At 44.4% G+C, this 52,697-nt stretch overlaps 1 protein-coding gene across 2 annotated transcripts; it reads right to left on the bottom strand.

Annotated features, from left to right (window-relative positions):
• Positions 1-1,335: 1,335 nt before the first annotated feature.
• Positions 1,336-45,740, bottom strand: LOC139385469 (protein phosphatase Slingshot homolog 2-like). Of its 2 annotated transcripts, XM_071130528.1 has the most exons (15): positions 45,500-45,740; positions 35,520-35,563; positions 13,314-13,426; positions 12,381-12,445; positions 12,101-12,228; positions 11,929-11,994; positions 11,763-11,828; positions 11,407-11,601; positions 9,471-9,564; positions 6,215-6,343; positions 5,972-6,018; positions 5,702-5,848; positions 5,013-5,213; positions 3,839-4,919; positions 1,336-3,316 (listed from the first exon to the last, which is right to left on the bottom strand). In XM_071130528.1, the coding sequence occupies exons 1-15, from the start codon at positions 45,560-45,562 to the stop codon at positions 1,850-1,852; spliced, it is 3,906 nt and encodes a 1,301-aa protein (XP_070986629.1). In that variant the 5' UTR covers positions 45,563-45,740; the 3' UTR covers positions 1,336-1,849. The 2 variants fall into 2 exon arrangements, with proteins under 2 accessions (XP_070986629.1, XP_070986628.1); XM_071130527.1 differs by lacking the exons at positions 35,520-35,563; positions 45,500-45,740 and adding an exon at positions 20,978-21,580.
• Between the last annotated feature and the right edge of the window lie 6,957 nt (positions 45,741-52,697).

Genomic DNA, 52,697 nt, shown 5'->3' with positions numbered 1-52,697 from the left:
GCACAAGCACAGCCTAGGAACCAGACAGAGAGGCTGTTTTGGGCGGCATTCACATCCACCATCTTTAAAAACAAATCTGATTTTGCTGGCGGCGCTTCAACGTACTTGACATCACTTCACGCCACGGGTAACAGTTTATCGTGACAACCAAGGGCCCTTTGGCTCCTGTTATTTTGGGAAGACAAGACAACACAGCAATGGTGTGCTATTATATGTAGCATCCAGCCAAAGAATTCCAATATGATTCAGCTGTAAGCAGTCTGGAATAGTGGCAACCTCAATGAACATTAAAACCACTAAGAGGGGCTCAGTGCTGCAAAAGCGCGGAGAATCCTTAAAAAGACAGAGGGATAAATAATATGCGTCCCAAAAGCAAAATGGCACCCTATTCCCTATATAGTACACTACTTTTGACCGGGGCCCATATGGCCGTAGCCAAAAAGTTGTGCACTACATATGGCACCCTGTGCACTTTGGGACGTAAATATCTCCAGTATACAGGAGGGAGCTGCACCAAGGATGAGACATGTAAAACACTTTCCACTCTGTTGACCACATTGCAGAGGGCAAATATTAAACTTCCATAATAAACCCATTAAAAATGTTTTGGTGTACTATTTCACATATTTCAACATTTTGGTTAAACTACTGAGTTTTAGGGGCAGGCGTTACGGTTCATTCATACGAGGCAGATTATTTGAAAGCTTTCCAGTATGATAGCGTCTGATCTACACAGGGTTCTACGTCATCTGGGAGGCTGGAAACCTAAATCCGAGACTATTTTAATTAAAAATTGATGAAACGGGGGGAGTAAAATTGTCAGCGTTAAATATTCTGCAGTGCAGACTTCACTACCTTCGGGAAACATTACTTACATGTAGAGGCTGGATATTTCTCAAAACACATTGGATACATTTCAGAGTGGGACCTTGGACCTTCTTTTGGACATTTGAGAGGAAGGTGGGGAGATAGGATGTGAGGAATCACAGAAAACCAAAATGAGGTAGAGCCAGCCAGTGTCTCCTCCCCAACTTTACTGGCACTTCCTGTTCTGTCCACATGGGGGCTGTAAAGACAGAGATCCTCAACATAAGGTGGGGCTGTTGAAACAGGACTGAGTTCAGCAGGCCACAACTTTGAGGAACGTTTGCATAGAAATATGTTATGTGGAACAAACATGCCTCTGACATGTAGACTAAGGAACCATGTCGTCTCTATTCAGGACCTTCCCATCTGCAACACTCCACAGCGTTTACAACTGAGCGCAGTGCACCCTAGGGGGATCTCCTAAAAAAACATCCTCTTGATTTCAATAAGGAATCACAGGAGTCATGATATAGGTACTTTTGTTTCTTTAATAGTCACAGCTAAGAACAGGATAAAAAAAAAAAAAAAGATGAACGTTGTCTTGTTGAAAAGAAGAATAAAAAAAGAATAAAAGATGTGACACAGACAGGCTACCATAGAATCAGTGCAAAAAGATTCCCCTGGGAAGAAAATAAAAAAATACAAAATAAAATAAAGGTAAAAACAAGAGTAAAGTGCATGTTCTTTGAGAAACAGCCCCCTCTTTTTAGTTGTAGAAATTACAACTGTTTAGAAACTATAAAAAGGGGGGGGGGGGTAAGCACCTACAGTAACACAAACATCCAGAGTCAGCATTCACCTGAACACTAACAGATTACATAAGAGTCCAACACAGCTAGTCAGTGCACACACACATACTACAGACAAGGGCCCAAGGGGGACAGTCTGGACCATAATGCACATGTAGGGCCTAGGACACCACACACTCGCACGCATACACACACTCATAGACACCCTCGGCCTAGGGCCGAGTGCAGTGAGGTCACATGGTGTGGTAGAGAACAGTGGCAGTCCGTTTCTTGTCGGCAGCCTTGCGGAGCCGCCGCAGCGGGTGACTCTTCCCGCGGGGCTGCTGCTGCGCGGTTGTCATAGGGACGTCGGGAGCGCTCGCCGGGGACTGGGTGCGGGTGAGCCGGGGGGAGGGGTCTGTCTCTAGCTCCTCCTCCCCTTGAAGAACAAGACATGGAGGTGAGGAGAGACAGGGGGGATCACTCCCTGCTCTCTGGGAGCCCCTATCAGTCCTGTCTGAGTCCAGTGGGTACACCTCCCCTAGGGGGGCCCTGGACAACACCCGCTGCTTCTTGGAAACATCGTCTGGGCTGGGGTGATGGTGGGAGCGGGGGTGAGGGGTGGGCATCAATTGGGGTGCATAAGGGCTGGCGGTGTTGGCCCGTAGGTCCCAGTCATTCAGGTCGTTGGCTGACAGCTCCAGGCAGTCAAGCTTGGCCAGCGAGGCTGAGCGCTTCATCAAGGAGGGGGGCGTGAGGCCCGCCTGGCGGATCCGCGCCTCGATCTCCATGGCCCTCTGCCACACGGGAGTCTCCCCGTGATGCTTCCCCTGACCAGGTCTCTCTCCAGCCCCCAGGCCCCCCGCATCGTACAGGAAGGCCTGCAGCTCCCTTAGAGTCTCCTGGATCTTCTCCAGTTCCTCACTGCTGCGTGCCAGGGCCAGCCTTCCGTGGTGGGGCGGGGGAGGGGAGGGGCCATCCGTGTCTGAGTCAAGGGCCGTCACCCCTTCCAGCCACAGCAGTGCAGGGGGGGCCTGGGGCTGGACCCTAGAAGGTTCTAGGGAAGAGCACACGATGATTGGGATGGGCTTAGGGGTGTGGCGGGCATCTGGGTAGTGAGAAAAGGAAGGGGCAACATCCATGTCTGAGACGACAAACCCTCCCTGCTCAGTCTCTCCTTTGGGCTCTGCAGACACAGTGAAAGCCTCGTTCAGAGGTCTTCCTTGCTCAGGAGCAGGGGTTGGCCTACGCTGCTTGGGGCAGTCTGTGGTAGGAGCGAGGAGGGGTGGGCAGTCCGTGCTTGGCGTATGGAGAGGGGAGCCCGTGGGGTGGAACTCTGCACTGGGGTAGTGGAGAGGGGAGCGTTGGGTAGACGTGTTGCTGAGAGTTAAGTCCAGCTCCTGCCTCAGCCTCTGCTCTAGCTGTTTGGTGGCCCTGCGCACCGAGCCGGCCGGCCAATCCGAGGGAGGCGTGGCGGGGGATTGTGGGTAGGAGGAGGGTGAGGTCAATGGGGTCTCCTCGTCCCGGTCGTCTGGGCGCAGCTGCTGTGGGCTGTGGGGGGCCGGCTGGGTGGAGGAGAGGGGCGCCGCCGCTGGCGGGTGGGATATGGACTCTATCTCTGTGACAATATGGCGGACTGACACGCCGTTGTCGTGATGGGGAGGTGACGAGGCTTTTTCTTGACTGGCTCGGTCGCTACCGTCCTCCGTATGGGGGGAACTCTGAGATGGAGACGGAACACAAAATGGTTTGGATGATAGCTAAGCACAGTTAGCGGTGTATTAATGCTGGGGGGCGTCACTAAACGCTACCAAATGACATTTTATAGAAAGAAAGAGAATGACCACTATTACAAAGTCCGTCGACAACGGCCGTCTCAAAAGGTCTGGGGCCGTATGTATCAAGCGCCTCAGAGCACTGACCTAGGATCAGGTCCCCGTGACAAGATAATCTTATTCATTGTGATCAAAAACTGATCCTAAATCAGCACTCCAAGTCTGAGACTTTTAACATGTAGGGCCCCTATACTTCCAATAGGTGGCAGTATTGTACAAAGCATCCCCAAAGACATATCATTGTGTTGCTCGATCACAATTCATTCGATTGACTGTCGAGGATTGAGGATCTTGTTTAAAATCACTCAGTAACTCTCAGCAGGGCTGTGGAGCTCTGAAGGCATTAGATAGATGGCAGGAATTCATCATTCAAATTTCAGTGTAAATAAAATAAAATGGCCACCTCACCTTTCCCTGCTCCTCTTCCTCTGTGCTTGGCAATGGTGGCAGTGCTCCAGCAGGGTTCTCGGGGGACAGCGGCTGCAGCTCCTGGCTGGGGCACTGCGACTGAGGCGTCCGCTGAGCCATCTGCTCGGAAAGAGTCCGGGTCTTTCCGTCTTGGGACAGGCCCAGGAATTTCTCGCGGGCGCTGAAGAAGTCGATGCTGTCCGTGCCGAGGTTGGAGGACGTGGTGACGCATGTGGCGTCGACGGGGTTAGCGAGGATAGTGTCTGTGTCGCCGCCGGGGTTGTTGTTGTCATCGTTGGCGTAGGGTCCTAAAGACCCAGGCGTTGTTGGGGTGAGAGGGCTCACGGCCATGGGGATCCCTGGGGACATCATACTGACACTGTCCCCCCTCTCGCTCAGCGGGTCTGACAGGGAGCGTCCCAGGGTGTCCGAGTCGTCGCTGGACTCCAGGGTGTCCTGAGATACGACCTCGGAGCTGCTGTGGTCAGGCAGATCCAGGGTCAGCTCTACACTCTGGGATTTCTGTTTAGGCACAGGACTGGACAACTGTGTGCTCAAACCTAGATGGAGGGGTTTGGCCAGTGGCTGGGGGAAGGGAGAAGGAGGGAGGCTATGCAGTGAGGGGGGAGGATGGGGGACGGCGGTGATTGGCACAGTCACGGCCACCCCCACCAGAGCAGAGTTGTCCGTTCTCTCCTCGGGCACCACCGTGACCGCCCGTGGGCGGAAGGAGTCCTGGCGGGGTCCTCGCCCTCGAGAAAAGAGTCTCTCCCGGGAGTCACACAGACCGTTGGAGGCTGGCGGGCCAGGGGAGTGGGAGAGTGAGCGGGTGAGTCGGACAGGCTCAGACTGTGTGTCTGAGATGTGGGAGCCCTTGGACTTGTTGTCGGGGTCATTGGCAGCACCAAGCGCCTGGAGCAGGAAGTGTTGCAGGGAGGGCGTGGGGCCATTGTTGTTGTTGTGTGGGTCCGAGAGGCCCAGGGTGTGGCTGGGAGGGCCCGTCTTACACAGCGGAGACTCGTGGCGCTCTGAGAGGTCGCTGTCCGAGTGGGAGCGCCACAACTTGTTATGCCTCTGTTTACTACGGAGAAAGGAGGAGGAAAGATGTCTGTGTGAGAGCTGTGTGTGGGGCCCAGAATGTGAGAGCTGTGTGTGTGTGTGTGTGTGTGTCTACCTGGCCAGCAGGATACCCTGGTACTCCTCCAGCTGCTTCATGAAGGAGGGGTTGGGCTTGGTGACGCCGCGGCGCTCCTTGACGTAGTCGAAGGCCCTCTCCAGGTCCCAGCCGTACTCCTTCATGGCGTAAGCGATCACCGTGGAGGCCGAGCGACTCACACCCATCTTACAGTGGACCAGGCACTTAGCCCCTGCTTTCCTAATAGGGGAACACAGGGAACGGGTTAGAGGCAGTGAAGAGGACAAAGGCAGAGATGCAGAAGACAAACTGATTATGATATACAGTATTGTATCTTGTATTGATATAGTGTCTTATGGTTATGGTATAGAGCCTTCAAACACAACTCTGGACCTCAAAGCCAGTTCCACTGCTTGCTGCCCTCTAATCAGGGAATGATTTAGACCTGGGACAACAGGTGGGTGCAATTAATTCAGGTTGAACAGAAAGCCAGCAGGCTCCGGACCTCGTAGGGTAAGAGTTGAATACCTCTGTTATAGATCATTCAGAACGTCATAAAAATAACAGTGCTAAAAACAAAAATACAAAAAAATTATACTTAACAAAAAAAGTTGTAAATTGAAAGAGAATCCCCTGAAACCTATTTAATAATAATACATTTTCTTTGACAGACGGCTTTCAAGACACTCAAGGACACCTAATGAAGTGCATCAAATCAGAGCTCTTACCTGGCCTTGGTGATGAACTTGTAGGTGTCATTCCAGTACTCCAGCAGGTTGGTGGCCTCCTCGTCGTACACGCGGATGTTGTGGTACTCAAAAACGCCTGGGAAGAAGTTGTCGATCTCCCGCGTCACATTGAGGATGTACCTCACACTGAAGGAGTGAAACGGAGAACGTCACTCGCTGGAACTTCGACTCCGTATTGAAACTGTGCTGCAACTATCACAGCAACCAACAGTCTGACATGATGATAGACAAGTCAGAATGGTCTCTTACCCGCTGGTCTGCAGCTCCTCCAAGTTTGAAGCGTTCCACTCAGAGCCCTGGATACAAAAACACAATTAAACTTGACAGAATCTTACAGATATCAGCAGACAGATAAACAGGCAGAAAAAGGGACAAAAAGAGGAAGGCAACATAAAAGTAGTGCACTATATAGGGAATAGGGTGCCAGTCCTTGTCTAAAGTAGTGCACTATATAGGGAATATGGGCCATGCAGTCCTTGACTGTGTTCTTACCAGGTAAACATGGTCAAAGATCTCTGTGGGGCTGTCCATCTGACCCAGGATGACGATCATCTCGTTGTCAATAAACTCCTTGAACTCCCGAAGGTTGCACACCATCTGCATCTCCAGCTCTGTGCGAATCTGAAGAACGAGTAGAGAACCCGTTAGAACCAGTAGAGAACCCATTAGAACTAGAGGTCGATCGATTAATCGGAATGGCTGATTAATTAAGGTCGATTTCAAGTTATCATAATAAATCGAAAAATTTGACACCGATTTTTTGTATTTTTTTTTTACACATTTATTTAACTAGGCAAGTCAGTTAAAAACACATACTTATTTTCAATGACGGCCTAGGAACGGTGGGTTCTGTCATTCTGCCCCTGAACAAGGCAGTTAACCCACCGTTCCTTAACCTTGTCAGCTCGGGGATTCAATCTTGCAACCTTACAGTTAACTAGTCCAACGCTCTAACCACCTGCCTCTCATTGCACTCCACGAGGAGCCTGCCTGTTACGCTAATTCAGTAAGAAGCCAAGGTAAGTTGCTAACTAGCATTAAACTTATCTTATAAAAAACAATCAATCATAATCACATAATAACTACACATGGTTGATGATATTACTAGTTTATCTAGCGTGTCCTGCGTTGCATATAATCGATGCGGTGCGCATTCGAGAAAAAGCACTGTCGTTGCTCCAACGTGTACCTAACCATAAACATCAATGCCTTTCTTAGCCTCTCTAGGGTAGGGGGCAGCATTCAGAATTTTGGATGAAAAGCATGCCCAAATTAAACGGCCTGCAACCCGGGCCCAGAATATATGATATGCATATAACTGGTGGATTTCGATAAGAGAACATTCTAATGTTTCCAAAACTGTTCAAATAGTGTCTGTGAGTATAACAGAACTGATTTAGCAGGCGAAAACCTGAGAAAAATCCATTCAGGAAGTAGTTTTTTGTTTTGTTTTGTAGTTTTGCCATTACAGTATCCATTGACTTAGGACTCCATTTGCAGTTCCTATGCCTTCCACTAGATGTCAACAGTCTTTAGAAATATTCTTATAAATGAGGGAGTAAGACCAGTCTGAACGAGTGGACCCTAACGTGACGCAGAGTTTTTTCAGGCGCATGTGCATTTCTTGTTTACCTTTTATATTGATGACGTTATTGTCCGGTTGAAATATTATAGATCATTTAGGCTAAAAAACAACCTGAGGATTGAATATAAACATTGTTTGACATGTTTCTATGAACTTTACAGATACAATTTGGATTTTTTGTCTGATTGTTTTGACTGAGTTTGAGCCTGTGGATTACTGAAGAAAACGAGCTAACAAAACTGAGGTTTTTGGATATAAAGAGACTTCATCGAACAAAAGGAACATTTATTGAGTAAATTAATTATACATTTTATCTCTATTTCTGAGTTTTGTAACGCTTCTGCTAGGCTGGTTACTGTTTGTAATAATTTGTCAACTGGGCTATGTTCCAGGCTAGGTATGCTTTCGCCAAAAAGCATTTTATAAATATGACACTGTGGTTGGTTTAACAAGAAGTTAATCTTTAAACCTATGTAAAATAATTGAATTTGGCGCTCTGCAACCTCACTGGATGTTGGCCAGATGAAAGATGACATACCCTAGAGAGGTTAAAATCAATACACAAGTATATATTTTTAAACCTGCATATTCTTTCAACTAGGGAAATTGTGTCACTTCTCTTGCAACAGAGTCTGGGTATATGCAGCAGTTTGGGCCGCCTGGCTCGTTGCGAACTGTGTGAAGACTATTTCTTCCTAACAAAGACAGCCAACTTCGCCAAACGGGGGATGATTTAACAAAAGCGCATTAGCGGAAAAAAAAGCAATGGTTGCACGACTGTACCCAACCATAAACATCAATGCCTTTCTTAAAATCAATACACAGAAGTATATATTTTTAAACCTGCATAATTAGCTAAAAGAAATCCAGGTTAGCGGGCAATATTAACCAGGTGAAATTGTGTCACTTCTCTTGCGTTCATTGCACGCAGAGTCAGGATATATGCAACAGTTTGGGCCGCCTGGCTCGTTGCGAACTAATTTGCCAGAATTTTACACAAATATGACATAACATTGAAGGTTGTGCAATGTAACAGGAATATTTAGACTTATGGATGCCACCCGAACGGTTCCGTATTTCAGTGAAAGAATAAACATTTTGTTTGAGATGATAGTTTACAGATTCGACCATATTAATGACCTAAGGCTCGTATTTCTGTGTGTTATTATGTTATAATTAAGTCTATGATTTGACAGAGCAGTCTGACTGAGCGATGGTAGGCACCAGCAGGCTCGTAAGCATTCATTCAAACAGCACTTTTGTGTGTTTTGCCAGCAGCTCTTCACTGTGCTTCAAGCATTGAGCTGTTTGACTTCAAGCCTATCAACTCCCGAGATTAGGCTGGTGTAACCGATGTGAAATGGCTAGCTAGTTAGCGGGGTGGGCGCTAATAGCGTTTCAAACTTCAGACTTGGAGTGGTTATTCCCCTTGCTCTGCATGGGTAACGCTGCTTTGAGGGTGGCTGATGTGTTTCTGGTTCGAGCCCAGGTAGAGGCGAGGAGAGGGACGGAAGCTATACTGTTACACTGGCAATACTAACATCCAATAGTCAAAGGTATATGAAATACAAATGGTATAGAGAGAAATATTCCTATAATAACTACAACCTAAAACTTCTTACCTGGGAATATTGAAGACTCATGTTAAAAGGAACCACCAGCTTTCATATGTTCTCATGTTCTGAGCAAGGAACTTAAATGTTAGCTTTCTTTACATGGCACATATTGCACTTTTACTTTCTTCTCCAACACTTTGTTTTTGCATTATTTAAACCAAATTGAACATGTTTCATTATTTATTTGAGGCTAAATTGATTTTATTGATGCATTATATTAAGTTAAAATAAGTGTTCATTCAGTATTGTTGTAATTGTCATTACAAATATATATATTATTAGGTTTATTTATTTATTATTATTAGTATTATTTATATATATATTTTTTTAAAATCGGCCGATTAATCAGTATCGGCTTTTTTTTGGTCCTCCAACAATCGGTAACGGTGTTGAAAAATCATAATCGGTCGACCTCTAATTAGAACCAGTAGAGAACCCATTAGAACCAGTAGAGAACCCAGTTGAGAACCTATTAGAACCAGTAGAGAACCCATTAGAGAACCTGTTAGAACCAGTAATGGTGTGCGTGACAAGGTCTTCAACCCACCTCTTTGGAGGTGACATTCTCCAGGTCTTTCTGCATCATGATCTCTCTGAGGCGAGTCTTGATCAACCTCTCCGTGCGCTCCCTCTCTGTGGGCCTGTGGACACACAAAAAACACCCTCAGTACACCTCAAGACACAACCCTCAGTCTACCTCGTAGGAGTTGTTGGGGACTCTTGCCCAGAAGAGCTTCACACAACACTAAATGTGACTAGTGAGGAATACACTAAAGCCACTAAGTGCCTCTGGTTTGACAAGTGCAAAGAGTCTCCACATCATACAAAATCACAGAACTCAGTTGAAGTCTAGGTTGTTCTTGTTATAATGACGAGTCCCTGCCCTCGCCTCTCTCTAACTGCATCTAGAGGACACATTTAGCCACTTGTGCAGCGCTAAGGGCAACATGCCCTGATTAGGTCCCTTGAGACCCTCTTCTGCACCCCCCCCCCCCCCCCCTCTCCTACCAAATCACCTCTCTTCACAATTCACATCGCAATGTAAGTGAGTAGCTATGCTCCCACAACAGTCAGCATGATTGTGCAGCAGCAGGAGTGTGTTGGGACTTTGTGTTGTTGTCCCAGTCTGATGAACCGTCATGCTTATTATTATGTCACGTCCTTATTGGAACATCGGAAATAGCAATGGGGCAGCTTGTTTATAGAAACAAAGACTTGATTGGCCTCTTGAGGAAAGGGTTTGGGGACTTGGGGAACTTGAAACATGTTGCATCTTCCAAGAGACCGAGCTACCGGGGTTAGGTTACTGGCTATGTCAGAGGTGCCTGACCTCTGACATAACACCTCACCCACGTGCCAATGAACACAAGGGTAGGGGTCGGTTTCATTTTAACTCAATTCAGGAAGTAAACTCGGAATTGGAATCCATTGGCGTATCAGTTGAACACCTGAATTGAAATGGAATTGACCCCAACACACTACAGTTGTAAGCACTACAATGTATGCAATTGCACACGTTCAACCTACACACACACACACATATATTTGCGGGTGACAAATGTGTGTAAAATCCTCCACCTCAGAGTGAGCCCTCAATGAATAAAATGAATGTGCAAAGAGCAAAGGCAAATATGATGTGTGTCTGTCAGACAGGTATCTCCCCTTCGGCAGTGACCCCAACAAGGTTGACTAACACTCGCATTGTCTGCCTTCAAGTGTGTGTGTGTGTGCAAAGTACTCAAGCTTAACCAGGGTGTGTGTGCACGCACGTCTTTCCACTGTACCTGCATGGCTAGGCTTAACTGGGCCGTTGGATGTCAAAGCAGAGGTTTTGGTTTTGACCTCTTAAAATGTCTTCCAACATGTCGAGTGCTATCATTTCTACTCAATTACCCCTCCATCCATCCTCTCCTTCGCTAAGACTGCTCTCGGCCACCTGCTTCCGTCCGTCAGCCCGCTCGTCTACCTATCTGTCTAGCAACTCTTTCCATGCATAACTAAAGCGGTCACGGAGAGAGGGCTATTTTCGACTGCTGGCATGCAAGCCGAGTTCTGGCGTTATAGACAGTTGCCCCCCCCCCCCCCCTAAACGAGCAGGCACACGTGACCGCGTCTGGGTGGGGAATTTCCCCCGCTAATACAGACCTCGCTGAGCTGCATCCTCCTGCTACAGCAGATTGATACCTCGGTCATGACGAGGTAACGCTCAGAGCTCTGTGCGTGTTTGACTCTGGTCTCTAAGGCAAAGGTCGCAGGGGGTCTTGAGAAGTCTGCCTGAAGCTGGGTGTTGTGGCAACAAGGGAAGCAGATGACACTGCACTGGTAATTGGGCAATGTTGTTTTCTGTGGGAGAGAAGTCCATGTGACTTACCCAACACAAGACTTTCCCAGTTGCTTAATGTGGAAGTGTGTGTGTGTGTGTGTGTGTGTGTGTGTGTGTGTGTGTGTGAGAGAGAGAGAGAGACACTAGCTGGTGCACTCACACGTCGGTGAAGAGGACGGGCGAGTCGGCGCGGTGGGACTGGACATCCTGCATGACGTTCCACTCGTTGATGCAGACCTGGTCAGAGGAGACCTGGCTCTGATAGTAGCTGACCCAGGTCAGGAACAGGCTGCCGGGGTAGTAGTTGTGACAGCGGGCCACCTCGCACGCCTTGTGGAGCGACTGCAGGGCGGACCTGGGGGGGGCACAGGGGGAGGTGGAGAGGTAAGAAGAGGAGGAAGGAGAGAACAGGAGAAAGAAAGAGATGAATAACAGGATAAACCAACAGATAAAAGAGGGGACAAGTCAAAAAAGAGAGGGGGATGAGATGGCAGGAGAGAAAGGAGGAGCGCTCACCACATGGCCTGGACAGAGACCGGTTTGAAGACATGGACCCTGTTGACCGTGGACACACTGAAGCCCCTACAGAGACAAACAGACAGGTTGTGTGACAGTCCCACTGGGCAGAAGAACTACAGTAAATGCATGGAGGAGGAAACAGGTGACGTATCGCTCTTCTTACCCGTCTCCATCCAAGTGGATCAGTGTGTCGCTCCACAGGGGTAGAACCAGCCCCATTGTGCATGAGCTGCAGGAGGAGACAGCTGTTAAAGAGGTTACACACACACACACACCTCCAAAAGAGGTGGGTCTCTCTAACACACTCAATGCATGGAGTGTTACTAACTACTAACCTGTCTGAGGAGCCAAAGTCCAGGCCCAGCACCACGCTCTCCTCTGTGTCCTGTCTCCCATTGGTGGACACCACCACCATGTAACGCGTGCACTGAGGCTGAGCGTACGCACTCTCCAGGCGCACAGCCTTATGGGAAGAGGAGAGAGAGGGAGGGAGGGTGAATAATATCCTCTGGTCAATCCGTCTGCATTTGGAAGTATTCATCAGAATAGTCCTAGACTCATTTGTCTGCCATGTGAGTGAAACATCTTGAATTTGACATTTGCGACGAGACGTACCAGGCGGATGTTGTCTTCTGGCCGCAGCACGGTGAACATGGTCTGCAGGTGCTGCTGGAGGTCACCTGGGGAAGGAGAGAGAAACAGATCAGTACACACTGCACGCGATCTGCTCCTACTCATGACTCTTCTGTGTGAAGTTAGTCCACATTATGCAGACATACAAAAATGACAGTGTGTCTGATTAAACACTTCTAGAAACTCCAAAATGTAGCTCGGATAAACATTTACATTCAAACGCAGCCGAAGTAACAGAAAATATCCAACACCTGAGAGCGTTTTCCCACACTTAAGGGCCAAAAGGACATTTGTCAGTGAAAACAAGACAGACAGTGGGATGTACCAGCCCTAGATAAAATAATTGGTGAAAAACTACTAGAAAACCCAGCAGAGCAGAGTAGCCTTCCCACAAGTACACATACTTACAACAATTATCTCTGCCCTTGAGCACGAGGACACTGGTATGGAAAAACACACGCCTAAATAGCAACTCTATGGCAAAGCAACGTGCATTCAGTGGCCCACCGGTGTCATATTGTAACAGCTATGGGGTCAATTGAACTGGACAGCTTTGCTCTGGTGACTTAAACAACAGAACTGGACATTGTTGGTTCCCTCAACACTGCAGAATGCCTGCTGCATTCCAATGATAAGCAGTACTATGGTTTGGCCTCATGTTGGGTCAGTGTCAGTTTCCCACGAGTCTGTGTTGAGAATTGAGGCGTGTTCAGCAGGTCAACGTTGTGGAACATTTCTATGTTGTAAAGAGCTGAACAGACAGGCTTCTCTGACATGTGAAGTAAAGAATCATGTTGTTTCTATTTGGGACATGTCCATCTGCAACGTTCCACAATGTTTGCCTAATGAACTCACCCCTGTCCTATGGCTGTCTGTTGGTTGATTTGTTGTTAGTCAGTCAGTGGGAGGGCATACCTGTGTGTTTGTTCCACTGCTGGCTGATGCGGGGCGCCGAGGAAGGGGAGGAGCCATTTCCCCGAGGCAGGAAGACAGCGGCGCCCTTCACCGTCAGGAAGCTCTCACTGATGCTGATTGGAGAGAAAACACAGGGTCACAGAGGGGCCAGAGACCGATGCTAACAGAACGGTCCCGGGCTAGAGGTTCAAACACACACACACACACACAGCTTCATTCTTCATAAACCAATCTGAAGAGCAACAGCAGCATGTGATCCAGGCGGCTACATCTCATAAACAGACAGAGCCATGTGCACTCCAACACGTTCCCCTCTGGCCAGGCCGCATCCACCTAACAGCTGGAGGCTAGGGGGTAGAGCCAAGGGTCAGTTAGACTACCCCCCCCCCCCACACACACACACACACACACAACTGGTTCAGACGGAGAAGAGCTCCCACTGTGGGAGTTCATGTACGGGATCACACCTCTCCGTGGTACCACATAATCAAATTAACTATAGTACCCAGCACACCATCACCACACTAGAACAAGTGGAGAAGTCACGTGATCTACAGGGGATACTAGCTGATGGATATGGTGTGTGTGTGTGTGTGTGTGCAAGTACACGAGCGTGTAGCCTATATCTCCACAGCACAGAACATATACTCTACAGAATCTCACAGGGTGGCACACTGACCTTAGCGCGTCTCATTAGAGGGCGAGGAGACCTACTGAAGACTAAAAGTGGCAGGTGACTGATTCAGGCCTAGGCTACAAAAACAATGTGCCTCATTGACCCCCATGTGAAGTGTGTATTGAGCTGCTACTAGGGTAAACCTTCTGTAACAACCCTGCCCTGAGTTCTGCTCAATATCCACACCATCAAATCTAGCGTGGGTTGACTGGGCGGCACAGAGTCAGTACCGTCCGTCTGTGTCCTCCGGTCCTTCCTCAAACAGACGTGGGATGGGGAAATGAGCAATGATGAGCCGAATAGCAGAAGCGTGGGGGAGACGTGCAAAGAGACGCTGTGCAATCTGAGGAGTGAGGGGACACGCCTGGACCAGAATAAGAAAGAAAACAAACAAAGCGAGCGAGCGAAAACTCTCGGACGGGTTGAGTTCATTTCCCATCCTGACCCACTCAACCCTGACCCAGCTGTTTCCTCCTACTTCACAATCCCCCTCTTTCTTCATACCCCTCGCTCTCTCTCACTTTCTTCATACCTCTCTCACTTCCTCTTTCTTCATACCCCGCTCTCTGTTTGACTCCACTTCTCTCCCCTGCTGTACAGCTGTGTCTAATCATGTCTGAACCATGGTGTGTAGCACACGCCTACCAGCAGACAGACAGAACAGAGCCCCAGACAGACAGACAGGACAGAGCCCCAGACAGACAGACAGGACAGAGCCCCAGACAGACAGACAGGACAGAGCCCCAGACAGACAGACAGGACAGAGCCCCAGACAGACAGACAGGACAGAGCCCCAGACAGACAGAGAGGACAGAGCCCCAGACAGACAGACAGGACAGAGCCCCAGACAGACAGACAGGACAGAGCCCCATACAGAAAGACAGGACAGAGAGACAGACAGCGACACATCAAGTGTAAAACACTGACCCCTTAGTGAAGAGCTTTGCACCTCCTGCCAGCGTAGGAATCCAAAACCAGGTAGTCAGACATACGTCACTGTCAAGTGGCTCTCTACTGTTGCTAAAAATATATTGTTATTTTCTAAATGACTATAAATAACTAGACTGCCTTGATCAGCCACTGTCCTTCACATTCAAATGAAGCACATTAAATCCCGTTCAGGTGTATCTTTACTGTGTAAGATAAACCCAACAGTCAGATCAGTAGACAAAGGGGGCATTTGTTGTCCACTAGCTAGAACACATCGATTCCAATGTGAAATATTACCTACACCTCAACAACTGATAAGGCTACCTGCTGATCATTTCCCCAATATAGTTTGAAATTCAAACACAGTCCGTCAAATTATGGTAGAACTATTCTGACAACGCTAGTGTTCCGAATCACCACTATGTGTGCGTCCCAAATGACACCCTATTCCCTACAGTGCACTACTTTTGACCAGAGCCCTATGGGTGCAGGCCCTAACAGTGGAAATATCGAGTGTGGCTGTATGATGGTAGAAAGAGAGCCACTCTAGACTAGAGCCACGTTGGCCCTGATTCAGGTCTATGGGCAGCAGGTCAGCAGCAGAGGGCATTGAGGCCGAGTCTGAGGCGACACGCAGGAATTTTGCCCTGGCTGACATTTTACTGTGCAGACATGTAAGGGAATACTCTCCTCTTCCCACAGGCAGACAGACGTGGGGACAAGAAGGGAGGGAGGGTCATCGTTTGGCATGCAGCACAGGGCAGTACTTGTTAGGGTACAGACACAATCATCACTATGTAAGGGGCCCTTCTCTGATAGCCTAGCACCCCACTCTCCTCCCACTCCCAAAAAGACGTGTGTGGGACTGACATGCCCCCTCCCCTCTCTGTAACTGCCCATATTAGTTCCACTCTTAACTAGGGGAGAGATAAATATAGGCCCAGGCTGCAGAGGCCTGGCCGGCACTGCTGAAGGCTCTGTGTTCAGCCCAGAAAGATAGTGGTGGTGGGAGAGGGGGGGGGGGGGGATAGCAGGGCTGCATTCTAGCACTTCCTACGGTACAGATTAGGCAATGAGAGACCTGTGCATGCACACACACAGAGATGTGAATTAGCGAGCGGTTTAAATACAGAGCAAGAGTAGCTGAACGGACAAGGGGAGATAATTATGCCAGAGACCATGAGAGAGAGCGAGAGAGAGACCCTAAGAGAGAAAGGGAGAGAGAGAAAGAGTTACAGGCCAAGGCTAAAGATAAACTGACAACCTGTGAGTGTGTTTCTAGAGCTGGATTGAAATTGGAGTCTCGACTCAGAGTTTCCTTGTAAGTGCAGTCAGGCTCGGGACCAATTCCGGTAAGCAGACCTAGCTTCCTCAGAGCTGCATCACAAGGACAGAGGCATTCAGTTAAAGGCCTTAGGACTATTCTGAGAGGAGGAAAATTCCACATCAGTACTACCACCTACATCGAACTCCAATCCACTGGAATGAAGATGGGGCTCAATCAACACTGAGATGTAAGAAAGGAGCCTGTGTTCAAATCAAAACTATGTCTGCGTCCCAAATGGCACCCTATTCCCTACACGGGGGTGTAAACGCTTAAAAAACACAGGAATCTTTACGGTTAACCCAAAACAAATCCCAAAACTAAATTTACCACTTTTTAATATATTTTTTTAAGTGCATTAATCACAAAACTACCACTAACAGGTCTCGATCATTATCATAAAAGGGAAAAATTCAATACAAATCTAATGCAACAATTGGGGATGCACGAGCTTTCAGGTGAACATATTGGAATCGGCCGATATTATCCAAAAATGCCAACATCGGTGTCGGCACGATGTTTAGTTTAACGCCGATGTGAAAAACCGAGGTCAAAGCTGACATGCATACCAAAATAACGGAGGTACATGACGTCATGACGCCACGTAAAACGTTGCGCTACACAGCATTCCTAATTTAGATCACAATGTCTGCTGTGTGGATCGAACAATCAACAAGTCGAGCAGTAATTTGAAAGAGTAAGAACATTTCAGCGAGACAACTCAAAGGCGAGATCCATTAACGCCAAGATAATGGAAATCATTGCCCTTGACAATCATCCATTCTCTGTCGTGGGTGATGTTGGCTTTCGCCGACCGGAGTTACACAGTAATAGAGTCACTGCTATTAGCTTCATGACATACATACTATGGAATGCCGTTTGGGTCTTTGCGTGTCAAAAATACAGTAGCACTGTCAAAGCTGTACAAAAAAAAAATGCAAAAAAGCAAACACCGCCCACGAACGATGTGTTTACAATAACGCATTGGTAATAAAGCATAATTTCCTTGACCGCAACTTCTGGGGTAGCTAGCTAACTTTAGCTTGGTACCTAGCTAGCACCAATACAACCAGCCTGAAAACAATGACCAGTAGAAACTGCAGTCATTTTCATTATTCTTAGCAATGATTTAGGAATCCTTGTGAGTAAGTATTAGCTAGGTAGCCACAATAGTGGCATTTGCGGGTTGCCTTCAAAATAAAAGTATGTCATTGACAGTGATGCAAATGAATACAAAATGGTAGAATTATGCCACACTTTTATTTAAGGCTAGCTGCAAAGTCCACTATTTTGGCTAATCCTTATTGTGGCTAGCTTCACATAGATGGGTGTGACAACCATTAAATCAAATAAGAACGGTCTTATAAATTAGGGTTAATTTAGATGACACCTAGCTATATAGTTAGCTAGCTAGGTAACTATATAGCTACTGAAACAAATTCCGTTTTGCTATGTTTCTGGGGAAGAACATTGTTTGCATCCATGAGCTAGCTAGTTTTATTTTTTATGACCAGCACTGCAGTTTCGCAAGACAACTTTACCAGCATCATAGCATACGTATCGATGAATCGTTGTGACATATGAAATACAAGTGACAGTGTAATCAATGTGTAATAACTAGGTAAAAAATGAATGAGCGTGTTAATTGTGACGTGTAGTCATATTCAGGTCCTGATTGATCAACAAGATTTGACACGTCAAAGTGTTATTTGACGTGCATCTTTGACATGCAAAGACCCAAACGGCGTTCCATAGAAATCCTGGTTGAGAATGAAACGACTGGACAACGAAACAGCACAGCAAGTAAGTGAAAGAAAAAGGTTTTGATTATATTTCATTGGTAATGGGGACATATGTAAATGCCAACGAAATAACTTTTTGGTCAGTGTGGTGTGTGTAACCTTTATTTAACTAGGCAAGTCAGTTTACAATGACGGCCTACCCTGGGCAAACCCGGCGACGCTGGGCCAATTCCCAACTATGGGACTCCCAATCACTGTATGTGATACAGCCCGGATTCGAACCAGGGACTGTGGTAACGCCTGTTGCACTGAGATGCAGTGCCTTATACCGCTGCGTCCATGTGTGTTAACTATTTAACTGTACTAGAATGCTTATAAGGCCACTAACTAAAAAAAAATTATATCGGTATCGAGTTTTTTGGCAAGGAAAATATCGGTATCGGGAAAAAAATGTAATATCGGTGCATCACTAGCAGCAATGATGTAACATTACTAGGAGAAGATATGCATATTTTAATTGATTTGCATGCTTTTGAGACAGGAAAGGTGACAGCAGCTAAGTTCTGTATGGCAATACTTTGATAAAGTTAAATGAAAAGGTGGTGAAATAAATGTAAACTTTGCTAGATGAAATTGAGCTACAGCTATGAGAACCAACCAGTTTCTGGCAGCCGTGAGAAAAATCAGTGCTGATTACAGGAATGAAGCCGTTTATGCGCAGCCATTGTCAATGGTAGAGGATGCCCTCTTCATTGCCCTGATAGCATACGTAGAACAAACAAGATGCCTTGTCAAAAAAACGTGACGGCCTGCATGGAGAAATTATACAATGATTGTTCTGCAAGTATAAAGCGCAAGCTTTCAAACACCATACGTGGCGTTAACAACAGATTGTAGGATTGCTGTCATACATCCCCGCAACGAGCCGTCAAATTGACGAGAAGTGGGATATGAAGTCCCGTGTGCTGACAACTCAGAACATGGAAGAGGGACACAGCAGAGAAAGGTCACATGCAAGATCATATCTGAATTGTGAATTCACGTCATTTTCTTATTGTTTAAACGATAGGGGAAAAAAATGGCAGTTTAAACATTAAGAACAATGGTACATGTGTCACATACCCATTCTCTACATGGTGCTACTAGTAGCACCGTCATGGTATCGTCTCACTAGACTGCTGATGAACCAGACCTATAGCATCTCTTACCAACATCAACGTCTCCCGTTCCATTTTGTGTTTACCGATGTTATGAATACTAATCACACCAAATCTGGCTTCCTTGTGTGGCTGCCAATCTTTACACACTTAAAGAGAGCCTCGCAACCTTGGCTAGCGCGCACTGCGCCCGGCCCGCCACAGGAGTCGCTGGTGCCATATAATAAAGTATAACAGCCCTTGTCAAACACACACACAGTGAACTAGTGAGTCAAGAAATACAAGGCATCCACTCCTGGAGTACCCAATGATATCTAATATCCCCCATAAGCAAATAAGTAGCACCACTACCCATGTAGCCATAGAAACCAGTGCAAAATGAGTATATGGACAGCAAACAATACATTTGCATGTCTTCATTGAGCAGCCTCTCAGAGGAAAATGGTCAATCAATGCAAAATCAGTCAGGGGCAACATCAGGGTTGTGTAACATGCAACATGGTCTGGACAGCCAGTCATTGTCACAGGGGAATGTGATATATAACCATTGCATCTTTGATGGTAGGGTATTTGCTGATCAAGTCCACATTGATGGACAGCTAGGCCTACTGAAACATGCAGTAGGCCTACACTAAAAAGGGTGTCAAGGCTAGCTCCAACATATTAACACGAACAGCTTCATTAAACTTTTATTCATCTGATGGACTGCTACTGCCCTGAAACATGCAGTAGGCCTACACTAAAAAGGGTGTCAAGGCTAGCTCCAACATATTAACACGAACAGCTTCACTAAACTTTTATTCATCTGATGGACTTACACCTGGAAATACAGGTGCCCTTACATGAGTGCCTTCCTAAACAACAATCAAACATACAGATACAACCCACTAACTGACCTTCATCGGGTAGGCTATTTCTCATTATTCAACTGAGAAATAGCTCTTTAACGGCTGAGTTCTAAATCATTCCTGTATTATGTTCACACATGTACTACAAGCCAGCTATCAAATCAGTCTCTGGCCGGCCACCTGGACCTGACGACTGGCCTCACACGGTTTCATACAGAGGCCCAGGTAAGAACACCTCAGACGATTAGCCTAGTTAGAATGGCTGCAAGCTTCAGAGCGCAGAGCCTCCACTAAAAAACATGGATGGACAGGCTATAGAATATTTTCTTAGGAGACATAATACAACAACAAAATCAGAAAACACAACAGCCAAAATATAATTGAAAATAAATGATAAATCAAGTTGATTTAATATAATCCTATGTGCTATTAAAGAAGGGCACATTTTAAAAAGGGACTGCCATGTGCCTGGATAAGCCAGTTTAGAGGCTTGGAGGACACAGAAGAGAGCTATGCAACTGACAGGGGGGGGGGGGGGGGGGTCAAGGGAGACTGGCAGGCTGATTCTCTGGCATTAGTTCATAGAGCAGACTGTTGCTTTATATGGATATCTGACCGACAGGATTCGTCAGACCAGTTTGGAGACAGCCAGGTAGATGATTCTCTCGCGCCACGCAATGATCAAGGATAACCCATTGTGCCATTATTTCTCAACCAGGAGAGGAAGCTGTCAAGATTACTTACATCCTGTTACGTCACTAACGGGAAATACATGTAGTCAGGATGGACTGTCACAAATGTATTAGAAATGTGTCAGATTCCTACACAATAATGTTGCAACGTCAGACTATTGACAACTGAGCTGAAGTAAATCAATCGTAAATTTATGCAACATATCGCATGTCCACTACATGGGGAAATGAATCCGGTGGGGAAATGTTCATTTTAACCACAAAAAAATATTCGTAACAAAAATGTACAACTCACAGTTGGTTGATCTGGTTCTGAGACACAACTCCGTTTTCGGAGAAGTAGGGCATCATCTTCACTCCGCAGCAGGAGCAGAAGCAGCCCTCCGCCGAGCTCCCGGTAGCGGAGACACTACCGAGAGTCATGACCGGACCACGGAACAGCAGACCGATAGCGCAAAATATCTTCGAAAAGGCTCACTCCACTCCGACCATTGTCAACACTTATTAGTACAACGAATCCGATAGATATTCGACAGTATGTTTTTGTCGATCTATCCCCTTCGCGGCATTATAAAATAGGCAGCTGGAAAATAAAGTAAACTGTTAGTAAAATAAAAACGTTAAGCCTATCATACAATTATTTAAAATAAAAATATATATTTTTTTACTGTGTATTAAGTACAGTATCCTCTAATTGCAAGACTGTTCCAAATTCTGTAACACCGTACGGAGTTATTCTTGCGGTGGGATCTTTCAAACGACCTATAATCAATATTTGTGAAGAGCACTCGCGTCTGTCCTACTGTAAAAGCTTTAAACTTGTAAACGGGACACCGGCAGGAGCTACAAACTCAACTCGTGAGAGGGAGGAGTTGCTGACACATGCTTAGAATGTCCCAATTGAAAGACTAGGGGAGAGCGACAATGTGGCACAACAGATTGGGCACTCCTTCAGCGACAAGGTTGAGGAAGCGCAAGACACAGCCATATAATGTGATGACTGACAAATTCAGGGAGGTGTTGAAGTAAAGAGTTAAAGTACAGATGGAACATACAGGTAACTGCAAAATCAAGGAAACACCAACAAAGTGTCTTAACAGGGCGTTGGGCCACCATGAGCCAAAACAGCGTCAATGCACCTTGGCATAGATTTTACATTGTGTCAGGAACTCTATTGGAGGGATGAGACACCATTCTTACCCAATAAACGCCATCATTTGGTATTATGTTGATGGTTGTGGAAAGCTCCAGAAACTCCCAGAAGTGTAAAAATGGGTTGAGATCTGGTGACAGATGGCCATGGCATATGGTTTACATCGTTTTCATGCTTAGTAGCGCATATATATATATATATATATATATATATATATATATATATATATATATATATATATATATATATATTGGCCTGCCCAGCATTTTTAATACATGACCCTGAGCATGATGGGATGTTAATTGCTTAATCAACTCAGGAACCACACCTGTGTGAAAGCACCTGCTTACAATATACTTTGCATCCCTAATTTACTCAAGCAGTTCCATTATTTTTGGCAGAGCTGTGCATACCTAATGCAACCACATGTTCTGTGACAGCAGTGTGTTTACCAACAACTGAATTCTTGGAACTGTGCTCGTGCACACTGCTTTGCCTCACTGAGTACACCCAGACAGCAACTTGACAAAGTCTCAAATAACAGCTGAATTACGGAGTAAATTGGATTTGGGAACAGACTGCAAAATGAGCTGTACCTTTGCCATTCTGATCAGATATAAGAAGGTGAACTATATCATATGGTTCATGGAGTGGGAGCTCATATGGTTCATGGAGTGGGAGCTCATATGGTTCATGGAGTGGGAGCTCATATGGTTCATGGAGTGGGAGCTCATATGGTTCATGGAGTGGGAGCTCATATGGTTCATGGAGTGGGAGCTCATATGGTTCATGGAGTGGGAGCTCATATGGTTCATGGAGTGGGAGCTCATATGGTTCATGGAGTGGGAGCTCATTCGCACACTGACCAGGAGACCGTGACGTTAACGCAAAGGGGCCACATGAGAGGAAAACCAGGCACTCTCAGTGTCGCGGTAAGGATACGAGTGCACAAAACTTAGACATTGGTTTGTCTGGAGCTGCCAGGTACATGTAATAAATCTATGTTATAGACATAGTCCATGGGGTGCATCTCAGTAGAAAAGGGCCATCAACCATTTGGCACCACACCTGTAGGTTAACAGGCCCAGTGTTATACAAAACAACTATTTTGTAATGTTTATCTAAAGCCAGACTTATGTGTTGGCCTGTTATCTGGATCAGACTGGCAAGTGATATACAGTGCCTTGCGAAAGTATTCGGCCCCCTTGAACTTTGCAACCTTTTGCCACATTTCAGGCTTCAAACAAAGATATAAAACTGTATTTGTTTGTGAAGAATTAACAACAAGTGGGACACAATCATGAAGTGGAACGACATTAATTGGATATTTCAAACTTTAACAAATCAAAAACTGAAAAATTGGGCGTGCAAAATTATTCAGCCCCCTTAAGTTAATACTTTGTAGCGCCACCTTTTGCTGCGATTACAGCTGTAAGTCGCTTGGGGTATGTCTATCAGTTTTGCACATCGAGAGACTGACATTTTTTCCCATTCCTCCTTGCAAAACAGCTCGAGCTCAGTGAGGTTGGATGGAGAGCATTTGTGAACAGCAGTTTTCAGTTCTTTCCACAGATTCTCGATTGGATTCAGGTCTGGACTTTGACTTGGCCATTCTAACACCTGGATATGTTTATTTTTGAACCATTCCATTGTAGATTTTGCTTTATGTTTTGGATCATTGTCTTGTTGGAAGACAAATCTCCGTCCCAGTCTCAGGTCTTTTGCAGACTCCATCAGGTTCTTCCAGAATGGTCCTGTATTTGGCTCCATCCATCTTCCCATCAATTTTAACCATCTTCCCTGTCCCTGCTGAAGAAAAGCAGACCCAAACCATGATGCTGCCACCACCATGTTTGACAGTGGGGATGGTGTGTTCAGGGTGATGAGCTGTGTTGCTTTTACGCCAAACATAACATTTTGCATTGTTGCCAAAAAGTTCCATTTTGGTTTCATCTGACCAGAGCACCTTCTTCCACATGTTTGGTGCGTCTCCCAGGTGGCTTGTGGCAAACTTTAAACAACACTTTTTATGGATATCTTTAAGAAATGGCTTTCTTCTTGCCACTCTTCCATAAAGGCCAGATTTGTGCAATATACGACTGATTGTTGTCCTATGGACAGAGTCTCCCACCTCAGCTGTAGATCTCTGCAGTTCATCCAGAGTGATCATGGGCCTCTTGGCTGCATCTCTGATCAGTCTTCTCCTTGTATGAGCTGAAAGTTTAGAGGGACGGCCAGGTCTTGGTAGATTTGCAGTGGTCTGATACTCCTTCCATTTCAATATTATCGCTTGCACAGTGCTCCTTGGGATGTTTAAAGCTTGGGAAATCTTTTTGTATCCAAATCCGGCTTTAAACTTCTTCACAACAGTATCTCGGACCTGCCTGGTGTGTTCCTTGTTCTTCATGATGCTCTCTGTGCTTTTGACGGACCTCTGAGACTATCACAGTGCAGGTGCATTTATACGGAGACTTGATTACACACAGGTGGATTGTATTTATCATCATTAGTCATTTAGGTCAACATTGGATCATTCAGAGATCCTCACTGAACTTCTGGAGAGAGTTTGCTGCACTGAAAGTAAAGGGGCTGAATAATTTTGCACGCCCAATTTTTCAGTTTTTGATTTGTTAAAAAAGTTTGAAATATCCAATAAATGTCGTTCCACTTCATGATTGTGTCCCACTTGTTGTTGATTCTTCACAAAAAAAATACAGTTTTATATCTTTATGTTTGAAGCCTGAAATGTGGCAAAAGGTCGCAAAGTTCAAGGGGGCCGAATACTTTTGCAAGGCACTGTACAGTGTTTAAATAGGAAAGGGAGAGGTCTATGAAGCAGTGTAAATAGGCTACACGAGGGAACCATGTTTACTACTCCACTGGGGGTGAGATCATTCACATGGATTTGGGCTCCACTTGGCTACAATAGATGAATCTCGATTGTGTTTCCTCATGTCCTCTCTCCTCGCTTCCCTTTCAAAACGCATTGAGGAGAAGTTCAGATTCCTCCTCTAGGACCTTCTCCTCCAATGTGTTTTGAGGAGGCGGCAAGGAAGAAAGAGGACATGAGGAATCAAGGAAATACAATTTTGAAGCACCCAATGTCATATAAAAGGCTAGCTAGTTAAGGGATTGTTATTACCAAGAATGTACTTGTTTTTCTTAGACTTAAGTTTGTACCGATTTCAGACTTGAGATAAGGGTGCAACTTGGACTTTTGCATATATCACAAACTAATGTCAATGGGAGAAGTTAAAATTGGAGTACAGACCTCAAGTGAGAGTACCGATTTTCACCACTGATCACAAGAGCCAGGTGACAAAGCAGACTCTATGGAAGCTATTTTAGTGTGTTTAAGTCTTTGTACTAGTACTGTACAAACAAGGCAGACAACCATACAGTATTTTCAAGGTCTGCTCTACAATGAGTCCCTACAAAGTCAACAGCTCAGTCTCCTCTTCCTGCTCCCCATTGTCCCTCGTCTCCGAACGATTATAAGCCAGTCCTGGAATTTCACTTAACACGACCTGGCCTCGGATAAAGAATGAAAGCGGTAATGTGTGTACACAACAAATATGACGGTTCTGAGAACACAGCTCTTCCTCTGTCCTTTACTTCCTTCCTGGTCTGCTTGAGCCAAAACAAACATTATATAGGCTAGGCCTACATGGCTAAAATGTCCACCTTATAAAACAGGCCATAGTCTGTCTGGTCATTTGGTCGCACTCATACTGGAAAGCTTCAAATGGTGGCAGCCAGTGTAGTTTCACATGCTCCCCCATGGGAGCTAGGTCTATTGACTATTATGCAAATGTAGTGCTGCTTGGTGTAGAAGAGGTCAGACGCCAGAGGTCAATTACACCTGACAACAGGGGCTCAAATCAGAGGGCTCTTAGTCAAAACACTCCATTGATGTTTCCAGTCCCCACGGCCCGCCATTACCCAAGTCACTACATAACACAGGCTGCCGGTACACACAAACAGGCAGCTACTACGCAAGTTGCCCTCCTAAAGTTATACAACTTAAGTGGCCAAAGAAAAGATGAGAAGGCTGGCTGAGATAGCGTGGGACATGGTTACACTCAGTGTTTACAAAGCGTGTGTGTAACACTTGACTCCTCTCGTGCACTCCAAATAACATGACGGGGAAGGAGACGTAGAAACTCACACATACCTGGGTGTCTTCGGTTACAGGGCATCGTCACATGGTCTCCTCCATCCCAGTCCGCCTCCTCTCTAGTTATGAGGTTTAGCTGGTCACCCACTGGGTCATCATAGCATGCAACGTTCAACCAACCAACACGCATCAAAACACCATCTGTGTGACCAGCATCTGTGCTAGTTATGTGGCACAGAATGTTTTGGACCTCTTAATAGGCTAGACCACTACTAAATCACATTGTTTTGACTCTGGTAATAGGGTCCGACATGCAGGGGGGGCAACACGTGGGTCCGATTGCGCAATGGCTCGTGTCGCTCTCTTGCTCTTTGAATGAGAGTTAGCAGAAAAAAAAGGTCAAAGTGTTGCAGGCAGCAGTCAGCCACTGGGTATCTGTGTACTCCAAGTTACCCCTTAACATCCTGCTCTCCACTACAAAGTGAGCAGCTGTTTCCTATAGGCCTGCTGCACTGGAGCTAGTTGGAGGAGTAGGGGGTCTGAAATGAGACCAGCCAGAACACATAGCCTACACTAACTGCAGCACTAGTAACAGACCTGGACATGAACGCTAACCACAGGGCAGGCTAACGCCCTGTCAAGCTAAAGTTTATTTTTTATTTTTTACCTACCATGTCACCTATTTAGTTGTGATTTGAGCACCTTGGGACTTAAGTGAAGGGCTAAAAAACGAGACACAGAAGATACCAGGAATTAGGAGGAAAGCGGTGATATGATCAGGAAAATTGTCAGCTGAGGTTAGAAGGGTAGTGCTGGTAGACAGGAGAGGTGTTCCCCTTGATAGACAGACGTGAGAAAACACGCTGCAATGAAAGACGATGACTCCAGGCCATGGGTTTGAGTTGGCTTGCACAGCTGCCATTTCCTTTCCTTCCCGCAACCGGTAATGGGAATTCGTGAACACTGAGCACAGGGTAACTCAAATCCAGAATAACCTGCTCCGACAGCCACATCAGAGACACAGCAGTAGGCAAAAACACAGATGGGAGTCAACCTGTACACCTCCCACTGATGGTAATTTATATAATTTTTTATATAAGTTTGTGTCGTCAAGTTCGCCACCCCATCCGTTGGTTGCACCTGTTGGTCTGCCCTGCACGAAGGTGGCGCACACCCAGTTGTACCAGTTTCCAAGTCTGCCCCGTACTGGGACTGTGCACACCCATAATTCAAACATGCATGGCTTGAGATGTGGTCACTGATCGAGTGTGTGTGTAGCTAGCTACCTAGTTGTGTGTAGCTAGATACCTACAGTGCCTTGCGAAAGTATTCGGCCCCCTTGAACTTTGCGACCTTTTGCCACATTTCAGGCTTCAAACATAAAGATATAAAACTGTATTTTTTTGTGAAGAATCAAAAACAAGTGGGACACAATCATGAAGTGGAACGACATTTATTGGATATTTCAAACTTTTTTAACAAATCAAAAACTGAAAAATTGGGCGTGCAAAATTATTCAGCCCCTTTACTTTCAGTGCAGCAAACTCTCTCCAGAAGTTCAGTGAGGATCTCTGAATGATCCAATGTTGACCTAAATGACTAATGATGATAAATACAATCCACCTGTGTGTAATCAAGTCTCCGTATAAATGCACCTGCACTGTGATAGTCTCAGAGGTCCGTTAAAAGCGCAGAGAGCATCATGAAGAACAAGGTACACACCAGGCAGGTCCGAGATACTGTTGTGAAGAAGTTTAAAGCCAGATTTGGATACAAAAAGATTTCCCAAGCTTTAAACATCCTAAGGAGCACTGTGCAAGCGATAATATTGAAATGGAAGGAGTATCAGACCACTGCAAATCTACCAAGACCTGGCCGTCCCTCTAAACTTTCAGCTCATACAAGGAGAAGACTGATCAGAGATGCAGCCAAGAGGCCCATGATCACTCTGGATGAACTGCAGAGATCTACAGCTGAGGTGGGAGACTCTGTCCATAGGACAACAATCAGTCGTATATTGCACAAATCTGGCCTTTATGGAAGAGTGGCAAGAAGAAAGCCATTTCTTAAAGATATCCATAAAATGTGTCATTTAAAGTTTGCCACAAGCCACCTGGGAGACACACCAAACATGTGGAAGAAGGTGCTCTGGTCAGATGAAACCAAAATTGAACTTTTTGGCAACAATGCAAAACGTTATGTTTGGGCCTGCTTTTCTTCAGCAGGGACAGGGAAGATGGTTAAATTGATGGGAAGATGAAAGGAGCCAAATACAGGACCATTCTGGAAGAAAACCTGATGGAGTCTGCAAAAGACCTGAGACTGGGACGGAGATTTGTCTTCCAACAAGACAATGATCCAAAACATAAAGCAAAATCTACAATGGAATGGTTCAAAAATAAACATATCCAGGTGTTAGAATGGCCAAGTCAAAGTCCAGACCTGAATCCAATCGAGAATCTGTGGAAAGAACTGAAAACTGCTGTTCACAAATGCTCTCCATCCAACCTCACTGAGCTCGAGCTGTTTTGCAAGGAGGAATGGGAAAAAAATGTCAGTCTCTCGATGTGCAAAACTGATATAGACATACCGCAAGCGACTTACAGCTGTAATCGCAGCAAAAGGTGGCGCTACAAAGTATTAACTTAAGGGGGCTGAATAATTTTGCACGCCCAATTTTTCAGTTTTTGATTTGTTAAAAAAGTTTGAAATATCCAATAAATGTCGTTCCACTTCATGATTGTGTCCCACTTGTTGTTGATTCTTCACAAAAAAAAATACAGTTTTATATCTTTATGTTTGAAGCCTGAAATGTGGCAAAAGGTCGCAAAGTTCAAGGGGGCCGAATACTTTCGCAAGGCACTGTAGTTGTGTGTAGCTAGATACCTAGTTTGAAATATCAACAGTACTGCCACAGAAGCACAACATTTGACACTAGGATTGGCTGCATCAACGACCCTCCGACCCATCCCTTCTTCAGTCTGCAGCAGCAACACAGGTAGTCTAGACTAGCTAACCATCATGCAGTGCCCTTGGAAAGTATTCAGACCCCTCAATGTTTTCCCACATTTTGTTAGGTTATGAATATCATATTGTGAAGTTTTGATACGAGCATTGAAAATAAAATCACAAAATCAGTATAATAACTTGAGCTAGCCGACTTGCAGTTTTCATCAGCTGATCGCCCACCCTCTATTCAAGATGTCAATCACATCTTTAGGAGGCACTAACTACATGACCAAAAATGTGGACACGCGCTTGTCTAACATCTCATTCCAAAATTATGGGCATTAATATGGAGTTGGTTCCCCTTTGCTGCTATTACAACCTCCACTCTTCTGAGAAGGCTTTCCACTAGATGTTGGAACATTGTTGTGGGGACTTGCTTCCATTCAGCCACAAGAGCATTAGTGAAGTCGGGCAATTTGGCCTGGCTCGCAGTCAGTGTACTAATTCATCCCAAAGGTGTTCGATGGGGTTGAGGTCAGGGCTCTGTGTAGGCCAGTCAAGTTCCTCCACACCAACCTCGACAAAGCATTTCTGTATGTACCTCGCTTTGTGCATGGGGGCATTGTCATGCTGAAACAGGAAAGGACCTTCCCAAAAGTGTTGCCACAATGTGGGAAGACACAGAATCGTCTAGAATGTCACTGTAGGCTGTAACATTAAGACTTCACTGGAACTAAGGGGCCTAGCCCAAACCATGAAAAACAGCTAAGACCATTATTACTCCTCCACCAAACTTTACAGTTGGCACTATGCATTGGGGCAGGTAGCGTTCTCCTGGCATCCGCCAAACCCAGATTAATCCGTCGGACTGCCATATGGTGAAGAGTGATTCATCACTCCTGAGAATGCATTTCCACTACTCCAGAGTCCAATGGCGGCAAGCTTCACACCACTCCAGCCGACGCTTGGCATTGAGCATGGTGATCTTAGGCTTGTGCGCGGCTGCGTGGCCATGGAAACCCATTTTATGCAGCTCCTGACTAACAGTTTTTGTTTTGACGTTGCTTTCAGGGGCAGTTTGGAACTCTGTAGTGAGTGTTGCGATCGGTCCCATTCTGTGAGCTTGTGTGGCCTACCACTTCGCAGCTGAGCTGTTTTGAGCCGGTTGCTCTTAGACGATTCCATTTCACAATAACAGCACTTACGGTTGACTGGGGCAGCTCTCGCAGGGCAGAAATTTGATGAACTGACTTGTTGGAAAGGTGGTATCCTATGACGGTGCCACGTTGAAAGTCACAAAGCTCTTCAGTAAGGCCATTCTACTGCCAATGTTTTCCTATGGAGATTGCATGGATGTGTGCTTGATTGTATACATATTTTAAAAGGCTTTTTTTGGTGTATTTTTGCCCCCTGAAAAAGGTCTGTGCACGGCCCTGCACATCAGTGTGTGTGTGTGTGTGTGTCTACCGACTCAAATCTTACCAGAGCCATGTTGAAGTAAGCAGTTGAAAGGAAATGCCTACTGAAAACAATGAATAGACAAGGTCACAGAAAAGACCCTGAACATCCTTTTGCCTGTCCCTTCTCCCCCTCAATAGGTCTGCAGCCCAACAGCCCTCTCCTTACTATGAACGACAATCAAGTAGGCCTGTACTAGAAAGTATGCTGTCCTTGACATTCCTTGCAGTGCATACACGTCGCAAAGCCAGAGCACAGATTAATGTATTACAGTATGTTACACTTCAATCAGAGCCGTGGGAACAACAGCTGTCGTGTCTTTCTTGTGTGTGTGCGCGTGTGTGTGCGGCACAGAATAGATGACAATAGCACTCTTAACATAACTGGTAAGGACTGAGCAAAACACTGAACATGGAGTACTGCACAACCTTCACCCTCAAAGGTTGCTTTCTGATATCCAATTAGATGCAATATATTTATAGTACTGGAATCCTTGTGGTGTATGTAATACAGTTCATTTGGGCTTCTTGCTACATAACCAACGGGAGGGTTGGGTGAGTAGCAGATGGGGGGGGGGGGGGGGGGGGGTAATTGAGGGCTCCAAATGACAAACTAGTCCAAGAGCTGAAGACATTGAATGGGCAAGTGGGGGGGGGGGGGGGGGGGGGGGGGTGACCTCAGTATTACCTAATAGATAATTGAGCCCACATGTCCTGCAGCATTGGAGTTGAATGGTGAAGTCAGTGCAACACATAATGGACATTAAATTGTTCTGTTATGGGGTTGTGCTGGCCAAATGCACATCATGTCATGTTGGCTCCTTCTCAGCATGAAGCCAAACAGTTTGCTGTGGTGGACCCAGTGTTTGCAAACTATCACCAACTGTACTGGTATGGAGAACCTTGACTTCTGCCTTTCATTAGCACAATTCAATAGACTAAATCCTGACCAGAAGTCAAGTTAAATCAATGTACAGAAAAGACCCTACATTATACGGGTTAGTTCAACACAGTCATAACACCAACACAATAGTCATAACACCAACACAATAGTCATAACACCAACACAACAGTCATAACACCAACACAAGGGAACAGAACATAATAAACAGCCATGATAGCTGAATAGGCATATAAGAAGTTAATACAACAGACTTTATAGTGCTGTTTTGATGCAAGCCGACTAGCTTACCAAAATAATGGTGTCTGCCATGACTGTGTAAAGTTAGGCTTGTCACAACAATCAGCTCGGTCATCAAGTAATGCTATGTAATATCATTACCCTGACGCTGTTATGAATACATGAAGGTCCTATGATTGAGAGTTCAGGTGAAATGCGACTGACAAGAACAATACTTGACGTTAGGCCAAGCCAAGGGGAAGTGATACTCAAACTCAGACAAACACACGCCCTTGTTTATCAGTTCCATGTTTACTACAGCCAGGTCCCTTAACACCCTACAGCAGGGTTCAACTGGCATTCACTAACCATTCCATCACCCTCCTTCTTGGTCAACTAGCCTGACACTGTCACCAGAAAAACATTTAAATAAAGAAAAACCCTGGAATGACTGGTACTGTGTGTGTATACATGTATAAATAAAACAATAAATCCTTTAATATGATGAGTTCAAATTTGAGATTTTTGGTTCCAACCACCGTGTCTTTGTGAGAATCAGAGTAGGTGAACGGATGATCTCCGCATGTATGGTTCCCACCGTGAAGCATGGAGGAGGAGGTGTGATGGTGTGCTTTGCCGGTGAAACTGATTGATTTAGAATTCAAGGCACACTTAACTAGCATCGCTACCACGGCATTCTGCAGCGATACGCCATCACATCTGGTTTGCGCTTAGTGGGACTGTGTTTTCCAACAGGACAATGACCCAAAACACACCACCAGGCTGTGTAAGGGCTATTTGACCAAGAACTAGAGAAATGGAGAGCTGCATCAGATGACCTGGCCTACACAATCACCAGACCTCAACCCAATTGAGATGGTTGGGGGATGAGTTGGACCGCAGAGTGAAGGAAAAGCAGCCAACAGGTGCTCAGCATATGTGGGAACTCCTTCAAAACTGTTGGAAAAGCATTCCAGGTGACTACCTCATGAAGCTGTTTGAGAGAATGCCAAGAGTGTGCAAAGCTGTCAAGGCAAAAGGTGGCTTCTTTGAAGAATCTCAAATATATTTTCATTTGTTTAACACTTTTTTGGTTACTACATGATTCCATGTGTTATTTCATTGTTTTTTTATTATTAATGTAGTTTGTAAATTGTAAAAATAAAGAAAAACCCTTGAATGAGCAGGTGTGTCTAGACTTTTGACTGCTACTGTATATACACTAAACACACTTTTTCTGTGGAGTTTTCATTGTTGGACAACAAAAACATCCGAAAATTAACTCCAAATGATTTTAATTGACGAAATCTGTTCCCAAGTACTTCCACGCATAATAGGGAGACACGTGATCGCATACAAATGTAAACATGCTTTGAAATGATTATGTTTTAGTCAAACATATCTGTTTGGGCTTCTTGTGGTCAATTTGCAGTCTACAAATTATTTGTAATTATGTTACGGCCCCTCTACCATCCACTTCAGAAAATAAAAATCGTCCCGCAGCTGATTCTAGTTGATGATCCATGGCATATAGACTATTCGTTAGCCTATTAACCTATAGGCTAACCCATAATAATCTATAACTATTAGTACAGTGCCTTGCGAAAGTATTCGGCCCCCTTGAACTTTGCGACCTTTTTCCAAATTTTAGGCTTCAAACATAAAGATATAAAAAACTGTATTTTTTTGTGAAGAATCAACAACAAGTGGGACACAATCATGAAGTGGAACGACATTTATTGGATATTTCAAACTTTTTTAACAAATCAAAAACTGAAAAATTGGGCGTGCAAAATTATTCAGCCCCCTTAAGTTAATACTTTGTAGCGCCACCTTTTGCTGCGATTACAGCTGTAAGTCGCTTGGGGTATGTCTATCAGTTTTGCACATCGAGAGACTGACATTTTTTCCCATTCCTCCTTGCAAAACAGCTCGAGCTCAGTGAGGTTGGATGGAGAGCATTTGTGAACAGCAGTTTTCAGTTCTTTCCACAGATTCTCGATTGGATTCAGGTCTGGACTTTGACTTGGCCATTCTAACACCTGGATATGTTTATTTTTGAACCATTCCATTGTAGATTTTGCTTTATGTTTTGGATCATTGTCTTGTTGGAAGACAAATCTCCGTCCCAGTCTCAGGTCTTTTGCAGACTCCATCAGGTTTTCTTCCAGAATGGTCCTGTATTTGGCTCCTTTCATCTTCCCATCAATTTTAACCATCTTCCCTGTCCCTGCTGAAGAAAAGCAGGCCCAAACATAACGTTTTGCATTGTTGCCAAAAAGTTCAATTTTGGTTTCATCTGACCAGAGCACCTTCTTCCACATGTTTGGTGTGTCTCCCAGGTGGCTTGTGGCAAACTTTAAACGACACTTTTTATGGATATCTTTAAGAAATGGCTTTCTTCTTGCCACTCTTCCATAAAGGCCAGATTTGTGCAATATACGACTGATTGTTGTCCTGTGGACAGAGTCTCCCACCTCAGCTGTAGATCTCTGCAGTTCATCCAGAGTGATAATGGGCCTCTTGGCTGCATCTCTGATCAGTCTTCTCCTTGTATGAGCTGAAAGTTTAGAGGGACGGCCAGGTCTTGGTAGATTTGCAGTGGTCTGATACTCCTTCCATTTCAATATTATCGCTTGCACAGTGCTCCTTGGGATGTTTAAAGCTTGGGAAATATTTTCGTATCCAAATCCGGCTTTAAACTTCTTCACAACAGTATCTCGGACATGCCTGGTGTGTTCCTTGTTCTTCATGATGCTCTCTGCGCTTTTAACGGACCTCTGAGACTATCACAGTGCAGGTGCATTTATACGGAGACTTGATTACACACAGGTGGATTGTATTTATCATCAGTCATTTAGGTCAACATTGGGTCATTCAGAGATCCTCACTGAACTTCTGGAGAGAGTTTGCTGCACTGAAAGTAAAAGGGCTGAATAATTTTGCACGCCCAATTTTTCAGTTTTTGATTTGTTAAAAAAGTTTGAAATATCCAATAAATGTCATTCCACTTCATGATTGTGTCCCACTTGTTGTTGATTCTTCACAAAAAAATACAGTTTTATATCTTTATGTTTGAAGCCTGAAATTTGGCAAAAGGTCACAAAGTTCAAGGGGGCTGAATACTTTCGCAAGGCACTGTATGTCCTGAATAGGTCCTGAATATGTCCTGAATGAATAGGCATTAATCCAAGAGATCCACACTGAAACCCAACTGCCAAGACAAGTGAAACAACAGTGACGTCTTGTCCTTCTATAAAACACACACACGGACGTCAAGCGGCAGGTAACACAGATAACAGATACAACCATGCAAATAGATCATCAGGAGTAGACAACTGGAGTAGTCATACGAGTACTACAACCCAACCCAAATACGTACATAGGCTAACTATTTTGCATTTCCAAAATAGCCTAGTGTTTTGAAGATGCAAAATGGCAACCATTAGTCCTTTTCTACCCTTCTCCTGTAATGACCTAAAACTAAGTGTGAATAAAAATTCTGACAATGACGCTAGTCAAGAGCGAGTCTACATGTTGATAGAAATTTATTTTTCAAGATATTTGAAAATATATTGTGTGATATACTGTAAATTGAAACGAGCTATGCAGTCACTTGTTTTGTGCACAGGTGTGTGCGTGTTTTTTTAACAGCCCAACTGGCAATGTACAGCCATTATAATGTTCCCGTGATTGCTTGCGACCCCTCTGTCGGTCATTTTGCTGCCTGGGTCTGAGTCTAAATAAGAGTCAGTTGACTCTGCAGCAGTATATGTGAGCTGAGTTGACCCAAGAGACAGTATTGATATCAACCCAACGGCCAATACAGCAAATAAACTCTTGTCAACACACTCTCTCTGGTGGACAGTAGCTGGAAGTACAGCTGAGCTCCCAAAGGTCCAACAGACGTTTGTCACTGAACACAATAATTGAGAAATTCAGCAGGGCCTGGAAGGTTGTCAGTGCAATGCCCAAAAATACTTCATAGTTTTTCAATTACAATACTTTGAGATTATTTTACTGCTAATGGTCTAGCCTTACCTCCGGGGCTGGGAGCGTCGGTCATCCTCACCACTGTCTGCCTCCTGGGGAGAGAGCAGAGAACCAGTCAGAAACCAACATGCACATACACACTAATGTATCCATAAACAGACTATAGTAATGACACATTATACAGACAAAAAGCTGCGGTCACATGAATAGACAAGGTTGCTTGTTCACAATAACCGGCATGAACAAGGAGAGCATATGAATATGAATCAAGTCAAGTGTCTCATGACTAACAATGAGCCAAACAAATTCATACTACAGCAATATTAGGTGGTGTGATGCTGCCAGACCTTTTGAACAAGAATTCCACACCAAGTCAAAACAAGATGTCCATATTTGGGCTTGTTAGACATAAGTGTATAGCTATCTATTCAAGGGAGATTTTGCAACACGGTTTGCGTCGGGCACCGAGGAAGAGCGAATTAACCTTATTTTAAAGAGGAGAATGAATTCCACATCGGCTAAAATGTGCCGCTAAATATCCACTTTCATCCATGTCATGGGATTGGCCGTAGTGATATTTCACTAAACCCAGAACAAGGCAGAATAGATAAGGGTTGAAATGGCTGCCGGCCTGTTTTGAAGCGTCCCTCTCTCTCCACCCTGGCCCGGCAGTCTGTTGTCCCTGCTCAGACAGACAGGCAGGCAGACCCTAATCCCAGCCTGTTCTGCTCCAGTAATCTCCAAACTCAGGGAACTTTCTCCCAGGGATCAGGCTGTCAATCCTGGACAAGGGAGCCCTAGCAGATCCCACCCACCTCTGCCCAGTCACATAGAGATACTGAACTGGGTTAATAAAACCCAATGCACCACACACTGGCTACATTCACCATGTCCTATGCAGACACACAATGTACATGACACACGGGATGGGATGAAGTGATCCAGCCAATGTATCTTCAGTGAGAAGAGCACACACACAAAATCCCAGACAGAGCCCAGACCTATACTCAAGAATACAAAAATGCTTACAATTAGGCCTAATCTATGTAAAGAGTTCTGCTTGTTGGGCTTGTGTGCACGACCATGATGGCACACAAACTAGAGAAAGCATGAGCAAATCAAAAAGCCTTCGCCTGGACATAAATCCTCACACATCAGGTGATGTAAATCAGATGCTGCCACAGCCAGGCATATGACATTTGAAAAATGCATTTAAGAAATGGTGACACAGGAGAACCTTGACTCGAGGGAGCCACCCATCCCTTCAACGAGACAAACTTTCCAAAACACTTCACCCACTGTCTTTTCAATGGCGAAAGCAGCAGAGGCCAATAGGCTGCTATAGGAAGGTGTTTATTAAGTAGCAAAGTGGAGGAGAGACCACAAGCTTCCTCCTCTCCCTGTGGTTAAGTCACCATACATGTAATACTATGTACAGGCCCGTCTCCATGGTCACCATGCCACCACATGGAGGAAGAAGGTACAGGGGATTGCGTCAAGCCAATGAGAGGGGAGTATTTAGTGTGCTACTAGGAAGATTCCACCGTCCAGCAATCCTTCTCTCAGGTTTGATGTTCTGAATACAGAGTAGGCTTAATTAATAGGCGAGACGCTTCAGTATGAGCTGATACTTGCTTAAACAATAGTCATTGTTACGCCTAAATCTTCCATCTGTCACCCCTATCTTTGTATGGTGATAACATCTTTGCTTAAAAAAAAATGCACTTCAAGTTGGAGCATCAGTGTCCAATGGGATATAAGACACATGGAGCTAAAGGATATGACAGCACTATATCCACTCCACACACAGCAAAGGCAGTCAACCATAATGCTTTGTAATCATGACCATCCATCGTTCCGAGGATGCCAGCCATAATAACCCTGACCTGCATGGCATCTTGCTGTGGTAATGGCCTGCAAGTAGAACATAGCTGAGGAGGCTCTTTCTCAGGAGAAGAAAGAGCCTCACATGGGTGCCTCTCATACATCACTTGACAGGCAGCTGGTGCCCTCAAAATAAAGGAAACGCTTGAGTAAATGAGGGATGCAAAGTATATTGAAAGCAGGTGCGTCCACTAGAGGTCGACCGATTAATCGGAATGGCCGATTAACTTGAAATCGACCCTAATTTTCATAACCGGTAATCAGCATTTTTGGACCCCGATTATGTCCGATTACATTGCACTCCACGAGGAGACTGTGTGGCAGGCTGACTACCTGTTATGCAAGTGCCGCAAGGAGCCAAGGTAAGGTGCTAGCTAGCATTAAACTTATCTTTAAAAAATATCTATATATAAAAAAAGGGATTGTTATTGTTTTAGGGGTAATCACTAGTTAAACTAGTAATATGATCAACCATGTGTAGTTATCTAGCTTGTCCTGCATTGCATATAATCGATGCGGTGCCTGTTAATTTATCATTGAATCAGCCTACTTCGCCAAACAGGTGATTTAACAAGCGCATTCGAGATAAAAAGCACTGTGTACCTAACCATAAACATCAATGCCTTTCTTAAAATCAATACACAAGTATATATTTTTAAACCTGCATATTTAGTTAATATTGCCTGCTAACATTAATTAATTTTAACTAGGGAAATTGTGTCACTTCTCTTGCATTCTGCGCAAGCAGAGTTAGGGTATATGCAGCAGTTTGGGCCGCCTGGCTCGTTGCGAACTGTGTGAAGACCATTTCTTCCTAACAAAAAACATAATTAATTTGCCAGAATTGTACATAATTATGACATAACAATGAAGGTTGTGCAATGTAACAGCAATATTTAGACTTAGGGATGCCACCCGTTAGATAACATACGGAACGGTTCCGTATTTCACTGAAAGAATAAACGTTTTGTTTTCTAAATGATAGGTCATTAATATGGTCAAATCCAGAAACTATAGGCAGGGTAGCCTAGTGGTTAGAGCGTTGGACTAGTAACCGGAAGGTTTCAAGTTCAAACCCCCGAGCTGACAAGGTACCAATCTGTCGTTCTGCCCCTGAACAGGCAGTTAACCCACTGTTCCTAGGCAGACACTGAAAATAAGAATTTGTTCTTAACTGACTTGCCTAGTTAAATAAAGGTAAAATAAAATACATTTCTGTGTGTTGTTGGGTTTGACATTTTGAACATTGAAATAAATGACAGAATCAAAGGAGAATGTTAAGGGTTCTCTGTAGAAGGACAGATAGCTGTGGAATGTGTTGGGGGACGGGAGCAGAGCACCCTGTTGATTCAGGACGGACAGGTGGGCATCTGTGGATTAGATGGAGGGGTTGAGGTCAGGAGGTGAGGACAGGTCACCGGAAGGGAGTAATAAGGGTTTGGGATCTTGTTACTCTTTTCCTGTTAAACCATAAACTAAGGATTGGAGAGAGGGAGTGTCATAAGTAGGAGGTATATCTCTGATTACAGCTGTACAGAACCTTTGGGAAGAATTATACTTGGTTAAAGCTTCTCTAGTGTCCATGGGTTATTTACTCTGAAAATAATAATAACTCTTAGGTTCTTATTTAAGTCTATGATTTGATAGAGCAGTCTGACTGAGCGGTGGTAGGCAGCAGCAGGCTCGTAAGCATTCATTCAAACAGCACTTTCCTGCATTTGCCAGCAGCTCTTTGCTGTGCTTCAAGCATTGCGCCGTTTATGACTTCAAGCCTGTCAACTCCCGAGATTAGGCTGGCAATACTAAAGTACCTTAGAACATCCAATAGTCAAAGGTATATGAAATACTAATGGTAGAGAGAGAAATAGTCCTATAATAACTACAACCTAAAACGTTTTACCTGGGAATATTTAAGACTCGTGTTAAAAGGAACCACCAGCTTTCATATGTTCTGAGCAAGGAACTTAAAAAAGTTAGCTTTTTTACATGGCACATATTGCACTTTTACTTTATTATTTATGAGGCTAAATTGATTTTATTGATGTATTATATTAAGTTAAAATAAGTGTGTATTCAGTATTGTTGTAGTCATTATTACAAATATAGATTTAAAAAAATAGAGGGAGTGTCATAAGTAGGAGGTATATCACTGAAGGCCGATTATTTTTTTATTTATTTAAAAAAAATCATAATGGGTTGACCTCTAGCATCCACACAGGTGTGGTTCCTGAGTTAATTAAGCAATTAAAACATCCCCATCATGCTTTAGGTCATGTAGAAATAAATATTATTTTGGCTAGCAAGGCTAGAAGAGATCTCAGTGACTTTGAAAGAGGGGTCACAAAGGAGCATAGGGATAGGGAAAAGGGGATGCCTTGTCAGATGCAGAACTGAATGCATTCAACTGAAACGTGTGTTCCACATTTCAAATCAAATCAAATTTTATTTGTCATATACACATGGTTAGCAGATGTTAATGCGAGTGTAGCGAAATGCTTGTGCTTCTAGTTCCGACAATGCAGTAATAACCAACAAGTAATCTAACTAACAATTCCAAAACTACTGTCTTGTACACAGTGTAAGGGGATAAAGAACATGTACATAAGGATATATGAATGAGTGATGGTACAGAGCAGCATAGGCAAGATACAGTAGATGGTATCGAGTACAGTATATACATATGAGATGAGTATGTAAACAAAGTGGCATAGTTAAAGTGGCTAGTGATACATGTATTACATAAGGATACAGTCGATGATATAGAGTACAGTATATACGTATGCATATGAGATGAATAATGTAGGGTAAGTAACATTATATAAGGTAGCATTGTTTAAAGTGACTAGTGATATATTTACATCATTTCCCATCAATTCCCATTATTAAAGTGTCTGGAGTTGAGTCAGTGTCAGTGTGTTGGCAGCAGCCACTCAATGTTAGTGGTGGCTGTTTAACAGTCTGATGGCCTTGAGATAGAAGCTGTTTTTCAGTCTCTCGGTCCCAGCTTTGATGCACCTGTACTGACCTCGCCTTCTGGATGATAGCGGGGTGAACAGGCAGTGGCTCGGGTGGTTGATGTCCTTGATGATCTTTATGGCCTTCCTGTGACATCGGGTGGTGTAGGTGTCCTGGAGGGCAGGTAGTTTGCCCCCGGTGATGCGTTGTGCAGACCTCTGGAGAGCCTCACGGTTGAGGGCGGAGCAGGTGCCGTACCAGGCGGTGATACAGCCCGCCAGGATGCTCTCGATTGTGCATCTGTAGAAGTTTGTGAGTGCTTTTGGTGACAAGCCGAATTTCTTCAGCCTCCTGAGGTTGAAGAGGCGCTGCTGCGCCTTCTTCACAATGCTGTCTGTGTGAGTGGACCAATTCAGTTTGTCTGTGATGTGTATGCCGAGGAACTTAAAACTTGCTACCCTCTCCACTACTGTCCCGTCGATGTGGATAGGGGGGTACTCCCTCTGCTGTTTCCTGAAGTCCACAATCATCTCCTTTGTTTTGTTGACGTTGAGTGTGGTTATTTTCCTGACACCACACTCCGAGGGCCCTCACCTCCTCCCTGTAGGCCGTCTCGTCGTTGTTGGTAATCAAGTCTACCACTGTTGTGTCGTCTGCAAACTTGATGATTGAGTTGGAGGCGTGCATGGCCATGCAGTCGTGGGTGAACAGGGAGTACAGGAGAGGGCTCAGAACACACCCTTGTGGAGCCCCAGTGTTGAGGATCAGCGGGGTGGAGATGTTGTTTCCTACCCTCACTACCTGGGGATGGCCCGTCAGGAAGTCCAGTACCCAGTTGCACAGGGCGGGGTCGAGACCCAGGGTCTCAAGCTTGATGACGAGCTTGGAGGGTACTATGGTGTTGAATGCCGAGCTGTAGTCAATGAACAGCATTCTCACATAGGTATTCCTCTTGTCCAGATGGGTTAGGGCAGTGTGCAGTGTGGTTGAGATTGCATCGTCTGTGGACCTATTTGGGCGGTAAGCAAATTGGAGTGGGTCTAGGGTGTCAGGTAGGGTGGAGGTGATATGGTCCTTGACTAGTCTCTCAAAGCACTTCATGATGACGGAAGTGAGTGCTACGGGGCGGTAGTCGTTTAGCTCAGTTACCTTAGCTTTCTTGGGAACAGGAACAATGGTGGCCCTCTTGAAGCATGTGGGAACAGCAGACTGGTATAGGGATTGATTGAATATGTCCGTAAACACACCGGCCAGCTGTTCTGCGCATGCTCTGAGGGCGCGGCTGGGGATGCCGTCTGGGCCTGCAGCCTTGCGAGGGTTAACACGTTTAAATGTCTTACTCACCTCGGCTGCAGTGAAGGAGAGACCGCATGTTTTCGTTGCAGGCCGTGTCAGTGGCACTGTATTGTCCTCAAAGCGGGCAAAAAAGTTATTTAGTCTGCCTGGGAGCAGGACATCCTGGTCCGTGACTGGGCTGGATTTCTTCCTGTAGTCCGTGATTGACTGTAGACCCTGCCACATGCCTCTTGTGTCTGAGCCGTTGAATTGAGATTCTACTTTGTCTCTGTACTGACGCTTAGCTTGTTTGATAGCCTTGCGGAGGGAATAGCTGCACTGTTTGTATTCGGTCATGTTACCAGACACCTTGCCCTGATTAAAAGCAGTGGTTCGCGCTTTCAGTTTCACGCGAATGCTGCCATCAATCCACGGTTTCTGGTTAGGGAATGTTTTAATCGTTGCTATGGGAACGACATCTTCAACGCACGTTCTAATGAACTCGCACACCGAATCAGCGTATTCGTCAATGTTGTTGTCTGACGCAATACGAAACATGTCCCAGTCCACGTGATGGAAGCAGTCTTGGAGTGTGGAGTCAGCTTGGTCGGACCAGCGTTGGACAGACCTCAGCGTGGGAGCCTCTTGTTTTAGTTTCTGTCTGTAGGCAGGGATCAACAAAATGGAGTCGTGGTCAGCTTTTCCGAAAGGGGGGCGGGGTAGGGCCTTATATGCGTCGCGGAAGTTAGAGTAACAATGATCCAAGGTCTTTCCACCCCTGGTTGCGCAATCGATATGCTGATAAAATTTAGGGAGTCTTGTTTTCAGATTACACTTGTTAAAATCCCCAGCCACAATGAATGCAGCCTCCGGATAAATGGTTTCCAGTTTGCAGAGTCAAATAAAGTTCATTCAGAGCCATCGATGTGTCTGCTTGGGGGGGATATATACGGCTGTGATTATAATCGAAGAGAATTCTCTTGGTAGATAATGCGGTCTACATTTGATTGTGAGGAATTCTAAATCAGGTGAACAGAAGGATTTGAGTTCCTGTAAGTTTCTTTCATCACAGCATGTCACGTTAGCCATAAGGCATACACCCCCGCCCCTCTTCTTACCAGAAAGATGTTTGTTTCTGTCTGCGCGATGCGTGGAGAAACCCGTTGGCTGCACCGCCTCGGATAGCGTCTCTCCAGTGAGCCACGTTTCCGTGAAGCAAAGAACGTTACAGTCTCTGATGTCCCTCTGGAATGCTACCCTTGCTCGGATTTCATCAACCTTGTTGTCAAGAGACTGGACATTGGCAAGAAGAATGCTAGGGAGTGGTGCACGGTGTGCCCGTCTCCGGAGTCTGACCAGAAGACCGCCTCGTTTCCCTCTTTTTCGGAGTCGTTTTTTTGGGTCGCTGCATGGGATCCACTCCATTGTCCTGTTTGTAAGGCAGAACACAGGATCCGCGTCGCGAAAAACATATTCTTGGTCGTACTGATGGTGAGTTGACGCTGATCTTATATTCAGTAGTTCTTCTCGACTGTATGTAATGAAACCTAAGATGACCTGGGGTACTAATGTAAGAAATAACACGTAAAAAAACAAAAAACTGCATAGTTTCCTAGGAACTCGAAGCGAGGCGGCCATCTCTGTCGGCGCCGGAAGTAATCTGTACCCAACCCCTCTGAATCAGAAAGGTGCGGGGGATACCTTGACCCCTTTTTCATGATATCCAAATTGCGTCCTCCGAAACAAGACCCTGCCAAGCCAACAAATTTTCAGGGGAAGTTGCTAGAGGCAGGTTGATTTGTTGCTAAATGATGTTGTGATGTTATTGCGTGATGACATCATTACGTAAAACTGTGTCATTATGTAGAATACACAATAACGTTACTCAAATTGACTGGCCATCTCAGCGAAAAATATGATTTGACATGTTAGTTTCGATTCGTTTGTTTATTATCATTTTGATTGAGACATGTTGATTGATGTAAGTTCTGTTCAAGATCAAACATTTGTGACCAACTATAGTCATTGGGTTTGTATCGAACGCATACTACTGTAGTCAGCAACTACCTTAATCATCGACTGTTGTTGTTTGGGGTTTAAAGGGTGTGTGTCTCAGCCACCAGAATTCAACCCAACTGAACACTTATAGGAGACTCTGGAGCCCTTAACACATCATTTCTGTGTTGACCTTTGCTTTAATTGTTTTCATGGCTGTTTGAGAGAAACATAGTTCATCTTTCCCATTTATACTGGCCATTTTTCTTTCTCTAGCCAACAGACCTCAGACTGCCCTCAATGGATACGTCCCAAATAACACCCTAGTCCCTATATAGTCCACTATATTGAATTTAAGCAATCACAGAACTGAATCATTAGCTCTGTTGGTCAAGCACTCCAGGAACAGGGTTGTCGACCACTGGGCTAGGCTGTCTAGCTTACAACCCTTATGTGGAATCATCCGCTGGCATATCAGCCAGCCAGGCAACCCTCGATATGTCATATGGAATCTTTCCCAATGCGGGTCATAAAATGTAGTTGGACAGCCATGTCATACTAACCCGGTTTTCATGCAAAACATTAAAATAATAACTTGAGCCTAGTTGATGTGGAACTGTTGTGAGAGTAATGACATTGTTTTGGCTAGGTCTGTTGTAATAAAATGTATGGGAAAAAAAGTACCCAAATGGCATATTTGAGTAAAAGTAAAGAAAGCTTAATATAAAAAGTAAAAGTTAACTAGTAAAATACTATTTAAGTAAAAGTATTTGGTTTTAAATATACTTAAGTATCAAAAGTAAATGTAATTACTAAAAGTATCAATCATTACATAAGCAAACCAGACAACACAATGTTATTGTTTATTTATTTATGTACAGATAGCCAGGAGCACACTGCAACACTCAGACATAATTTAGAAACAAAGTATTTGTGTTTCGTGAGTCCGCCAGATCAGAGGCAATAGGGATGACCTGGGATGTTCTCTTGATAAGTGCATGAATTTGATAATTTTCCTGTCGTGCTAGCCATTCAAAACGCAACGAGTAATTTTGGGTGTCAGAGAAAACGTATGGAGTAAAAAGTATATATTTTTTATTTATGTAGTGAAGTAAAAGTCAAATATAAATAGCAAAGTACAGATACCCCCAAAAACGACTTAAGTAGTACTTTAAAGTATTTTTACTTAAGTACTTTACACCACTGTCTATACATTTATGGCAGTGACTGAGTAAACAGTAAACTCGCCAACAAAGATTGACACTGACAGATAGCTAAGCTATGATGAGTTGGCTTCTTTGAGTTCTTTTAGACCATTTATATAATTGACTTGGGGATAAACAGGTCAGATTTGCACTGGAATCATTTGCATTGCAAAACAGTCACTATACCAAGCTAACTAGCTAGCTACAAGTTGAGAAACTTCACTGGCTAGCTGGCCGACCAGCCATCGACTGGTCGCTAAGCGACAACTTCCCTGGACACTGGAAAGTTTAACTGTGTCCATGCAAAAGTCAAACGTGTATACTTATACGCAACACAACGCAGACAACTAAAACGCGTTTCCGTTTAACAATTTATTAGGAACGCATGCACACACAAAAAAGCAGGGCATAATCAGCTATAGTGTAGATAGCTGGGACACACACTTTTCACCCCACTTCGCTACAAAAGTGATTTTCGTGGCAGGTTAGGAGACCATATCCGCTAACCCGAACCCTTTTCCTAACCTTATCCTCAGTCTCCTGCCACGAAAAGGTCACTTCGGTATCGAAGTGCTGTGAAAAGTGTTTCCCCTAGCTAACTACCGCATGGGACAACAACCTATATGTTAGCTAGCTACAGCCACCCTAAACAATACCAGTAGAAGTGAGCCTTAAATCCCGTGCTATGACAGACGAACAGGCTCGACAACTCACCGAAACGCAGGGACTGGAGCTAACGCTGGGTGTTGGCGAACGCTGAACGGTGACCAGAGCCATTCAAGGTCCAGGAAACAGATATTTTAGTTAGAGAAAGCAGAGGCGGCGAGATGGTCATAATTTGAGCAGATGACATGCAAGGCGCCCGATATTATTGGGTCGTTGGTGATTTCCCTCCTATTCATTCAGCAGCGTCTTTTGGCGCATGCGATCCACTGGCCAGCTGTCAAACGACATTGTCTAATGCTGCATTCATAACAGCTCGTACATTCGTAATTACCGTATACGACTGGGAAAATCCAATTGACGGACCTCCAACTCGTAATTACAAATGGGAAATAATCTTTGAACTCCGATTTCCCCCACATGTTAAACTCTGACGTCACATACTAAGGAAATTACTTCGATTTAATTTTCGGCAATTAAATTAAACAAAATTTAATTTATAAAAAAATATATATTATTGTGCCTTTTTAACACCAGATTTTGTTTGGAAGCATGATAGCTGTACTTATAGTTTATGGTTGACATTTGTCAGTCGAGTTCAAAGCATGTGAATGCACACAACAATCCCATTCTCAAAATTAACAAATAGACCTAGTATATTCCAAGTTTCCCACTTGTTATGAACGCAGCAAAACCATGCTGGACTCAATCAGGCAAGGGTGGATGAAAATAATGCGGTCCTACTACACGTTTGAAAATTACGTTTTGACATGAGGCTCCTCGCACCAAATATAGCTAATTACACAAGTCTATGGTTTAAACAATATGCAGCTGAGTGAACTCTAATGCATATGAAAAGGCAATACAATCTGGAACAAACTGGTTGAACCAACGTTGTTTCAACCAATACACTCAATGTGATGACGTTGAATCAACGTGGAAAACAGATTCGATTTGTAAAAAAATTATTTGTAAATGTAAACTTATTTTCCACCATAATTTGCAAATAAATTAATAAAAGATCCTACAATGTGATTTTCTGGATTTTCTTTCTCATTTTGTCTGTCATAGGTGAAGTGTACCTATGATGAAAATTACAGGCCTCTCTCATCTTTTTAAGTGGGATTACTTGCACAATTGGTGGCTGACTAAATACTTCCCCCCCCACTGTATCTATTTTCCTTGACTTCCTCTCCAACTTGGTAGTGCCATTAATCACCAAGGTACCACGTTCATCTGTACAAACAAAGGTACGCAAGTATAAACACCATGAGACCACACAACCGTCAAACCGCTCAGGAAGGAGACGTGTTCTGTCTCCTAGAGATGAACGTACTTTGGTGCGAAAAGTGCCAATCAATCCCAGAACAACAGCAATGAACCTTGTGAAGATGTTGTTTGGCCATAATGACCATCTTTATGTTTGGAGGAAAAAGGGGGAGGCTTGCAAGCCGAAGAACACCATCCCAACTGTGAAGCACGGGGATGGCAGCATCATGTTGTGGGGGTGCTTTGCTGCAGGAGGGCCTGGTGCACTTCACAAAATAGATGGCATCATGAGGTAGGAAAATTATGTGGATATATTGAAGCAACATCTCAAGACATCAGTCAGGAAGTTAAAGCTTGGTCGCAAATGGTCTTCCAAATGGACAATGACCCCAAGCACACTTCCCGAAGTTGTGGCAAAATGGCTTAAGGACAACATAGTCAAGGTATTGGAGTGGCCATCACAAAGCCCTGACCTCAATCCTATAGAAAATTTGTGGGCAGAACTGAAAAAGCGTGTGCTAGCAAGGAGGCCTACAAACCTGACTGAGTTACACAAGCTCTGTCAGGAGGAATGGGCCAAAATTCACCCAACTTATTGTGGGACGTTTCACTCAAGTTAAACAATTTAAAGGCAATGCTACCAAATACTAATTGAGTGTATGTAAACTTCTGACTCAATGGGAATGTGGTGAAAGAAATAAAAGCTGAAAGAAATAATTCTCTCTACTATTATTCGGACTTTTCACATTCTTAAAATAAAGTGGTGATCCTAACTGACCTGAGAGGGAATTTTTACTAGGATTAAATGCCAGGAATTGTGAAAAACGGAGTTTAAATGTATCTGGCCAAGGTGTATGTAAACTTCCGACTTCAACTGTATATAACACATGACATTACATTTCTACTACTTGGACATCTCAGCTTCTCCCTTCTGCAAACACCTGAAACATGTCCAAAAGATTTACAATGATTGGTCTTGGGATAAATGCTCTGACTCGGTAGTTTATTTACCCCAACCGCACTTGAATAGGGAGAGACTCTATATCAAAAAACAAAAGAACCGACTTCACTTTTTCTTCATTTACCACACGAATCATCCGACGTGCATCAATCACTCCAGGAACATTTTTCATCTCTGTAACATCGACTTCCCACGAGACGCCAGATATTACCCCCTTGAGGGCTGCCCTGTTCCCGAAAGAGACACACATGACACGTCAAACCGTCGAGTGAGACGCAACACACTTTCCTTATGATCGTCAGAAGTACAAAAAGATCTGAACAAACGGGCCTCTCGTAATCCTCACAGCTTTCACTTTACCCAGCACTCTCTCCACCAGTTTGGATATCTTAAATGAATTCTTCAAGATTGGTAATCCGATCAGCTGCTTCTCATGAATAAACCGTAATCCTACAAGACAAGTAAATACATTCTCAGCACTGTATGCTACTGTGCTCCGTTTTCCATTCTTTTGGACAATAGTCCAATTCTCCTTGACTCAACCACCATTATGTTCAAGCTCCACATCACTTTCCGTCATCCTCCAAAACTCCCACCTCTGACATGCACTGTCAACTGTGAGACCTTACGTAGAGAGGTGTGGTTCCTTCTAAATCATGTCCAAACAATTGAATTGGCCACAGGTGGACTCCAATCAAGTTGTAGAGACGGATGTTCGAAGGAAATTGGATGCACCTGAGCTCAATTGTGTCACAGAAAGGGGGTGTGAATACTTTTTTTCACTTTGTCATTACGGGGTATTGTGTGCAGATGGGTGAGAAAACAGAAATCTATCCCATTGAATTCAGGCTGTAACACAACACAATGTGGATGAATACTTTTCTGAAGGCACTGTAGCTCTTTCAGAAGGATTTTTAAAGAGAGCTTTTCAGGGAGCTTTTATGCAGAGAGAGTTTCAGGTCATTTTACAGAATATTGGGTTGAAAAGGAAATGTGACTTCTGTCACGTACCAAAGACCATGACCTAGCCTGCACTTCCTCTTGTACGCAACCGAGGGAAAGAAATGGGAAAAGTAAACACAAGAACACTTAAAGGCGCCAATGTATTTTCCAAGTAGACTCCATTGTAGACTCTATTTTGAAAAGGCCTCCCAATTAACTGTCAAAATAAAAGGGAGGGAACCTATCATATGAAACACACACTCCTCTGCAGTGAGCTGAGCTGAGCGATGAGGTCATGTTTCAGTGGCTGTGGCCCCTCCCTCCCTCCTTTTGCATCCTCTCATTTACAACAAGTGATCTTTCTCCTTCCCCTAGTGACCATCAAACAGAGACCTGTGCCTTGCAACCAGCAGACCCCACCCCTACACACACTGGGGAGGGTGTTGTTGGTTACAGGGGTAGATCGAGATTTGAGGTGCAGAGATTCATTTCCACAGGGCTGTTTATTGACTGCCTGCATTGCCTCCATCCTTTGGGAATTGTACTCAAGGGGAGAGAAAGGGGAGGATTGGAATGTTGTCAATCCGTTTCGCACAGAAGTAGAACGGGAAAAGGTAAACAAGGAGTCTGATACAGAAGGCAAAGGGAAAAGGTAACTAACAGAAAACATGAATACATTTTAGTCTTGGTCAGGGGGTTATTTGTGTGTTTTCCATAAATTGATCATATTTCTTAGGGTAGTTTATTATGCATAATTTAATCTTTTGACATCATTTTCGTTTTTTTTTGTGTTGAATATAAATATTGTATTGCACATACATATCTGTAACAATCTAAAAAAAAAAACGTAAATACCTATCTTTAATACCTTCTGTCTCAGAGAAAATTAATAGACTACAAGGTCCACCACCCTTTCTGTCAAAGATACCCAACAATCAGATCAGTTGCCCTAGTTTTCTCCTCATTTGTACATTTTACAGCAGACCCTCTATCCTCTATCTGAGGAGGGAAAGGGGGGATACAAATGAAAGGGTCTCAGGAGGACAGAGAGGGGTGGGAGAGCACTCTGGAGAGACAGATCATCAGCCGAGGGTCAAAGCTGGGGCGCAGACTGGACTCCCACAGGGAGTGTGTCCGCAAAGTTCAACTGGCCCAAGGGGCGTGGGCCTTGACTGACCCTCTTACCCAGTACTGGCTCAGTCAGGATGGAGAACAATCCATGGATTCTAGGTTAGAGCATTCATCTCCCCATTCCCCAATCTGATGTAGCTCATTTAGCAAGAAAATTAGCTCTACCATGGATCATTCATGAATGTGTGCTCTGCTCTGTCTTTGCAGGATTTACCTGCTGGAGAAGGTCTTGCCGTCTCTGGTCCCATGTGTCGGGCAGCTCCTTAGAGAGGTAGAGCGGAGGGGAGCGACTGAGGGAGAGGGAGAAGAAGGGGAAAGGAGGAGGCGTGAGGTTGAAGTGGGTTCATCTCCCTTCAGTCCCCTGCTTTATCTGGGCCATTGCTTGATAAGGTCCTCCTCTGCCCCCTCTCTTCATCCCCCTCTCAATTCCATCCCCCTCCTTTCTGACCGAGAAGAGGCAGAGGCAGCCCAGTACCGCCTGGGGCTGGAGCTCACTCTGCAACTGCTACATGCACCATGCAGCCGGTGGGATATATTCATCACCCCTGAGAGAGAGAGGGAGCGAGAGAGAGAGAGAGAGAGAGAGAGAGAGAGAGAGAGAGAGGGAGGGAAAGAAAGAGAACGTGAGAGAGAGAGAGAGAGAGAGAGAGAGGGAGAGAAAGAGAGAGAGAGAGAGAGAGAGAGAGAGAGAGAGAGAGAGAGAGAGAGAAAGAGAGAGAGAGAGAGAGAGAGAGAGAGAGAGAGAGAGAGAGAGAGAGAGAGAGAGAGAGGGAGAGAAAGAAAGAGAAAGTGAGAGAGAGAGAGAGAGAGAGAGAGAGAGGGAGAGAAAGAGAGAGAGAGAGAGAGAGAGAGAGAGAGAGAGAGAGAGAGAGAGAGAGAAAGAGAGAGAGAGAGAGAGAGAGAGAGAGAGAGAGAGAGAGAGAGAGAGAGAGAGAGAAAATCACAGATGGGGCGCAATACCAAAGTGAAGGGGAGGAAGAGTAGGGAGTGGGGAGAGGTGAATGTGTATGGAGTAATGACAGAATGATTGATGGCATCTCCCCCCAAACCGTATTGCTCCTCCTCCATCAGTGCAGGCTTGGTTAGGATGCTACTCTACCCTAAAGAAGAACCAAAGGCGAGAATCTACTCATATGCCTAAGTCTTATACCCCATTTCATTAAATTGGTAATTGTATTTTATAGAGATTGTTGATGGTGGAACATACAGTGTATCTGGGCCTCCATGTGCCTTTATCCTCATTCCTTGGCTCAATGATTTTCACAGCCCATGAGGCTGCTCTCACCCCACCAGAAGTACTGTAGTACCTATTTCTCTCATGTCTCAAATAATCTGGCACACCATTATTCAATAATAATAAACATTTACGGTACCCCTCATTTGGTTACGCTCTCTCTCACACACAGAAACAGAGAGAATGAACAATTGAAGACTGATGATTATACAACATTTTCATGAGTAAGCACTCTAAAGACCATAATGAAGCCCAGTGGTGGAAAAAGCACCCAATTTTCATACTTGAGCAAAAGTAAAGAAACCTTAAAAGAAAAGGACTCAAGAAAAAGTGAATATTTTTACAGTTTTGGAAACTTTAGAGTGTTTTCTATCCTAAGCTGTCAATTATATGCATATTCTAGCATCTTGTCCTGACAAAATATCCCGTTTACTACGGGAACGTTTTTTTTCTCCAAAAATGAAAATACTGCCCCCTAGTCACAACAGGTTAAAAGAAAAGGACTCAAGAAAAAGTGAAAGTCACCCAGTAAAATACTACTTGAGTAAAAGTCTAAAAGTATTTGGTTTTAAATGTACTTAAGTATCAAAAGTAAAAATATAAATCATTTAAATTGTCTTATATTAAGCAAATCAGACTACACTATTTCTTGTTTTTTTTAATTGACGGAGATCCAGGGTCACAGTTCAACACTCAGACAAAATTCACAAACAAAGCATGTATGTTAAATGAGTCCTCCAGATCAGAGGCAGTAGGGATGACCAGGGATGTTCTCTTGATAAGTGCGTGAATTAGACCATTTTCCTGTCCTGCTAAGCATTCAAAATTTAACGAGTACTTTTGTGTGTCAGGGAAAATGTAAGGAGTAAAAAGTACATCATTTTCTTTAGGAATGTAGTGGAGTAAAAGTAAAAGTTGTCAAAAATATAAATAGTAAAGTACAGATACCCCCCAAAAACGACTTAAGTAGTATTTAAAAGTATTTTTACTTAAGTACTTTACACCACTGATGAAGGCTGTATCCTACTGTATCCTCCGTCAACAAGAAACCAAAACAAAATACACAGTATGTCATCAGTTCTATCAGCGGCAGAGCAATAGGTCACACTTTATTTGGATAGTCTGGATAGTCCATCTGTAGATGCTCTACAGATGGTCATACTATCAACAAACTATCTCTTGATAAGCAACTGCTTACTAAGGTTGCAGTTAGGGTTAGGTTTAGAATAAAGTTAAGGGTTAAGGTTAGGTTTAGGGATAGGATAAGGGTTAAGGTTAGGGTTAGGGTTAGGTTTAGAATAAAGTTAAGGGTTAAGGTTAGGTTTAGGGATAGGATAAGGGTTAAGGTTAGGGATAGGATAAGGGTTAAGGTTAGGGTTAGGGTTCGGTTTAGAATAAAGGTAAGGGTTAAGGTTTGGTTTAGGGATAGGATAAGGGTTAAGGTTAGGGTTAGAATAAAGGTAAGGGTTAAGGTTAGGTTTAGGGATAGGATAAGGGTTAAGGTTAGGGATAGGATAAGGGTTAAGGTTAGGGTTAGGGTTAGGGTTAGAATAAAGGTAAGGGTTAAGGTTAGGTTTAGGGATAGGATAAGGGTTAAGGTTAGGGATAGGATAAGGGTTAAGGTTAGGGTTAGGGTTCGGTTTAGAATAAAGGTAAGGGTTAAGGTTTGGTTTAGGGATAGGATAAGGGTTAAGGTTAGGGTTAGAATAAAG

The sequence above is a fragment of the Oncorhynchus clarkii genome, chromosome 27 (genome assembly GCF_045791955.1).
Source record: "Oncorhynchus clarkii lewisi isolate Uvic-CL-2024 chromosome 27, UVic_Ocla_1.0, whole genome shotgun sequence".
Lineage (NCBI taxonomy): Eukaryota > Metazoa > Chordata > Actinopteri > Salmoniformes > Salmonidae > Oncorhynchus > Oncorhynchus clarkii.
Note: the sequence above shows the minus strand (reverse complement) of the source record. Positions and strands in the feature narration are given on the sequence as shown.

What these genes read in the sequence shown, in the direction of transcription:
- LOC139385469 (XM_071130527.1), bottom strand. Translation starts at nt 21,105, where the DNA reads ATGACTCTCGGTAGTGTCTCCGCTACCGGGAGCTCGGCGGAGGGCTGC. An exon ending in AGAATGTCACCTCCAAAGAG is followed by an intron (nt 6,344 to 9,470) that starts GTGGGTTGAAGA and finishes CTCGTTCTTCAG; the next exon opens with ATTCGCACAGAGCTGGAGAT. An exon ending in GAGGAGCTGCAGACCAGCGG is followed by an intron (nt 5,849 to 5,971) that starts GTAAGAGACCAT and finishes TCACTCCTTCAG; the next exon opens with TGTGAGGTACATCCTCAATG.